Source organism: Phacochoerus africanus, chromosome 4 (genome assembly GCF_016906955.1).
Source record: "Phacochoerus africanus isolate WHEZ1 chromosome 4, ROS_Pafr_v1, whole genome shotgun sequence".
Classification (NCBI taxonomy): Eukaryota; Metazoa; Chordata; class Mammalia; order Artiodactyla; family Suidae; genus Phacochoerus; species Phacochoerus africanus.
In genome coordinates, this window is record NC_062547.1 from 130,413,903 (window position 1) to 130,485,991 (window position 72,089).

The 72,089-nt window shown below is 38.9% G+C and overlaps 1 protein-coding gene and 1 long non-coding RNA gene across 2 annotated transcripts in view; both read left to right on the forward strand.

Moving 5' to 3' along the window:
* The first annotated feature begins 525 nt into the window (after positions 1–525).
* Positions 526–52,477, forward strand: PRRC1 (proline rich coiled-coil 1). Its single transcript, XM_047778544.1, has 10 exons — positions 526–679; positions 5,593–5,718; positions 6,696–7,091; positions 9,571–9,716; positions 10,753–10,764; positions 12,748–12,850; positions 15,590–15,753; positions 22,498–22,601; positions 30,692–30,794; positions 49,134–52,477. Exons 2-10 carry the CDS (start codon positions 5,613–5,615, stop codon positions 49,341–49,343), a joined length of 1,344 nt encoding a protein of 447 aa, XP_047634500.1. The 5' UTR covers positions 526–679; positions 5,593–5,612; the 3' UTR covers positions 49,344–52,477.
* An 18,918-nt stretch (positions 52,478–71,395) lies between these two features.
* Positions 71,396–72,089, forward strand: part of LOC125126290 (uncharacterized) — an 8,149-nt gene continuing 7,455 nt past the window's right edge. Inside the window, exon 1 of the long non-coding RNA XR_007134584.1 lies at positions 71,396–71,623. This is a non-coding gene — a long non-coding RNA (uncharacterized LOC125126290). The remainder of the gene's footprint in view (positions 71,624–72,089) is intronic.

Consider the following 72,089-nt stretch of genomic DNA (forward strand, 5'->3'; position numbering starts at 1 on the left):
TTTTTTTTTTTTTTAAAGAAAGTGTAATACAAGAACTTGGCGGGGGTGGGGGGCGGGAATCAGTATCCTTTTCCCCACCCTGCTCTCGCTCCTGTAAATCTTTTAAAATAACGTAGGATAAGCCTCCTGCTTCTAGAAAGAGGTCTTGCCTGGAGGTGGGAATTGGACTGGATCATCCCGGCTAATTTATCGCCACCCCCGCGAGGGGGCCACGGCACAAGGTAAGTCAGCTACACTCGGTAACAAGTGTTTCCTTCTCGCAGCAGAGGTTGCAGAGTGGAAAGGTGGGCAGAACTGCTCGAGAAGCCTTCTCGAGCGAGGGAGCGCCCAAGCCGGCCGGGAAGGAGTAACTTTGGACCTAAGGTACTCGAGCAGGTTTAACTAGCGTTCTCGGGGCGGGGCTCCAAGCGAGCGAGAGGGGCGGGGCGGGGCGGGGGCGGGACGAAGCGCGGGGCGGGGGCGATGCGAGGCGCGGGGGCGGGGCGAGGCGCGCGGCGGGGCGGCGGCGCCGACGTGGCAGCCGCAGGGCTTGCGCCTCCGGTGGCCATCTTGGCGGCGCGGGTGCGCGGGGCGAGCTCTCGGCAGCATCCACCTCGTCTTCTCGCAGCCGTAGTCTCACACCCCAGCCTCCCTAGCTTCCGCTTCACACTGCCAGGTAGTCACTTTCTCGGTCCCGCAGGTGAGAGCCAGGCTGCCAGCAGCGCGGGAGCAAGTGGGTGATGGGATAGGTCGCGGGCGCCCAAGCCGGCGCCTAGGGGCGCAGTCGCTGAGGTGGGCTGGCCCGCCTGTGCCCAGGGGCGCCAGGGTATTTCGGGAGTCCCTTCGTGGTGCAGTCCGAGAGCGGGCTGTGGGAGCATGCAGGGTGCGGCCCGGGCATCGGTGTGCTTCGCGAGATAAGAGGTCCCATCCGCGGTTTGCGCCGTGGGTGCGGCTGGGGGGTCTTATTCGGCACTTTGCTGTTGCGCTGAGACCGACACCGGCGCCCGCGGCTGTTTGGCTCCCGCTTTCTACGCGGTTGCTGGAGGGCAAGAACAGAGGCTGTAGCCCACTGACCTTAGCCCAGGCCAGCCCAGCCCGGCCTGGAGACGTGGCAGAGCCTTGGGGAAGGCCGCTCCCGCCTGGGAGACTCCTAGGTCAACAAATCGGACTGGCAAAGGAGAGTAGCTTCTTTTCCCATAGGTTCCCCCATCGGTGCCCAGCGCTGCTCCAGAGGACTTTTGCGCTCTCTCTTTGTTGGTTCTTGGGACCTGCTTCAGGAAGATTTGCGGGATAGCCCGTGTCCTCGATTGGCAGAATTTGTCCAATCCAGGGGAGTTTTTTTCATTCGAAGTAGTTATTTTGAGAGACAACATGTAGGTTTCTGCCAACATAATACATTTTGGCATGCCAGTCTTTTTTCTGTACAGCCGCTGTGTAGTCAGTGAACATTTGCGTGGAAGTTATTTTGGGATCAGAACTGAGAATGCGAGAATGCGGAGACAAAACTCAGACCCTCCTTCAGTGCTCAATGTATGGTAGTAGAGCCTGTCTTTTGAACCAGTAGCACATTAACAGTAATAATGGCTGGTAATAGCTTTTACGTTTATCAGAGCTTCATTATTCTGTTTCTTGTATTCTTGTAAGTAGCCATCTACTTTTTAACAGAAAAACCACGGCACAAGCAAATTGTAAGAGCAGGGTCCTTCCAGAGACTAAGGACTCAATTTTCCAAGCCATTTCCATCACTTTTTCTTTGATGTTGATCCATTAATATTTTTTGTGTGCGAGTCTTTGAATACCAGAGCCTTTACCAACTTTGACACTTAGCTTTTATTTTATCATATCAGCTTTTCTTTAATAGAAGGTGTTGTGTTTATGCATCCAGAATTTACCCTATATTGTCGTTAAGCTGATTCTTAAATAGTATAGCTTTTAAAGATAGAAATTGGCTAATTCCATTTCGTGGCTTGTATTCTTTGTACAAGTTCTTTTGCAAATGCACTCATTAAGGTTTATCTTTAAATTTGACCTCCACTAACCACTGCGAGGGTTTGGTAACATCTCTAGGAGGAGGATGAATAACCAGTGGGCACATGAAAGAAAGAGGTAGTTTGGGCAAGGATTGATAAAGTCCCCGGAAGGCCTTCTGTCCCAGGTAATCTACCTTTGATGTATAGGTATTGAATGAAGGGATTTTGTCTCCTTGTGTCTGTGTTTTCTACTTAATTGCTGTAGATCTTTACCTTCACGATGAAAATTCTTGTAAAGTGTACATATTTGCCTGGCCTCCCACCTTAGTTCAATTGAAACTGACTTCTAGCCCCATTCCCTCCATGGATACAACTCTAAGTTTCCTCTCCAGTTTGGCAAATCCATTGAGTTTTTCATAGCTCATCCTATTTGGCTTCTTTGCAGAATTTGATAGAGTTGCCCATACCTACCTTGAAATGCTCTTCTCTGGCTTTTGGACACCACAGCCTCCTGGTTTCTTTTTATCTTTCTGGTCTCTCATTCTTCTTTGCAGGCTTGTTCTTCTTCCTGGCTGTTCTTCAAGGGTGGGTTGGGCTCGCTTCTTTTTTTTTTACTTGGTCTTCTCTTCTTAGATAATCTCTTTTCAGATAGTCTTTATTCGAGACTGTTTATGTGGTTTCTGAGCTGCAGACCAAGTCAGTGTCTGCTCGTGGATGTTTCAGAGAGCTTCAACTTTGCGTGCTTAGTATTCCATACTGCCTACTGCCTCCTCCCTCTAGACATCTAATACGTACCTTGATTCCTCCAGTGTTTCCTGTCCTACTGAATGGCACCACCATCTGTCCAGGTGTGTGGGTTATGTCTCTCCCACTCCTGGACCACATATCCAGTTATCACTCAGTCTTACCACCCAAACATTTCATGAGTCTTTCCACTCTTCTCCATTTCCACTGTCATCACCTCAGTTTAGGCCAAAGTTTTTCACCCTTGACATAGTTGGTATTTGGGGCTGGATAATTCTTTCTTATTGGGGGGGGGGGTGTCCTGTGCATTGTAGGATTTTTAGCAGTATTGCCAGCCTTTACCTACTAGATGTAAGTACTACCCCAAATATTACTTACATATTTGATATTCTGACAACCCAGAATATCTCCACACATGGCCAAATGACTCCTGGGGGGGAGAATCACCCTGTTCCACCCACCACTTGAGAGTCACTAGGATATTTGAACCACTTCTATACCTTCTTAATGATCTCTCTGTGTCTACTCTGACTGCCCTATGGCCCAATCTGTGGTCAAAAGAATCTTTTCAAAACACAAATAAGAATTTCCAAAAGCTAGGATCAACCTAAATGTCCTTCAACAAATAAATGGAAAAAAAATATGGTTCATTCATAAAATGGGATACTGTTCAACAATAAAAAACTAATCATTGATATATCCAACAACTTAGATCTCAGGAGCATTCTGTTGAGTGAAAAAAGCAAGTCTCAAAAGGTTATATACTGTATGATTCTATGTATATAATGTTCATTGAATGAGAAAATGGTAGAGAAGAGTTGGTCGCCAGGGCTTGTGGTTGTTGGGAGGCTGTGACAAGAGGAGTAGCATGTAGGAAGGAGTTCCTTTGGGGTGATGGGGTGGTTCTGTATCCTGATTGTGGCGGTGGTGGCAAGCGCCAGGACATATGATGCAACTTCATAGAACTACAAGCGCACGTGAATGTAAAAACAGGTGAAATCCAAATAAGGTCTCCAGTTTAGTAACTAGTGTTGTACCCATGTTAATTTCCTGGGTTTGATCATTGTGCTCCAGTTATCTAGGATGCTGTCATGGGAAGAAGCTGCATTTAGGGTACTCATGAACTCTGCTCTATTTTGACATCTTCTTGTGAATCTAAAAATTTCTTCAAAAATAATTAAAAGACAAATGGGAGTTCCTGTTGTGGCTCAGCAGAAATGAATCTGACTAGTATCCATGAGGACACAGGTTGGATCCCTGGCCTCGCTTAGTGGGTTAAGGGTATGGCATGGCTGTGGCTGTGGCTGTGGCGTAGGCCCGTGGCCACAGCTCTAATTTGATCCCTAGCCTGGGAACTTCCCTATGCTGCGGGTGTGGCCCTAAAAAAACAGTAATAATAATAATAATAGTAATTAAAAGACAAATACGTCATCCCCAGTTTGAATGCCCGTGGTGACTACTTTCTGTTCTTAAAACCCCCGACTTTTTAACTTGATTTATAAATCTCAATACAGTCTGGGCTTTATCCATCATTATTCCTCTCTGCTCTTTGCCACATGCATTGGCTTGAGTGTGTCTCCTGTACAGGGCTCTTTTTGGCATAGGCCCTCCTTATTTCCTGTCCCCTGCCTAATTAAATTCTCATCGTTGGTCAGATCTCGGCTTATGTGTGACTTACTTAGGGAGCCCTTTTGTGACCTCAAGTCGAAATCATATTCCTCTCTAACGCAACTCTTATCTTCAGAACACAGCCTTCAGGCTACGGTTCACGACACTGGTGTGATGATTTGATTGTCTCCTGAGCTGGACTGTAAATACCTTGTTTGTTTTTGCTTACACTGTGTTTCCAGAGTCACCAGCACAGTGCTTGGCAAGTGGTTGACCTTTCCTGAATGTTTGTTAAATGAGTAAAAACTTCAAAAACAGATCTGGCGTATTTAGAAGTTTTAATTTTATACTTGAAGCAAGCTCGAAAATTTGTAATTTTTAAGGATGTTTTCCTATATTTTTTAATCCATTTTCGTCTGTTGGGATGAAATGCTATATAGTAGCATTTTTGCTGAAGGTGACTTTTTAAAACCTGAGACGTCATTTAGCCATTACTGGGTATGTTTCAGAATGCGAACTAGGGAAACCTGGAAATTGAGCACATTAAAAACATTTTTTTAATGTTAACAGGAGTGGTCCACTTACATTGCTTAATAAGGAGAGAGAAAGTGTTTCAAAAAATACTTCAAATAATTTATATTTTTAAAAGTAATAGTGACTGGAATCTATTTATTTATTTATTTTATTTTTGTCTTTTTTTTTTTTTTTTTTTTAGGGCTGCACTTGCAGCATATGGAGGTTCCCAGGCCAGGGGTCTAAATGAAGCTGTGGCTGCTGGCCTCTGCCAGAGCCATAGCAATGCCATCTGAGCCGTGTGTGCGACCTACACCACAGCTCATGGCAATGCTGGATCCTTAACCCACTGAGTGAGGCCAGGGATCGAACCCGCAACCTCATGGTTCCTAGTTAGATTTGTTTCCATTGCGCCACGACGGGAACTCCCTAGACTCTAGATATAGATGTAACATGCATTTATGTGACAGAATTTAAATTGGCAATTTACGGTTGGATATACTTTGGGTAATTACATAGTTAATATAAAATTATTTCCCACTTACAAAGTATGTGTATGAAAATGTCTTAGACTGTTTGCACATTATTCTCACAGATTGTTTTCCTAGGAATTTTGACAGACCCTTCATCTGAAAATAAGTGGCATTATAAGTAGTAAAGGCAAACATCTGTCGATTATTTTTACAAATTATTCTCTATACAAGCTTTTAAAATATACTTCTTACTACTATATATTCATATTATACATAATATATATTACATTTTCATATTTTTACAGTTTACAGTCATTGCACAAAAATGATGGAAGAGAGTGGAATAGAGACAACACCACCTGGGACGCCTCCACCCAGTTCCACAGGGCTGGTTGCAGCTGCCGCACCGTCTCCCTCCCCATCTCCTCTAGGTAAGTGCAGTTGTCTAGCATCAATGCGCTCTGAGGATGGCCAAGATGCTGTTACCTTTTCTCAGTGTCAGTTTAGAAGAGCATGCAGCCATACCTCGGAGATCTTTGGGTTCGGTTCCAGACCACTGCAGTTAAGTGAGTGTCACAATAAAGCGAGTCACATGAATTTTTTGGTTTCCCAGTGCTTATAAAAATTATGTGTACACTATGCTGTAGTTTATTAAGTGTGCAACAGATTGTCTAAAAAACAATGTACCTCCTTTAAATACTTCGCTAAAGCATTGCCAAAAAACACTGACCATCCCCTGTGCCTTCACCGAGTTGTACTCTTTTTGCATTAGTAGCATCAAAGATCACTAATCACAAATCACCATGACAAATACAACAGTAGTGAAAAAGTTTGAAATATTGGTAAAGTTACCAAAATGTCACAAAGAGACCCCCAAAAAATGCTATTGGGAAAAATTGTGCTGATAGAGTTGCTTGTGTTTTGTTTTTTATTTAAACTCAAAGACAGAAAACATGTATGTTTTGCTTCAGCTAAATTTTTGTTCTTTATATTCATATTGATTATAAACCATCTGTATTATGACAGAAATATCCTAAAAAGCATTTGTTAGCTTTGGTCAGTGTTCTCTGACTTCCTGGTGATTAGCATTCTGACCACAGTTTTTGAGCCCTCATTTGTGAGGTTTTTATATTCGTATCATCAGGGATGAAAAACAGCTTTATTTTATTAAAAGCATCAACAACGAACAAATAAAAACACAGAGGTCGAAGTACCGTAACTTAGTTATTGATGAGGGTTGAAAGTCATTTGCAGTCAATAATACTTGTATATTTTAAACTACACATTTTAAAATAAGTCTTAATGTATGGTCTGTTAAATTTAAAAATGTTGCGAGGATGCTGAGAGACTTCGAAAACCAGGTGAAAAGCATTTCTAATTATGTGTCCTCGTCCCCTTTTTTTTCTAGCTGCAACCAGTTCTTTCTCCTCTCCAAATGTGTCCTCTGTGCAGTCCCTGCCGCCACACGCCTTCTCCACCCCTCAGCCGTCCCTTCCTTCCGTGCGGCCCGCAGTCCCCTTGCCACCCTTCGTGCCTCCTTCTCCGGTGCCTTCAGTTCCTCCCCTTGGTACCTCTGTCCCACCTCCTGTTTCTCCACCAACTGCTGCTGCCTTCAGTAGTCCTCCTTTATCCCACTTCCCACCTTCGACATCTGCCCCAAATGCTCCCTCACCCGCACCCTCTGCGGGTCCTCCCACATCAGGATTCTCAGTCGGGTCAGCCTACGACATCACAAGGGGACACGCAGGAAGAGCTCCCCAGACACCCCTGATGCCCTCGTTTTCTGCGCCTCCGGTGACAGGTAATTCTCTCTTCATGATACTTGGAAAGAAGTGTCTATAGCTAATGTTTGGTTTTCTTAAACAGCTTTGTTGAGCTATAATTTACATAGAATACAGTTCACTCCTTTTAAGTGTGCTGTTCAGTGTTTGTTACTGTATTTTCTGGATTGTGCGGCCATCACTACAGTCAGCGTTGGAACCTTTGACTCACCTCCAGAAAATCTCATATCTATTAGCAGTCACTGCCTATTCTCCCAATCCTCATGGCCCTAAGAACCACTGATCTACTTTCTGTCTTTGTGAATTTGCTTCTTTTGGACACTTAATTTAAATGGAATCTTCTACTCTGTATTATCTTTTGTGGCTGACTTCTTTTACTTCTTATGATATTTTCAAGACCCACCCATCTTGTAGCATGTGCCAGAATTTCCTTCCTTTTTAAGACTGAATGATATTCCATTGTATAGATATATCACATTTTGTTTATTCATTTCATCAATTGATACACTGTTGGGTTGTTTCCACCACTTTTTGGCAATTCTCAGTACTGCTTATGACCATTTGTGTACAGGTTTTTATGTGGACATGTTTTCATTTTTCTTGGGTGTATATCCAGGCACAGAATTGAAGACATTTTTTATTGAAGTACAGTTGATTTCCATTGTTATGTTAGTTTCTGGTGTACAGCAAAGTGACTGAGTAACACACATATATGTGTGTATATATTTGTGTTTTTGTGTATTTGATGTATGTGTGTGTGTATACATATATTTATATATATTCAGATTATTTTCCATTATAGGTTATTACAAGATATTGAACATAGTCCCCTGTGCTATACAGATCTTTGTTATTTATCTATTTTATATGTAGTAGTGTGTATATGTTATCTCACATTCCTAATTTATTCCTCCTCTACCCTTTCCCCTTGGGTAATGTAAGTTTATTTTCTATGTCTGTGAATCTATTTCTGATTGCAATTAAGCTCACTTGTATCATTTTTTTTAGGATTCCACAAATAAGTAATATCATATGATATTTGTCTTTCTCTGATTTATAATCTCTAGCTCCATTCATGTTACTGGAAATGGCATTATTTCATTTTTTTCTATGGCTGAGTAATATTTCTGTTTTATATATGTGCATGAATATATATGTGTTTCTGTGTATATGTGTACACACATATGTATTATAACAGAATTCAAGATATGTATATATTCAGATACATATATATTCAGGTGTATATATATATCCATGTCTTGGCTATTATAAATAGTTCTGCCATGAATATTGGGGTGCATATCAGAATTGCTAACTTTTGAACAATTGCCAAACTATTTTCTAAAGCAGCTGCACCATTAACTTTTTCACCAGCAGTGTATAATGGTCCCAGTTACTCTGCGTGAATATTTTATTCTCTTTTCCTTGACCTCTAAAGCTTCCTATTCTTACTTAAATTATTAAAATAAAACTGATATTACTTAATTATAATTTTTAGGTGATATAAAACTTAGTACATGATTAGTATGTGGAATGTCAGACAAAATTCCAAAATTGCAATTTCGCCCTAACATTTTGTGCATTTATAGAGAAACACCAATGTGAACTGTGAGAGGTTTTTTTAAAAGCTTTCCTTAAAAAATTATCAGGACTGAATGATCCAGGCAGCAGTTTCATTTAGCCAGGTAGAAGTGCAAAACCAAGGAAGTGTGTCATAAATTGGTGGTATTGAACTATTTTCTTTTCTGCGTCAATTACATCTACTTTTTGGCTTCCCTGGAATGGTTGTTGGAAACCAGTGTCAAAACTTCATTCTGTCATATTCTGCCTGCTGTTTCTCATTTTAGGAAAAGAAACAACTTTGTTGTGATTTTTATTATATAACTTGACTTACCTTCTAGTAAAATTTTTTGCAGACTACAACACCCATGTATGTGTGTGAATTTTGTTTTTTGAGTTAAAAATAGCATATAGTTATGTTTAATTTTTACATGCTTTTTATGTGTTGGACATGAGAGCTCACATCAGTTATTTTTATGCATTAAAAAAGTTCAAGCTATAGCTATCCACATCCAAATGCTCCATAGGGCAAACATGAAGTATTATGTGTGTGTGTGTGTGTGTTGTGTGTATATATATATTATATATCTCTATAGAGGAGAGAGAGAGAGAGAGAGAGAGAGTCGAGAGGAGAGAGGAGAGGGAGAGAGAGAGAGAGAGGAGAGAGAGAGAGAGGGAGGGAGAGAGAGAGGAGAGAGAGAGGGAGAGAGGGAGAGAGAGTCCACTTTTCCTATGAAAAGGGAAATTTTCTCTTTTGGAGCTTGGTGTAGTTTATATTTCATAAAAGTTTAGGTGGTGATTTGAGCTCATACCCAATGTTGGAATGCCTGAGTATATGGTTACATTTTGAACCAGTCATCTCACATGTTGTTTCTTCTTTTTATAGGAAATAGTTTATGGAATAAATTACATATATTAAAATTTTTGCCATTAACTAGGTATTTTTGCCAGCTCCAATTACTCAGCAAGCTGGTTTAACATCTCTGGCACAGGGAGCTGGAACCACATCAGCCATTACTTTTCCAGAGGAACAAGAAGATCCCAGAATTGGTAGAAGTCAGGATGAAGCATCTGCTGGTGGCCTCTGGGTTTTATTAAGGTAAGGGATATTTACTTTAAAAACTATGCTTAATTTTTTAATTATAAGACTAAGAGATATTCATTAGAATTTTGAAAATAAAAAATGATACAAGGAAAAAGTAAATCACCTTTTTATTCTCATGACACTTTTTCTTCAGTTTCTCTCAATCTTTAAATATGTATGTCTTTGTAGAGGTACCTCTTTTCTAATAAAAAACAAATTGGAGTAGTAGTGACATTTAGGCACTGTTTTGTGTCTTTTGTATCTCTTTACCTAGCATCTATCATGAATGTCTTTCCAGCTGTAAAATAGTCTTCAGAAATTTTTTTCCTTGTGGCTACTTTACAAGTCATTCCATTTATTTCCCATGTTTTATTTCACTAATCTTACTGGCATTTTCAATAAAATTATGATGAACATTCATATGCAGATTTTTGTGTGCATCTCTGTCTTATCAGAGTTGATTCCTGGTAAATGTCAAAGTCAACATTTAAAAATTACTTAACATTGCTCTCCAGAAAGGTTTTAGCAGAATACACTGTCACAGCATCTTTTATTTGCCAGCAGTGGTTATTAATTGAAATACTGTATTTTCTAGTTTGATAGACAAAAAAATACTTTGTTTAAATTGGCATTTCTTTGTTACTGAATTTGAACTTTTTGTGTGTGTGATTTTGGCCATTTGTACTTTACTTTTGAGAATTCTGCATTCATGTTCTTTTTTTTTTTTTGTCTTTTTGCTATTTCTTGGGACGCTCCCGCAGCATATGGAGTTTCCCAGGCTAGGGGTCTAATCGGAGCTGTAGCTGCCAGCCTATGCCAGAGCCATAGCAACTCGGGATCCAAGCCGCGTCTGCAACCTGCACCACAGCTCACGGCAACGCCGGATCGTTAACCTACTGAGCAAGGGCAGGGATCGAACCCGCAACCCCATGGTTCCTAGTCGGATTCGTTAACCACTGCGCCATGACGGGAACTCCTGCATTCATGTTCTTTGCCCAGTTTTGAACTGGATGTTTTTGTTTTCAGTGAATTCATAAGAGCTCTTTATAAGAGTATTTTATTATAGGCTGTCATGTGTTGCAGTTTTCTCCACTTGTACCTTAGATTTTAATTTTATTATGCTTTTTTTTTTGACACAAAAGTTTCTAAATTTTCAGGAGACATTTCTATCAATTTTTTTTTTTCTTTTCAGTTTTTATGAATGATAAAAATTATATTTTCCTACTACATTATAGGAAAATTGTTTTTTAATGATTTCTTCTAATTTTCCTATGGTTCCATTTTTTATGCTTACCAATTCGATGTAGCTGATACTTTATTATGTGAGGTGAAAATCAAACTTTAATTTTTTTCTAACCACATAATCAACTTTTCCAAAATCATACCCAGTGATTTGATAGGTCACCTTTATCTTAGTTACCCAGTTGTGTGCTAATGTCAGTTTCTGGGCTCTGTATTTTATTCCACTGCCCTGCCTGTCCTTTGCACCAGTGCTAGACTATTTTAATTATTGTAACTATTTACTATGCTAATATTTATTGAAAGCTTACTCTGTGCTGAATTGGGGATAAGTTTTCGTTGATGGGTAAGATAGAAAGGTCAGTTCTGAGTCTGTACTCATAAAGATAGGTCGGCATTTGGTTGTGCAAGTTTGCTGATTTTTCTTTAGAATTTTTCTTGTCTTTTCCATTTATTTTTCTTAATGAATTTTGGAATCACTTCGTTAAGTTCCCCTCAGTATTTTGCGGAAGGTTTGTCTGCGATTATATATTAAACATATTTTTAAATTGGTGGGTGGTTAACTGATTTACAGCATTTGAGCTTCATGTTTTAGAAAGATGGCATTTTTCTAAGCTTGTTTCTTTATATTGCTATGTGCTTTTTAAAGGTTTTTCTTTTTTCCTTTTTTGGCTGCTCCGCGGCATATGGAGTTCCTGGACCAGGGATCAGATCTGAGCCACAGTTGCAACCTACGCTACAGCTACGGCAAAGCTGAATCCTTTAACCCACTATGCTGGGCTGAGGATTGAACCTGCATCCTGGTGCTGCAGATATGCTATGACATTGTGCCACAGCAAGAACTCCTTAAAGGTTTCCTTTATATAGGGAATATCACTTCCTTTCCATGTTAAGAGCATGTGTTAGTCAATCACTAGCAGTTGTAATACCCAATTCAGCTCTACAGGGCTTGTAAATAACTCTTCTAATATTCAGCATCAGATGGGTTGATGGTCTTAAATATCAGGGTTATGAACTCCTGATTTTTCTGAATCACCCTAGTTTAACAGTAGGTTGGAGCAGGTGGAATCATGGCCGGTTCAATGGCTGCCATCTCTGGAGGCACTGCTTCCTCCCTGACTATGAAGTGGGAGAAACAGAGAAAGAAGAAAATGTTCAGATCTGGTTCCTTTGGTCTATTAGTGTGGTTTTAAGAATTCAGAGCAACATGTCTGGCTTTATTAAAAGGGAGAATTGCAGAACAAAACAAAGAGGAAATAGGAAAAAAAAAAAGAAGAAACTTGAGTAGAATGTAGCAGAGTATTATATATTAAGGTAACAGGTAACTGTCCTGGGGAATAAAGATAAGTGTCCTTACGATTTTTATTTTTTTATTAGCGCACAAAATACGGGTCTTTGGAGACATGTGATTACAATCTTTATTTGGGGGTTTGATGGACAAGTTTTGTTTAGTCTTTAATATATCTAAATAGTAATGAAATAAAACTATATATATAGAAGTGAAGTAGACATATATACATACACACATGTATGTATATAAAATAAACATACGTCCCAGGCCAGTGCTACTCGAAGTGGCATCTGCAGATGGCTGTCACTCTGTGATGGGATGAGAAGAGACATGAGTTACTCTGATTTTGAAACTTCATAGCAATTTGACATTGCCATAACCTTACCTTTCTTATGTTTTTCAAAAGTATTGGTTTGCAGTGCATTAGAAACTAATTTCACCATCAGGTAATCATGATGTTCTTTGCGTAGAATGAATATTTATATGTTAATTTTCTTCTATGCAGGGTGTGGCTGGGAACCCTATGGTGAAATCTGTGCTTGATAAAACGAAGCATTCGGTAGAAAGCATGATTACAACGCTGGACCCTGGCATGGCTCCCTATATCAGTATGTACTTTCGATAGAGCAGCCTCTACCAGACAGTTTTGAAGTATGTGTACGTGTCAGCTACTAAGTGTAATCCCCAGGTCTTTAATTAGTGGAAATTCTCCTCCATTCTTACATTAATAGTCTTAGTTTTGGTGCTTTTAACTTTATGTTTTTCTTAGTCACTATTAAATAAATCTTAAAATCTTCACAGAATGAACTTTGGAGGAGTAAAAACGATATGAATTATTAGTATACTTACTGATTTTAATTGTAGATATGGTTGGTGTTGCTTTGTATGAATTTTTCTTTATTCACTGGTTGACATTTGAAGTGTTGCTTTTGTTTACACTTGGTTTTGACATTTCTCCAATTATATTTTAATTAAATGTGTCTATGCATAGAATCTATTTACTAATAATATCTAATTACTAGATTTGTTGGGAAAGCTATTTTAACCACCTTTGACAGTCAGCTGGAGGATTATTTCCTAATTTTTAAAGTACATATCCAGTAAGTAAAATAATTGCTTAGCAGAATTAGTGGCCAGTTAGTAATTCTGTTGAAGATAACAATTTACTGTTCGAAATTATATACCAGGTATCTGAACAGAGATTTCCAGGGGCAGTAAGAAGTTAATAGCTGTCCGTTAGTAGTTTGAGTCCGTTAGTAGTTTCCTGTATAGCAGATACAGGAAATCTTGAGTAGTTTCCTGTATAGCAGATGTCAGAGGACAAGACCTAATGACAAGTACCATTTATTAAATGCTTGATCTGCCAGTGTAAGAGGTCTGCAAGGCAGGTATTTAGGTTTTAGATGAGGAACCTGTGTTCAGAGAGATCTGTTATTATTATAGGACATACAACTTGGTGGAGCTAACACTTAGCCTCTTTGCTTCCTTTCGAAGTAGAAAATTGAATCGAAGGATTAACTTAGCTGAATTGTTCTTTCAGTTTGTAACTTCCAGAATATTTAGTAATTGCACCGTACCGTATGTATTGATTTCTTATGTTAAAAATAATCAAGTTTGACATAGTTAATGTTGCATATATATTCTCTTCACAAGCCCTTATTTTTAACAAAGAAAAGAAGGGACTTAGTATTTTTGGAGCTCCTGCTGTTTTAATGGGAGTACTGTGTTGTGATAGCAGTTACCTTATTTTATCCTTAGAGCAAGCCCTGCAAGGTGGCAGGAATTTTTCTGTGAGAAAACAAGAAAAATGACTCAGTGACTTCCCCAAGGTAACAAAGCTAGTAAATGATAAAGTCAGGACTCAAACCCAACGCTTTTCTCAGGCTAGTACTCTGCATGACATCCAGGTAAAGAAAAAAACCAATGAGGAGAGAAAGATACAAAATGAAATTTCTGTTATTAGTAAATACCATAACTTATGTAATCTTAATCAGTTAGCTATAAAAGGTGATAAGACTGAGTGTGAAAAAGCTTATTGGGAGTTCCCGTCGTGGTGCAGTGGTTAACGAATCCGACTAGGAACGATGAGGTTGCGGGTTCAGTCCCTGCCCTTGCTCAGTGGGTTAATGATCCGGCGTTGCCGTGAGCTGTGGTGTAGGTCGCAGACGCGGCTCGGATCCCGCGTTGCTGTGGCTCTGGCGTAGGCCGGCGGCTGCAGCTCCAATTTGACCCCTAGCCTGGGAAACTCCATATGCCGCAGGAGCGGCCCAAGAAATAGCAAAAAGACAAAAAAAAAAAAAAAGATAAAGCTTATTGACAGGTAGCAAAAGCAAGACTATATGATCTTTTTTTTTTTTTTGTCTTTCTAGGGCCGCATCTGTGGCCTATGCAGGTTCCCAGGCTAGGGGTCGAATTGGAGCTATAGCCACTGGCCTTTGCCACAGCCACAGTAACGCCATACATCACAGCTCACGGCAACGCCAGATCCTTCACCCACTGAGTGAGGCCAGGGATCAAACTTGCGTCCTCATGGATACTAGTCAGATTCTTTGCCACTGAGCCATGATGGGAACTCTGTAACTTACAATATTTTTATGTGAACATTTTGGAAATCACCAATTTCAAATGTATCCAGAAAGCACAGGAACTATTAGAAATGGATTTTAACACAGTTTAACTTTCTACCTTCTTTTGATTAGTTGTTCTTTATAATCCATTAAAGATGACATGAAGCATCACAAAAAAGCTGAAAAGCCTTTGAGCTAAACCTTAATGGAGCAGTACTAGCTAGGGTCAAGAGGTATGTCCCACGTAAGCGGGGGAAATATATATATATTCTTCCTCTTCTTTCCTATCACTTTTAGGTTTTGATAATTTAAGAAATTCCAGTAAAAATGGGATTAATGGAACATTATGTCAATCAGGAAATAAATCCATGATAAAAAGCCCAAATATTTGGAAACTCTTTTCACTTGTTCCGGAAGGTAGTTATTAGGGAAAAAGCATAGCATTGTTTCTAGGGCATGTGTTTCACAGTACAAGCAGCTTTCTTGGGAAATCTCAGAATAAGATGCTGTTAGATGACAGGTTGAAATGTGTCTGTTTGCATCAGGTGGTGTAGTAAAAAGGTACAGACTTTGGTTTGAGCCCTGACAGCATTGTAGTAGCTATGTTACCCTGGGTGAGACCTTTTCAGCTTCAATTTCCTCAGCCAGTAAAAAAAGTTAATCTATAGCTTATGTCATTTTGCAAGGCTGGCAGTAAGTACGTAACATGATGTTAGTGTATCGTAGTAATTATGAGAATCTCGTTAATTTAGAATTAAAATTTTCTACTGGTCTTTCTAGAATCTGGAGGTGAACTGGATATTGTAGTGACTTCAAATAAAGAAGTAAAAGTTGCTGCCATCCGAGATGCCTTCCAGGAGGTCTTTGGCCTGGCTGTAGTTATAGGGGAAGCTGGACAGTCCAATATTGCCCCGCAACCAGTGGGCTATGCAGCTGGATTAAAAGTGAGTAGTAGAACATCTCCTTCAGGATATAGTAACCAGAAGTTCTTTTTTTCACAGTTTTGATGATAATCCTCTGGTCTGAATGGAGCTTATGGGTTTTTACATACTAAATATTGATAAAGTTTTTCATTAGACGTCTTTGTGCTGTTAAGAAGGTACGGTGGAGTTTTAATTTAAAGAAACCTAAAAGTGGTTTTGATTATCGGAGGAGGGGAGAAACCACACAGCAAGGGAGAGTAGTTAGTCCTGAAAGAGATCTTCTTTACACAGTGTTGATATTTAAATCCGGAGTTCCCATTGTGGCTCAGTGGTTAACAACCCTGACTAGTATCCATGAGGACGTGGGTTCGACCCCTGGCCTTGCTCAGTGGGTTAAGGATCCAGTGTTGCCATGAGCTGTGGTGTCAGTTGCAGATGTGGCTTAGAGCCTGCATTGCTGTGGCTGTGGTGCAGGCTGGCACCTACAGCTCTGATTTGACGCCTAGACTGAGAACCTCTGTATACTGCGGGTGTGACCTGACAAAAGTTAAAAAAAAAAAAATTTAAATTCATTACTGCAATTATCATATCCCTTAGGTAAGCTTTTTATTACTCTATTAATAATACTTTACTCTTAATGTATTTCTCCATGGTTTATGGCATTCTCATATATTTGGAAGTTTTCAGAATAGTGATGGGGTTCCCTAGCAAGCAGGTTCTAAATCTACCTGGCACCCTTTTCCGTTGTACTTGGTGAGGGGACTCAGCACTCATCCAAAAAGCTTTTTTCTTAGCTTAACTTTCTTTTGAGTCTTCCCTTTCCTGTCTTTTTAATTACCTTGCCTTAAAGACCTGCCTGCATGGCATGTTACAGGCACAATCTCTGTATACAATCAGAGTTTGCCAAGTTCTCACCAGAGTATAGAGACCTATTAAATCTTTATTTCCTATGATAAACCACTTATCAAATGGAAGACATTTCCATAGTGAAGGAAGAAGACCTTGTGATTGAGTCTATACATACATATAATCCCTACTTAAGAGAGGACAGAATGACTTACTTTGAAGGGAAATTTCAAATAATTTCACATTCATGCTAACACTTAAACATCATATACTTTTCTGGCCTGTTAGCATTAAAAAATATGTCATATCTAATAAAATCAATCCCGTTATCAGTATACTAGACCTAGTCCCCTCAGCCTGCTGCATGCTCAAGTTCCAAGAGTTCTGTCCTCTCTCTAGAACACTTTTTACCATCAGTATATCAACATGCAAGAACCAATGAAGCACTGCTCCCACCTTAAAGAACAAATAAACCAAAGAAAACCTTAACAATTTTTTTACCTCACTTCCCACCTTAGTGTTTTGCTTTTTTTTTTTTTGCAGCAAAACTCTTCCAGAGTTACCCACACTTTCATCTCTAATTCTTCTCATTTTTTTTTTTTTTGTTCTTTTCTAGGGCCACTCCTGTGGCATATGGAGGTTCCCAGGCTAGGGGTCTAATCGGAGCTGTAGCCACCGGCCTACACCAGAGCCACAGCAACTCGGGATCCAAGCCGCATCTGCAACCTGCACCACAGCTCACGGCAATGCCGAATCCTTACCCCACTGAGCAAGGCCAGAGATCGAAGCCGCAACCTCATGGTTTCCTAGTCGGATTCGTTAACCACTGAGCCACGTCGGGAACTCCTCTTCATATTTTTTAAATCCACCCCAATCAGGCTCTCCCCCGTACCACTCCACGAGAATGCTCTCGAGGTCACTCATGTTCTCCATCTTGTTTGACCTTCCTCTGGCTTTGAGGCGCCTCTGTATTGCCTTTTACACTTGCCTTTGGGGGTGCCACACTTTTGGTTTTTTCCCTGCCTCATTACTTGCTCACTTGTCTGTGCTTCTTTTGTGGGCTCCTTTCCCCCCACCCTCCTGATGGTCTCCTTCCCTTCCTCAACATTGACTCTCTTGGTAATCTCATCCCGTCCCATAGCTTCAATATTAAAAGACCATCTGTGTGCTGACAATTTCAGGGTTTTGTCTCCAGCAAAGACACCTCCTAAACTAGATTTACATAAAAGTTGCCTTTCTGACACCTTTACCTGAACATCTCCAAAATGTCTTGTACTCAGCTGCTTTTCTTCCCCTCCGACCTGTCCCCCCCAGCTTTCTCCATCTGAGTTGATGACAGCTCTGTCCCTCGACTTTCTCAGGTGAAAAACCTTGGAGTCATCCTTGACTTCTGTCATTACCCATGTTCAGTTCATCAAGAACTCTTATTCTCTCTGTACCTTCAAAATATATCCAGCATCTGCTTGTCACTCTCACCATTGCTACCTCCCCGGGTGAAGCTATAAGAAGAGCTTGTGGTACCCTGATCCTTCTAGCTCTCCTTTTTTCTTTCCCATAGCACTCAACACCTTCTTCTTTTTTTTTTCCCTTCTGCCATTTTCCCCTTTTTAAAAAAATTATAGTTGATTTACAGTGTTGTGCCAATTTCTCCTGTACAGGAAAGTGACCCAGTCATAGATATATACGCATTCCTTTTCTTATATTCTATCAGAATCTTTCCTAAGAGATTGGATATTACCTTTCTATTACTCTTTTATTTTTTAATACCTTTTTTCCCACTAAAATTAGGATCTTCAAGCGCAGGGATCTTTGTTTACAGATCCAAATGCTTAGAATGGTGCGTTGTGTTCTTTAAAATGAGTATCTAGCAGTCTTACTGAGATATCTTGGTATACAGCTCTATATAACAAAATTCAAAATGCTAGGATATACTTTTAAAATCAATAATTTCCTCAGGTAAGCAGTCTAATACAGAAGACATTTTCATCACTCTGGGTTCTGTCTGGAATTTTGGTTTAGACACTTGTCAGCCTTATGAAAATAGAGATTTTTTCTCTTAACGGAACTCGATAGCCACCCACCTGTGGCTTACTTACCTTGATAGCCGCTTTACAACCAAACAGTGGTCTTCAGACGGGTGTGTAAGTACCTCTGGTGATATGCAAAGATTTTGCAAGGTTGAAGTAGATAGACCTGGTTAGTTTTAAGGAACTCTTCTTCTTCTTCTTTTTCCTCAGCTTCCATATTTATTTTCCCAAAATTTTCTGCTCGACCTCATGTTTGAATACGATTTTCTGCTTATAATGGAGGCAACATGCCATCTCCTTTCTAATCTTCTCTTCATAAGCTCTATCTCCTCCCATTAGAAAATAAAGACATAACGTCTCACCCATGAATCGTAACGAGTCACATTGCCCCAGAACATAAAATCCTCCCGAGTGTCCTTTGTCTTTTTATTTTTATTTTTTTTGTCCTTTCTAGGGCTGCACCCATGGCATATGGAGGTTCCCAGGCTGGGGTCTAATCTGAGCTGCAGCTGCCAGCCTACACCACAGCCACAGCCATAGGAGATCCGAGCCGTGTCTGCAACCTACACCACAGCTCACGGCAATGCCGAATCCTTAACCCACTGTACGAGGCCAGGAATCGAACCTGCAACCTAGTCTGACTTGTTAACTACTGAGCCACGAGGGGAACTCCCTGAATGTCCTTTGAGGAGACAATTCAAAATAATGAATGCACATGACATAATGACTTGGTAAAATCTTGCAAGTTGTGTGGTTTCAGTTTCTTCTCAAAAACTGAAAAAGGACCATGTAGAGTGGTCCACTGATAGGTCATTAATAATTTCTGACGATAGGTCACTACATGATTTTTGAATATAACTCAGAATTTCATGGTTTTAAAAACATGAATCTTAAATATTTTGTTAAATATCATTATACAGAAGATATTTAAAATAAGTAGATACCAGAATTGAAATGCTGATTTTTTTTTCTCCAGGAAAAACCTTATTTTATGGATATTATTAATAGTTCAACTGATGTTGTGATTTTGTTAGTATTCAACAGATTTGTTTTGGTATTGATTTTTGCCCTTCAAATTTAGACATGGGTTTCTTTTCCACAATTATTAATACAAGCTTAAAATTTCATTGAAATTGCCATATATTTTATATGTGTGTATGTGTGTGTGTGTGTGTGTGTATATATATATATATAATTGGAATCTTTAATTTTTTTCAACTGGGTTTTTTTTATTTTGTTTTGTCATTAGGGCCACACCTGTGGCATATGGTGGTTCCCAGGCTAGGGGTCTAATTGGAGCTGCAGCTGCCAGCCTATACCATAGCCCCAGCAACACCAGGTCCAAGCTGCGTCTACAACCTTCACCACAGCTCCCAGCAACGCTGGATCCTTAACCCACTGAGCAAGGCCAGGGATCGAACCCTCAACCTCTTGGTTTCCTAATCAGATTCGTTTCTGCTGCAACATGCAGTAACTCCTGGCTTTTTTTTTTTTTTGAAACAGTAGAGGGAGCTAATGAGAAGAAAAATGATGTAGAATTCTAGACTATTAAAATTTCAACCCAGATTTTTTTTTCTCCCCATCACATTTTACTTGAAGTGAATGACTTTTTTGAATTAAACTTAACTTTTCCTTTAAACATGAACTTGTTCAAGGAATTAAATCATCCATAATTAAAGTTAGGAAGTTTTTGAAACTTTTCCAATGGCAAATGTTAATTTTAATGAAAAGCCAATTATATTTATGACCATTGTTTTATAGCTTATATTCAACAAAAATATATTTAATATCTGCAGGAATTTATGAAGCATGGAATTTTGATTATATGAACCAAATTGCTTAGTTTAAGCTCTCAGGCCCTTCTGTATCATGCCTCAATTCTGAGATAATTACCTTGCTATGGTCTCTAAACTACTTTTGATCCCCAACACTGCTGAAAAATAAAATTAAAATCCCCTTCTCAAAACATTGGTAGGGGAGTACCCATCATGGCGCAGCCAGAAATGAATCCGACTAGCAACCATGAGATTGTGGGTTTGATCCCTGGCCTCGCTCAGTGGGTTAAGAATCCAGTTTTGTCATGAGCTGTGGTGTAGGTCACAGACACTGCTTAGATCTGGCATTGCTATGGCTGTGGTGTAGGCTGGCAGCTGCAGCTCTTGTTGGACCCCTAGCCTGGGAACCTCCATATGCCACAGGTGGAGCCCTAAAAAGCAAAAAACAAACAAACAAAATTGGTAAGGACTAATATTAAAGTGTCTGTATTTTTTGACTCCAAAAGATGCCACATTTAGTTAATGTTGTGGTGAGAGGAGGAGAGGTTGATTTAAACCCTCTTCATTTTCTCTTCTGGATTTTATAAATAAAAACAAGAATTCAACTTGTCTACCTCCTTGTCCTTTTAGAGGTGCTAATTAATTTCAATTAAATATTTTGTGAACCCTTTGAAGTAGCCCTTTGCTATAGGATAGTAAAAAATGAACAAACTTCTGTTTCCTGGAAGGATAAAATCTAGGGATATTTTGTTGTAACTGGGGAAAGCTTTAAAGAGTTGGGGATTACTTCTCTATATTAAAAATGTAGCTGTTCTGCCTCTTGGGAAGAATGCAATAGGCAGTTTTACATTCTCCAACACAGGGAATTAAGTTCATCTTATCTGTTGCATTTTCTTTCAAATTCATCATTGTCCTCCTGATTCAGTATTAAATTTGGTGATGCCATACTTACAGTATTTGGATTCTTAGCATTAGTTATACAGTCTTTCAGAAGCCCTTTTTTTTCCCCTTTCTTCAGTTTTTCACGTTGTTAATTCTTACTGAGTGCCTATTAGATAAGAGGGTATTATTTTATCTAGATACTAGAGATACCAGCGTAAGCAAAACTACAGTCCTGATTTTACTGTAGTTTAAATCGTATCTTTTTTCATCTTTCATATATAAGCTGATATCTTAAATTAGTTTATGTGTTCTCACACAGTTGTCACTTTTCCTTATTTCACTTATCTCTGAAATAAATTCAAGTGTTTCAGAAGTATCCTGGCTTTCTTAATTTTCATTTGAAGAACTGACCCCTAAATCTCATTCACTACCTAGCTCTCCTGTCCATGATAAAAATAGGTTTATTATCCATGGCTAGTTTTTTTCAGAAATAGTTTTATCTTGCTTTTTGAACTCATTCTCTTCATATCATTCATGATCACTTTTATGAAATGATTCAGATAAAAGTAGTGAATAGCAACCATGTCCTCATTAATCCAGCTTTCACTTTTCTACTGTAAGATATATATTTAATTCATGATTTTGAGTTATCTATGTAGCGTTCTCAGCACCTCAGTTTTGTTTCATAAATGGTAATAATTTTCCTGAATAAGCTTTGGTTTAATGTATACATTTGCAATAAAAAAAAATTGTCACTTGGGTGCATACTTTAAGGCTATACATATGAAAGGAATGAGAATAAAGAGGAAAAATCATATTTACTATTGATACTATCACCTACCTACAATACTCAAGAGAGAATCAACTGAAAAACTACTAGGACTGATGAAAGGTTTTTATTCAGTAAGATGAATCTTGCCAGATGGACATTAAAAAGCATGTAGTTTCCTTATATTAGTAATAACTAACAAGAACATGTATTATAAAAATTACCATTTCACAATAGTAACCAAAATAATAATGCATATAGGAATAATTTGGAAGATGGACTGCAAACTGTTAATACAGAGGGGAATACATTTGGAGTTTTTCACTTTTTACTCTATATTACTACATTGTTGGAATGTTTATGAATATATGTGTGTTTGTGTATAAATGTATGTAAGTGTTACTTATATAATTACTTAGTATATATAATTTGAAATGGTTTCTAACATAACACTTTTGCTCTTCAGGGCGCCCAGGAACGGATAGATAGTTTGCGTCGAACTGGAGTGATCCATGACAAACAGACTGCCGTGTCAGTAGAAAACTTCATTGCAGAGTTGCTTCCTGACAAGTAAGAGGATTTTTTTTTTAAAGTTATAATAGGTATACATTTTTAATTTTTTTTCTTATAAAGAGACCTTTCAAGACGAGATGCATTCTCTTAGCAATTTTCAAGTATACCAAAAGCACTACAGTGACTACAATCACCATGCTATACATTATATCCTCCTGGCTGACTCATAACTCCAAGTTTGTGCCTTTTAATTCTCTTCCTCTATTTTACCCACTTTCCCAGCCTTGCCTCTGCAACCACTAAGCTGTTTTTTGTACCTAAGAGTATGTTTTTTCCTCCTACATGTAAGATCATACAGCACTTACCTTCTTCTGTCTGACTGACTTCACCTAGCATAATGCCCTCAGGGTCTATCCATGTTGTTGAAAGTGGCAAGGTTTTCCTTTCTTTTAATGGAATAATATTCCATTGTGTGTATATGTATGTATGTATACAGGAACATGTGTATGTGTGGTATATATATATGTATGTTGTGCCAATTTCTGCTGTACAGAAAAGTGACCCAGTCATACATACATACATATATTCTTTTATTATCGTTCATCATATTGTTCCAAGAGACTGGATATAGTTGCCTGTGCTATACAGTGGGACCTCGTTGCTTATCCATTCTAAATGTAATAGTTTGCATCTACTAAACCCAAACTCCCAGTTCATCCACTCCCTCTCCCCTCCCCCTTGACAACCACAAGTCTGTTCTCTGTGAGTCTTTCTGTTTTGTAGATAGGTTCATTTGTGCCATATTTTAGATTCTGTATATCAGTGATATCATATGATATTTATCTTTATTTCTGACTTACATCACTTAGTATGAGAATCTCCAGTTGCATGCATGGCATTGTTTTGTTCTTTCTTTATAGCTGAGTAGTATTCCTTTGTGTTTATATACCACATCTTAATCATTCATGTGTCAAGGACATTTAGGTTGTTTCCATGTCTCGGCTATTGTGAATAATGCTGCTGTGAACATACAGGTGCATGAATCTTTTAGAATTATAGTTTTTTTCTGGATATATACCTAAGAGTGGGATTGCTAGATCATATGATAGTTCTGTATTTAGTTTTTTGAGAAACCTCCATTCTGTTTTCTGTAGTGATTGTACCAATTTACATTCCCACCAACAGTGTAGGAAGGTACTCCCATTTCTCCACATCCTCTCCAGTGTTTATTTGTAGACTTATTCATAATGACCATTCTGACAGTGTGAAGTGGTACCTCATTGTAGTTTTGATTTGCATTTCTCTTAATTAGTGACATTGAGCCTTTTTTCATGTGCGAAATATCTATCTAGGTTTTCTCCCTTTTTTTAAATTGGATTGTTTGTTTTTTTTTGTGGTGGTTTATATATTTTGGCAGTTAAGCCCTTGTCAGTTGCATCATTTGCAACTATTTTCTCCCATTCTGTAGGTTGTCTTTTTGTTTTTCTTACGATTTCCTTTGCTATGCAAAAGCTTATAATTTTGATAAGGTCCCATTGATTTACTTTCGTTTTTATTTCTATTGCCTTGGGAAACTGACCTAAGAAAACATTTGTATGGTTTATGTCAGATAATGTTTTGCCTATGTTCTCTTCCAAAAGTTTTGTAGTGTCATGTTTTATGTTTAATTAAATCTTTAAGTCATTTTGAATTTATTTTTGTGCATGGTATGAAGGTGTGTTTTAGTTTCATTGATTTACATGCAGCTGTCCAGTTTTCCCAGCACCACCTGTTGAAGAGATTATCTTTTTCCCATCTTACAGTCTTGCCTCCTTGGTGAAATATTGACTCTAGGTGTCTGGGTTTATTCTCAGCTATTTTTATTTTTCCATTTTTTTGTCTTTTTAGGGCTGCCCCTGTGGCATATGTAAGTTCCCAGGCTAGGGATCTAATTGGAGCTGCAGCTGCCGGCCTGTGCCACAGCCACAGCAATGCCAGATCTGAGTCATGTCTGCAGCCTATACCACAGTTCATGGCAAGGCCAGATCCTTAGGCCATTGAGAAGGGCCTGGGATTGAACCTGTGTCCTCATTGATACTATTTGGGTTCATTACCACTGAGCCACAACAGGAACTCATGGGCTCTCTATTCTGTTCCATTGGTCTCTACGTCTATTTTTCTATCAGTACCACACATGTTGATTACTATAGCTTTGTAATACTGTCTGAAGTCTTAGAGAGTTGTTTCCTGCTTGATTTTTTGGTCATCAGGATTGCTTTGGCAATTTTGGGTCTTTTATGGGTTCCATATAAATTTTTGGATTGTTTGTTCTAGTTCTGTGAAAAATGTCATGGGTAATTTGATAGGGATTGCAATGAATCTGTAGATTACTTTGGGTAGTAGGCCATTTTAAGGATGTTAAATTCTTCCAATCCAGGAACATGGAATTTCTTTCCATTTCTTGATTAATGTTTTCTAGTTCTCAGCATATAAGTCTTTCACCTCCTTGGTCAGGTTTATTCCTAGGTATTTTATTTTTGGGGGTGTGATTTTAAAAGGTATTTTTTTAATGTTCCTTTTCTAATATTTCTTGTTAGTAAAGAGAAGTGCAACCCATTTCTGAATGTTAATCTTGTATCCTGCTACATTACTGAATTCATTGATCAGTTCAAGTAGTGTTTGCATGGAGTCCTTTGGGTTTTTCTTTCTGTATCATGTCATCTGCATGTAGAATAGTTTTATGTCCTCTCTTTGCGGATTTGAATACATTTTATTTCTTTTGTTTGGCTGAGTGCTGTGGCTAGGACTTCCAATACTATGTTGAATAAAAGTGATGAGAGTGGGCAGCCTTGTCTTGTTCCAGATTTTAGCAGGAAGGCTTTCAGGTTTTCTCTGTTGAGTATTATATAGGCTGTGGTCATTTTTTTAATCCTGAACAAACCTAGGTTGCTTCTATGTCTTGGCTGTTGGAAATAATGTTGCAGTGAACATGGGGATGCTTATACATTTTTGAGTAAGTGTTTTCATTTCCTTAGGATGAATATTCAGAAGTGAAATTTCTGGATCATGTGGTAGTTCAATTTGTGGAACTCCTATACTGTTTTTCATTGTGGCTGTACAAAGTTACATTCCCTCCAGCAGTACCCAAGAGTTCCTTTTCTCCACATCTTTGCCAACACTTGTTTCTCATTTTTTTTTATAATAAACATTCTAACAATGTGAGGTATTATCTAATTATGGTTTTGATGTGCATTGCCCAGGAGGATTAGTGATGTTGTGTACCTGTTAGTTACCTGTATATCTTCTTTGGAAAAGGAGGCTATTTAGATCTTGGCCTATTTTTTTACTGGATTGTTAAGTTTTGCTAATGAATTGTATCAGTTCTTATATGTTTTGGATATTAACCCCTTATCAGATATATATATATATGCTTCTGCCGTTTGGTAGGTTGCCTTTTCATTTTGTTGATGGTTTACATTGCAGTGCAGAAGCTTTCAGTTTGATGTAAGTCCCACTTGTTTGTGATTTTGTTTCCTTTGCTTTTGTTGTGAAATCCAAAAAATGGTTGCCACAGCTGCTGTCAAGGAGCTTATTCCCTGTGTTTTCTTTTAGGAGGTATATGTTTATAGGAATTTATGTACTTCCTCTAGGTTGTCCAGTTTGTTGGTATATAACTATCACTTAGAGGTTTATTATGTTTCTCTTGGGAGCAAAATATAATTGCTCACACTGAATATCTAGTAAAAAATGTATCCTATTTTAGAACCAGAGAGAAAATAATTAACCAGAAATTATGTTCTGGTCTAGCTGTATCATCTAACTAGCTATGTGACCTGGATAGGTCAGCTCCCATTTCTACTCTTGTTTCTCCTTTTCAGTTATAAAATGGACAGTGTAATACCTGCATCCTAAGATTATGTTAGTAATCACCTCACTGATAACAGTGGCTTGGATATTGGCCTCCAGTAACAGACACAATTATTTACAAATTTGTTCAGGGTAATGGGAGGTATTGCTAGCAAGAGGGCCTGGAGGCAGTCCACCAGCTCTGAGTCCTATTGAGCACTGCCTCTCATCTATTTAGTTCGAGAAAAACCTCCAGCAATGTAATTCATCATTGTTTTTGAGGAATTGTTCTTTAAGTAGATAGCTTTTTAATTGGAGAGTTTTTTAATATGCTGAATTGATTTATATTGAAATAACTTCCCAGCTGTTGCAACCTACCTTCTTTCTATTTAAGTTGTAGTTTTGTCGTTTTTATTATTGTATGACACTGCTTAGTACTTGGTAGCTACCAAACATGTACTCCATGCAAAAAATGTACCCCAAATTTGAGGGGACTTCCGTGCCAACTGAGAGAAAAATACATACAGATGAATAGTTTTAAATGATTGTATGAACGTGTAAATTTTCACCAATGGGAAGTGTTATGTACATTTTCAGTGAAAGTAACTTGATGTGAAGAAAATGTCAGATAAAGTCCATGCATGATTGGGACTTGAAGGGAATGTTGAAGAGGAGGTAAAATATGTGGGAAAGAATGGGTAGGGCATTCCTTCATTCTGTGTGGAGGAAAAGTTTTAAGATGATTAAGATGTGTCTTGGGGCCAGTGATTATTTCACCTTGGCTGACATTGTTGGATAGGAAATCAAATAGTTTGAGGGACAGACCAAAGAGGTGTGAAGGCTAGATTGGGAAGTGTGAACTTTCTGTGTAAGCACCAAGTAACCATCCAGTGATCATTATTTCATTTTCTCCCTCTGTTAGCCTTTTAATATTCATGTAAGGGTTACTCTAGAGATTCTATTGTGCCCTTTATGATGTGTTACATTTAATCATGACTTTTGATAATGTTGGAATTAATTTTAATACCATTTACCCCCTTTATTTTTTGCAGTATTGTTAAGTGTCTTACTTGTTATGTATTTTAAACTCCTCCATATTATTAGCATTGTGCTGTATAGTCTGTTCACTTAAGTTTATTCTCTGGATTCTTTCTGCATTTTTGGTTTTCCTGTCTAGGATCATTTTCCTTTTGCCTGAAGAACATCCTTTGGTGGAAGATTCTAGCCAGGAATTGTTTTTGTCTTTTAAGCACCTCTGTTTTTGCAGAGTGTTTTTTCCTGGATGTAGAAGTCCGGGCTAGCAGATCTTTTCTTTCGCACTTTAAAGATGCCACTGTATTGTTTTCTGGCTTCCATCATTTCTATTAAATCAGCTTTCCAGCTTGTTTCTGTGAAGAGAATGTGTTGTAGCTCTGCTGGCTTGTAGGATTTTCCTGTCATTTTTGCAGTTTTACGGTGGTGTGTTTGCTTGCTTTTGTATTGAAGTTTTTGTGGATTTCTGAGCTGGATTTATGTCTTTCATCAGTTTTGGAAAATTCTTGTCCATTACATCTTCAGAATTAGCTTCTTGCTCATTTTCTTTCTCATTTCTTCTGCGTCTCTAAGGACATACTTGTTCATCCTCTGACCATGCGTCACATTTCTCATTTTGTCAGTCCCTCCTTTTCCCTCCTTCCTCACTCTGGTTTTCCTCTGTTCTTTACATAGAGTATTTTGGGTTTACCTGTCTTCTGCTCTGTACCTTATATGCTGATTTGTTCATTTTTAAAGTAGATTTAATGATTTAATTATCTTCACCTCTTTTCTTGAGTATATAATTATTTTAAAACCCTTGTCTACTAAATCCATTGTGTGGGTTTCTTTGAGCCTTTTTGTGTGTGTGTGCTTTTAGAGCTGCACATAGCTGCTGCCCATACCACAACCACAGCAACATCAGATCCAAGCCTCATCTGTGATCCACACCACAGCTCATAGCAATGCCAGATCCTTAACCCACTGAGTGAGGCCAGGGATAGAACCTGTGTCCTCATGGATGCTAGTCAGCTTCGTTTCCACTGAACCACAGCAGGAACTCCTGAGCTTCCTTTTGATGTGATGATATGCTGCTGTCTCTCTGAAAGCCTGGCAGTATTTGAAAGCACGGTGTTGATTAGAAGAAATTTGGGAGTTTTTAGGTCACCTTGAGAAGGTTCGCTCTTTTCCTCCAATAAACAGAGTAGTGAGGTGTGTGGAAGGGATGGTATGGAGTGCTGCAGTCACAGCCTGAGCTGAGTCAAGGCTAGGTCACGCTTGGGGTCAGCTGAGGGTCTTCAGCGCACCTTTGAAAGATTGTCTTTGTCCTTGAGGTTATGCCAGTTTGCCCTCCTTTCTTCTGCACCTCTTGGATGCCTTTCGATTTGACTCGTATACTCACCCAGCTTTTCACTGGGAGCACTGATCAGCCATCAACTGCTCCATCATACCTAGACGTGGTATTTTTCTCCCAAATACCTTTTGTTTGGAAGAGTAGCACATTAGCGAGATTAGGAGTAGTAAATAGTAGTAGGAAGTCTGTTGATAGTTTCCAGTATGGATTGAGGAGGAGAGAAAGATTCTAACAGTAAGGTACAGAAGGGGGGATAGAGGAAGGACATGAGGACAGACAGGAAACTCAGGATCCAAAACACTTACTAGTTCCTGCTTCAGCTATTTCTCTGTGGTGTTCCAGTGGGGGGGAAATGCACAGAAGATAGTTAGGGAAATGCATGTCTGTAACTAGGTAGGAAAGAACTAATTCAGGAAGAGTAAGTCACCCAGAAGGAAAAATCCCAGATATGTTAGCCCCTTAGAGTATACAGACCCAGTATAGACTTAGCTCTCTGAGAAAAAGTACCATGTTGGTAATTTGAAAAAATATCTGTGTAAGCATGAGCTGTCCTTACAATAAGATAAACCAACAAGCTTAAAAATCTTGGTTATTTGAGAAATGGGTTAAAATATCCTTCTGTAAAGTGACTAGGAGGTGGTCTCTCTTTGGTAAAATACAAATTGGCTTACCTATATTAGGGGCATTTTAATTTTTTTCCTGCTACACTTAAATCTAAATGTCTTGGAACCATCATTCTTAAGTCCAGGTGGCCTCCATGTAGGACTTGTCAAGACCATCTTATTTCACCAGCCACATGGAGAGGGTGAGGAGGAGGAGAGAGATCCTCAGTGACTGTCCTGGGCAGTGACCAGCAAAGACCACCGCCTTTCCTCCTGTTGGGTGTGGAGTGGAGTCAGGTTAAAGGGCAGGAGGGAGACGAACTAGAAGTTTCTTCAGCCGATTGCAGTTTAGATTCAAGTTGAGGGGAGTGGGAGAGCCAGGTTGACACGAAGTGTGACAGTAGTTTAGAGAGCAGCTAAATATAAAATTCCTCTCATATGTGATCACTGGTGTTATAGGGGAGGTAGCTTTTCAGGAAGTTCATGCCTAAGTACCTAGTCACTACTGTTACTCTGTGCCACCTGCAAAACATACAAATCTTATGAAGTACAATATTGATCCATACACCAAATACCAAATAAGTGAGGTTCTTAATTTGAAGCAAAGTTTTATGATATGAATACTATAGGCATAAACTGCCATTTTAACACTCACCCACGTTCTGTAAACTCTATATATTGTTTTCTTGGGGGTTTTTTTGAATATGTAAATACGATTTTCCTAATTCTAGGGTATTTCATCATACTTTAATATTTTCTTGCTCAGTATTGTCTTATTTAATTTCATAATTTCAGAGCATCTCCTGGCTTCCTTTTTCTGGTTAGTTAAATTGCTGGTAACATTACAGATTCTTGACTTCATGAAGCAGTTTTCAACAATTTAGATGTGTGATTGGAAGAATTTATCAGGAATGAGGAGAGGGCTTGTTATTTCCTGAATAAGCTTATTTTTTAATTAGCTATTAACTTTGCAATTTATATATATAACTCATAGAGATGGTAATAAAAAATTTCCCACATTTTACCCAGTGACAGTTTAAATTACATATAAGCTATTTGCATTTTCAAATGAGTACATTTATCTATTGCATATTCGAGTACCCCCATTCCCATTCTTCTCAAATCTTAGCGATAAAAGGAGCTTTCCAATGATCTTTTCCAATTATTTTATCTTTGTTTTTCCTTTTTTTTTCTGTCCTCATAGAATTAAGTTGGATTGTCCTCTTGAAAATTTTAATGTAATGTTTTCCTAATCAATCTGCTACTGTTTCATCTGACTGATAGTACTTTGTCTTGTCACTATAACTTACTTATCCAGCACATACCCAGTTTGAAACTCATACATTCTGTTGCAGATGGTTTGACATTGGCTGTCTGATAGTTGAAGACCCTGTGCATGGCATTCATCTAGAAGCATTTACACAAGCCACACCAGTACCTTTGGAATTTGTACAACAGGTTAGAGTTATCCTTTTCTTTTTCATTATGCTCCAGAAAACTTGCAATATTGTTTTCAAAATAAGGTTTTTCTTTGGAACTATGATTTATTTTTGATTTTGCTTCACTCGTTTGCTTTTCAGTTTTCTATTCCTTCTGTGTTGTTTTAGTACTGCCCTAGTATTTTCCAATAATCTTTGGAAATGTCATCCATTACATAGTTAATCACTCTTTTCTTCATTGTTGTGTTTTTATGATTTGTGTTCGCCACCCTAAGATCATAAAAAAATTTACCTGTTCCAGTTTTTTATGTTCACCTTCCATTTACTATCCCCTTTATCTCACAATTTATTTTCCCTTGTTACTCCATTCCTTTTTCTTTGCCCTCATCTTCCTCTTTAGTTTGTTAATCTTTAAAAATATGAAGAAATCCGTTTAGAAGTTAAAAAACTGTGGATGAAAGGTATATCTTTTTGGTTTGTTGAAAAATGTTTACCTATCCACATAGTTTCTAGAAGAATGTAAGCATAAATGTATAATGATTTTCAGTCCTTCTATAATTGTGTTACTTTTGAATCCTTTCTTGAACAAAATATAATGTGTTTATTTCCATTAGAATCTTAAATGGTATTTTGCTGAATGTCATTTCACAACTCTTTTAGTATAATTTGAAACTTCAGATACTTGACAATTTGATGAAGCCACTGGGTTCTCCTCCAAGAGAATGTATGTATGACATATGCACTCACATATAAATTTGGCTTAGGGGTTTATAGAACCTGTAATCAACCTGTGGCCTTCTTAGGGGTTTAGAGTTTAGAGGGGAGTAAGAATTGAATTGATGGTTGGAATTTTTAAGTTTTATTTAACCTTTTACTTACACCATAATTTTTAGCTTAATTTCTTTTCAGAAGTTTCAGAAAACATTTCTATACATGATAAACTGACTTGAGTGTAAAGGTAATTAAGAGATTATAAGCAAATACTATGCATACTGTTATACCAATATTTTAGAAAAATTGCATAAAACAGTAGATTTTTCTAGGAAAATATTCTTATAATGGCAGTTTATAACCATTAGGGTGAACCATATGAAATGGCTCCTTGATGTCAAAAACAGTCAAATCTGTCAGTTTCATATGAAAATGTCTCCAGGGTGAGGGCACTTGGGTTTGCAGGTTTCTATTCTATCTTGTCAGATTACAAAGCAGCAATGAAAATTGAGTGTTCAATCGCATTTACCATTGTATGAAAAAGAGTAAAATCCATAGGAATATACCTACCTAAGGAGGCAAAAAACCTGTACTCTCTCTGAAAGCTGTAAGGTACTGATGAAGAAATGAAGGCAACACAAATAGATGGAAAGACAAACCATGTTCTTGCATAGGAAGAACCAATATTGTCAAAATGACCATACTGCCCAAGGCAGTCTACAGATTCACTGCAATCCCTATCAAATTACATTGGCAGTCTTTCACAGAACTAGAACAAGTAATTTTAAAAACTATGGAAACACAGAACACCCTGAATAGCCAAAACAACTGTGAGAAAGAAGAATAAAGCTGGAGGAATCATGCTCAACTTAATTCAGACTGTACTATGACGCTACAATAATCAAAACAGTAAGGTATCAAAAAAGACACACAGATCAACAGAACAAGACAAAAAGCCCAGAAGTAGACCCACAGGCTTGTGGTGAATAAATCTACAACGAAGGAGGCAAGAATGGAGAAAAGTCAGTCTCTTCAATAAGTGGAGCTGGGAAAACTGCACAGCTACATGTAAAACAATTAAATTAGAATACTCCCTAACACCATATGCAAAAATAAAGTCAAAATGGATTTAAGACCCAAATGTAAAACCAGATACTATAAAATTTCTAGAGGGAAACAGGGTCAAAACAGTCTTTGATATAGTTAAAGCTGTGTCTGTTTTGGATGTCTCTCTTAGAATAATGGAAAGAAAAATGAAAATGTAAAAGTGGGGCAGGGCCTATTTAAACTTAAAAGTTTTTGCACAGCAAAGGGAACAAAAAGCCTATGGAAACGGAAAATATTTGCAAATGAAGCAACTGGCAAGGGACTAATCTCCAAAATAAACCAACAACTCATACAGCTCAATATAGAAAAAAAATTTTTTTTAAATGGGCAAAAGAGCTAAAAGACATTTCAACAAAGAAGACATGTAGGTGGGCATTAGGCACATGAAAAGATGCCCAAAGCCTCAACATCACTCATTACTAGAGAAATACAAATCAAAACCACAGTGAGCAGAGACAGGATCAAGATGACAGAGGCATAAACATGGCACTCACCTTTTCCCACAAACTCATAAAAAAAAAAAAAAACAAACTCCATCTACATGTACAGCGAGTTGCACAGAACATCTCCTGAACTCTGGCAGAAGACCTTAAGGCTCCAAAAAGGGCAAGAAGCTCTCCACATAACTGGGTAGAACAAAAGGAAAATAAGAGAGAAAAAGAAATCAGGATGGGATTTCTAGCACTCCTGAGAGGGAGCTGTGAAAGAGGAAAGGAACCCACACCCTGGGAAGCCGCCTAACTGGTGGGGAGATAAGACAAGGTGGAGGGACCTCAAAGCCTCTTAAAGAGAAGAGCATGGCAGTGCACTGAGGAGGACAAAGCAGAGAGCAAGTTGCCCAGACCATGGGTACCACTGCCTGAGATGCTCAGGCAGGGGCTGGGCACTAAGAGGGCTCTGGAGATCACTTCCAGGGAGAGGACTAGAGGGGCTATGTGGAGACAGCCTGATGGGCTGCAGAGCAAAACAACCAAGAGAACCTCAGGAGGCGGTCTGAGCCCAGAAGAGAAGCAAGGTGTCATTGTTGGGGAGGTTAAGAGGAGGAGGGTGGACTGCCATTGGAATACCTTTCTCTGTCGTGCTCGGACTCTTGGAGGGCAGAGATACGTGCAGCAAGGTACTTCATTGCAGGCTACAGGTAATGGGCCCCTCTTGTGCGGTCTGCACGTGGTGGCAGCACCTCTTACACAGGACAAGTGCAACGGGGCACCTTTTGCATGGTCTGCAGGTGGAGAAGGGAAACCACCAGTGATCTCAAACTCCAGAGGTGGGCATGGACCACCACCAATAGGGGTCTGTGAACAGGCACCACATGTGGCCCCAGTCACCTGAGAGGTCACCACAGGGGAGGGCACTGAAACCAAGCACCACCTATTGTTGCTCCCACCTCCCTTGGTGGCAGCAGCAGGGCGGGCACATTCCGTCAAAGGGCCCTGCAACAAGGAGCAGCCTGTGCCACTATCAAGGGCCCAAAAAACAGGCACTACAAGCCATGTCCATTGCCTCCTTCTCTCTAGAAGCATGCACAGCACCCTGTCAAGTGGATAACAGCCTGCACACACTGAGGAAAGAGACAGTGAACATCCAAACCAAAAGCAGCCCTCATGCCAAAAATAAATAGTAAGCTTCACAGAATACCCATTTGGAACTCATGCATATAAATAGCCTTCCAAGACTACAGTAGTTGTTTTTCCTAAATTCACAGGAAAAGAAAAATGTAAGCAAAATGAAGAAGCTCAGGAACCATTCCCAGTTAAGGGCATAGGCGAATGGCCCTGAAGGAGCAAAAAATGAAACAGACCTCTGCAATCTCAAAGATACTGAGTTCAAATTAAGGGTGACTGTGAAGGAATTAAGACCAGATATAAACAGTAATGCGGATGACTTTAGAAAGGAACGAGAAAATTTAAGGAGCCATGAAAATTTGAAAATTCAATAGCAGAGACACAAGCTGAGTTAAAGGCACTGAAGAGCAGAATGAATAATGAAGAGGAACAAATTAGTGACTTGGAAGATAGAATAATGGAAATCACCTGGTCAGGACACCTGACAGGAAACCTAATGAAAAAACATGAAAGCAGTATAAGAGGTCTATGGGGTAATACTAGGTCGGCCAATATATGCTTAATAGGGATTCTGGAAGGAGAAGGAGAAGGAAAGGGGATTGAAAATATATTTGAAGAAATTATGGGTGAGAACTTTCCAAATCTAAAGGAAACAGATACCAAGATACAGGAAGCAAAGAGGGCCCCTAACAAGTTGAACCCAAACAGGCCCACAGCAACACATATTTTAATCAAAATGGCAAAAGTTAAACACAAGAAGAGGGTTCTAAAGGCAGCAAAATGAAAGAGTTGACTATAAGGGAACCCCCATAAGGCTATCAGCTGCTTTCTCTACAGGCCAGAATAGAGTGGCAAGATACATTCAAAGTTCTAAAAGGGAAAATTTGCAGATGAGAATACTCTACCCAGCAAGAATATCATTTAAAATAGAAATAATTTCTCCAACAAACAAAAACTAAAAGAGTACAGCAATGCTAAACCCATTCTAAAAGAAATACTGAAAAGGGCTCCTCTAAATAAAAAAGAAGTAAGAAGAAATAGGATGGATAGAATCACAGTTGGAAAGTAATCAGTTAAATAAGCCAGTATACAGATCTAAAAGAGGGGAGGAAAGGGGGAAAAAAACGACAGTAAACACAAGGAACAGCAAAGGGAAAGACATGCTTAAAAAAGTACATCAAAATCATAAAATTGGGGAAGGAATGTAAGAAAATCTAGACTTTTTTTAAAGAATATGTTTGAGCCAATATGACTATTGGGCTAAAGCAAGCAGGTATATGAAGGGGTTAACATACAGGGCAAATGCAAATCAAAACCAAAAATACATTCAAAAAAACTAAAAAGATGATGACAAAGGCATAAAAGGAAATCATATAACCAAAAAAAGAAAGAAAGGCAAGACATAGAAAATAAGGCTTAAAATGGTAATAAATATATATTTATCAATAATTACCTTAAATGTCAGTGGACTGAATGTTCCAATCAAAAGACATAGAGTGACAGATTTGATTAAAAAAAACAAGAGCCTACAATATGCTGCCTACTAGATACTCACCTTAGGGCAAAGGACACATAAATTGAAAGTGAGGGTATGGAAGAAGATTTTTCATGTGAATGGAAAAGACAGGAAAGCAGGAGTTGCAATACTCAGACAAAATAGGCTTAAAAACAAAGGCCATAAAGAAAGACAAGAAGGACACCATTTAATGATAAAAGGATCCATTCTAGAAGAGGGTATTACAGTCATCAGTAGAGGAGTACCCAAATACAGACAGCAAATACTAACAGACATAAAGAAATTGATGAGAATACAAAAAATAGTAGATTTGAACACCACACTCACTTCAATGGACAGATCCTATAGGCAGAAAATCAATAAGGAAATAGAGATCCTAAATGATACATTAAAAAGTTTGACATTACATCCAAAAAAATCAGAATATACATTCTTTTCAAATGCACATGGAACACTCTCAAGGATTGACCACATACTGAGGCACAAAACTAACCTCAGTAAGTTTGAGTATAGAAATTATTTCAAGTATCTTCTCTCACCACAATGGCATGAAACTAGTAATCAACCATAGGAAAAGAAATGAGGGAAAAAATGACTACATGGAGACTAAACAACATGCTCCTGGAGTTCCCGTTGTGGCGCGGTGGTTAAGGAATCCGACTAGGAACCATGAGGTTGTGGGTTCGGTCCCTGCACTTGCTCAGTGGGTTAACGATCCGGCGTTGCCGTGAGCTGTGGTGTAGGTTGCAGACGCAGCTTGGATCCAGTGTTGCTGTGGCTCTGGCGTAGGCCGGCGGCTGCAGTTCCAATTAGACCCCTAGCCTGGGAACCTCCATATGCCGCGGGAGCGGCCCAAGAAATTGCAAAAAAGACGACAAAAAAAAAAAAAAAAACCATGCTACTAACAAACCAATGGGTTGATGAGGAAATCAAAAGGGAAATTTAAAAATACCTCGAGATGAATAATTTTGAAAACACAACCATTCAAAATCTATGGGATGCCACAAAGAGTTCTTAGAGGGAAGTTCATAACAATATAGGCCTTTCTCAGAAAAGAAGAAAAACCTCAGTTTGACAACTTAACCTACACCTAAAAGAATTAGAAAAAGAAGAACAAACAAAACCTAAAGTCAGCAGAATGACGGAAATCATAAAGATCAGAGAGGGAATCAATATAATAGAGATTAAAAAAACAGAAGAAGAAATCATTAACCAAGTGGTGGTTCTTTGAAAGAATAAAATTGACAAATCTCTGGCCAGACTCACCAACAATAGAGGAAGAACTCAAACTAAGAAAGGAAAAAGGAGAAATCTCAAGGAATACTGCAGAAATAGAAAGAAACCATAAGACAATATATGAACAATTATATGCCAACAAATTTGACAACATAAAAGAAATGGACAACTTTCTAGAGACATAGAGCCTGCCAAAACTGAATCAAGAAGAAAAAGATCAATTGAACAGACTGATCACTAGAAATGAAAGTTGAGTATATAATAAAAACACTCCCTACAAACAAAAGTCCAAGACCAGATAGCTTCCCAGGCAAATTCTACCAAACATACAAAGAACTTAGACCTTCTTAACTTTTCCAAAAGCTTGAAGAAGGAAGAATTCCAAAGACATTCTATAAAGCCACCACCACCCTAATGACAAAACCAAAGATACTACAAAAAAAGAAAATAGAGGCCAATATTTTTGATGAATGTAAACACAAAAATTCAAAACAAAACTGTAGGAGTTCCCGTCGTCAAAACTGACTAGGAACCATGAGGTTGCGGGTTTGATCCCTGGCCTCACCCAGTGGGTTAAGGGTCCAGTGTTGCCATGAGCTGTGGTGTAGGTCACAGACATGGCTCAGGTCTGGTGTTGCTGTGGCTCTTGCATAAGCCAGCAGCTACAGCTCCGATTAGTCCCCTAGCCCGGGAACCTCCATATGCCATGAGTGTGGCCCTAAAAATGAAAGAACAAAAGACCCCCCCCAAAAAAAAAACCAAGTAGAAAACAAAACTTTAGCCAACCAAATCCACAACATATTAAAAAAAAGAAAAAATCATACACCACAACCAAGGGGGATTTATCCCAGGTTCACAGGGATGGTTCAACACATGCAGAAGAATCAACATCTTACACAACATTAACAAAAGAAAAGTTAAAAACTACACGATCATCTCAGTAGGTACAGTAAAGGTATTTCACAAAATCCAACATCCATTCATAATAAATACTCTTACCAAAGTGGGTATAGAGGGGGAGCATACCTTAACACCATGAACACCATTAATGACAAACCCACAGCCAATATAATACTCAATGGAGAAAATCTGCTAAAATCTGGAACAAGGCAAGGTTGCTGACTCTCACCCTCTTTATTCAACATAGTATTGGAAGTCCTAGCCACAGCAGTCGGACATACAAAAGGAAAGGTAACCAAATCCAAAAAGAGAAGAGGTCAAACTATCCTATAGGCAGATGACATGATATGCAGAAAACCCAAAGGACTCCATGCAGACACTTCTTGAACTGATCAATGAATTCAGCAATGTAGCAGGATACAAGATTAACATTCAGAAATTGGTTGCATTTCTCTTTACTAACAAGAAATATTAGAAAAGGAGTATAAAAAAGTACCTTTTAAAATTGCACCCCTAAAATTAAAATACCTAGGAATAAATCTGATTGAGAAGGTGAAAGACTTACATGCTAAGAACTGTAAAACATTAGTCAAGGAAACTAAAGAGGATTCACAGAAATGGAAAGAAATTCCATGCTCCTGTATTGAAAGACCTAATATTCTTAAAATGACCATACTACCTAAAGCAATCTACAGATTCATTGCAATCCCTATCAAATTACCAATGACATTTTTCACAGAATTAGAACAAACCAAAAATTTATATGGAACCATAAAAGACCCAGAATTGCCAAAGCAATCCTGAGGAAAAAAAACCAAGCAGGAGGCATAACTCTCCCAGATTTCAGACAATAATACAAAGCTACAGTAATCAAGACTGTGGTACTGATAGAAAAATAGACATATGGACCAATGGGACAGAATAGAGAACCCAAAAATAAACCCAGACAGCTATGGTCAATTAATCTTCAACAGAGGAGGCAAAAATATAAAATGGGAAAAAGACAGTGTCTTCAGTAAGTGGTGCTGGGAAAATTGGACAGCTGCATGTAAATCAACAGAAGTAGAACACACCCTACACCATGCACAGATAAACTCAAAATGGCTTAAAGTCTTAAGCATAAAGCAAGACCACCATGAAATTCCTAGAAGAGAACATAGGCAAAACATTCTCTCACATCAAATGTACAAATGTTTTCTTAGGTCAATCTCCAGAAGCAATACAAAAAAAAAAAAAAAATAGGGAATTCCCATCTTGGCACAGCAGAAACGAATTAGACTAGTTAACTACAGATAACAAATGGGGATGACGGTTTGGTCTCTTGCCTCACTCAGTGGGTGAAGGATCCAGTGTTGCCATGAGTTGTGGTGTAGGTCACAGATGCAGCTCAGATTCCTCATTACTGTGGCTGTGGTGTAGTCTGGCAGCTGCAGGTCTAATTCAAGCCCTAGCCTGGGAACTTACCTACGCCGCAAGTAAGTCCCTAAAAAGCAAAATAAATAAATAAATAAACCACTGGTACCTAATCAAACTTTAAGGCTTTTGCACAGCAAAGAAACCATTAAAAAAAAAAAAGTCAATTTATGGAGTGGGAGAAAATAGTTGCAAATGATGCAGCTGATAAGAGCTTCATCTCTAAAATATACACACAGCTCAGCCAGCTCAACATCAAAACAATAAACAACCCAATTGAAAAATGGCCAGAAGACCTGAATAGACATCCAAAGAAGACATACAGATGGCCAACAGGCATATGAAAAAGGCTCAGCATCACGAATTATTAGAGAAATGCAAATCAAAACTACAATGAGCTACCACCTCACATTGGTCAGAATGGTCATCCTTAGTAAGTCCTCAAATTACATATGCTGTAGAGGGTGTGGAGAAAAGGGTTCCCTCCTACACTGTTGATGGGATTTACGTTGGTACAGCTGCTATGGAAAACAGTATGGAGGTACCTCAGAAAACTAAATATAGAGCTACCATGTTTTCCAGCAATCCCACTTTTTTTGAAAAAGATACATCTACCTGTATGTTCATTTGCGTGCTATTCTCAGTAGGCAAGACATGGCAACAACCTAGATGTCCATCAACAGATGAATGGATTAAGAAGATCTGGTACATATACACAATGGAATACTACTCAGCTATAAAAGGGAACAAAATAATGCCATTTGCAGCAACATGAGAGCAACTAGAGACTCTCATACTAAGTGAAGTAACTCAGAAAGACAAATACATATGACATCACTTATATCTGGAATCTAACATGTGGCACAAATGAACCTATCTATGGAAAAGAAACAAACTCATGGACATGGAGAATAGACTTGTGGTTGCCAAGTGGGAGGGGGAGGGATTGGGATGGACTGGAGTTTTGGGATAGTAGATGCAATCTGTTGCATTTGGAGTAGATAAGCAATGAGGTCCTGCTGTATAGCACAGGGAACTATATCCAGTCACTTGTGATGGATCACAATGGAGGATTATGTGAGAAAAAGAATGTATATATAACTGGGTCACTTTGCTGTACAGCAAAAATGGACAGAACATTGTAAATCAACTATAATAATTTTTTAAATTAAAAAAACCACAATGAGGTACCATCTCGCACTAGTCAGAATGGCCATCATTAAAAAATCTATGAATAACAAATGTTGGAGAAGGTGTGGAAAAAAGGAACCCTCCTACACTGTTGGTAGGAATGTAAATTGGTGCAGCCACTATGGAGAACAGTATAGAGATTCCTTAAAAAAACAAAAAAAGAGTTACTGGGGAGTTTCTGCTATGGTGCAGCAGGTTAGGAATCTGTCATTGTCTCCGTGGGTTTGATACCTGGTCTGGTGAAGTGGGTTAACAATCGGATGTTGCTGTAGCTGTGGCTCGGATTTGATTCCTGCCCTGATAACTTCATGTGCCATGGGTGCAGCCAAAACAAACAAAAAATAGCATTACCATATGATCCAGCAATCTCACTCCTGAGCATATACCCAAAAAAGATGAAAGCAGCAATAGTTACTGTAGCCAAGACATGGAAGCAACATAAATGTCCATAGAAGAATGGATAAAGATGTGGTACATATATACACTGGAATATCACTCAGCCATGAAAAAGAATGCAGTAATGCCATTTGCAGCAATACGGATGGACCTAGAAATTTTCATACTAAGTTACAAGAGAAAGATAAACATCCTGTGATATCACTTACATGTTAAAAAATGACACAAATGAGGGGGAGGGGAAAGGTGTGGGGTTAATAAATGCAAACTGTTGCTTTTGGAATGGATTAGCAATGAGATCCTGCTGTGTGGCACTGGGAACTATGTATACTCACTTATGATGGAGCATGATAATGTGCGAAAATATAATGTGTACATGTGTGTGTAACTGGGTCACCATGCTGTACAGTTGGAAAAAAATTGTATTGGGGAAATAAGTATTAAAAATAATAATTTAAAAAATGTAGTTCAGTGTAAAAAATGATACAAATGAACTTATTTAGAAAACAGAAATAGACTCACAGACATAAAAAACAAACTTATTGTTACTAAAGGGAAAAGTCTGAGTTAAGGGATAAATTGAGTTTGTGATTAACAGATACACACTACCATAGAGACACACTACCATATATACAATAAGTAACTTATTATATGTAAAATAGATAACAAGTTCCTACTGTATAACAAAGGGAAGAACTATATTCAGTATCTTTTAATGACCTGTAATGGAAAATAATCTAAAAAAGAAGAGAGGCATATATATATATAACTCAATCACTGTGCTGTACACTTGAAACGAACACAAAATTGTAAATCATCTGTACTTCAATTAAAAAAAAAAGTGGTGGTGTCAGAAGTACAGTATATGGCATCATACTTTCAGGCATGGGGTATAATCAAGCCAAGAGACAGTATCATCTCTTCCTCTGAGCTTCCCCCTCCCCCTTTTTTTCCCCTTTTCTCTACTTATACCCAAACTTTTCCACCTTTGGAAGGGGCACTAGGTTCAGCCAGTGTGCTGGTCTAGATTACTCTAATAATACTAGTAGATCAAGTGCCCCCCGCCCCCATCCACTTCTACTCAGATCAGGTAAGGTGACAGGTGCAGACATGTGGGCTGTCTTTACCACCTGGCCACTAGCTACAATCACCATCAGATGCAATTTTGCCAGATGGAGTGAAGGCACATCTTACCACATAGGCCCTTAGGAATTGTAACAAAGATTGAAAACATAGTTACAGTTTCTGTTTCCTGCCCTTGTATTTCTGACTCTGGTCGCTACATCAGAGTAGGAAAAACAAGCATTGAGGTGGTCTGTGGAAGAAAGGAAAAAAAAGATTATACCAGTGTCCTCCTGCCTTGGCAAGCATTACATAGTTATACTAGCATCCTGCCCAGATCCACCAGAATGATGTTGGGCTCTGTCCAGTGCGGACAGTCCTGGCTCCCCCCATCATGCTGAGTGCAAGCACTCACTCCTCAAGTGCTGTAAGCTGGCCTTTATGCCTTTATTCTCTCTGCCACCCCCTGCCCACCCCGTTTTAGACAGCCGGTGTCTTCCCTGCCTGTTCCACTTCTCTACCAGACAAGTACCCTGAGGGGATCTCTCTGCCCACTGCTGGACGTTATAAGCTGTAAAGTTGTGTTCCATGCTCTGAGGAAATGATACTCAGCTGTCCAGATCAGTGCACTGTCTTCTGTTCCAACCTGATTTGCCAGCTACATTCAGGGCTCTCCCAACAGGCAGTCTACCGCATAGCCACCTGCAATGTTTATCTTTTGTGCTGACAGAACAGTTCTTACTGGCATTTTGTGCCTCACAGCATACAAAGGACTGTGTCTAGATTCAGCCCATCTCTGCATTGCTGTGCTACCCGTGAATCCACTTACTTCATGGCACAGGTGGCCGTCTTAAGGGAGCATGTGAGTTTTCTGCTTGTGAATTCCATTCACCTTCCAAACCTGGAAATGGGTTCTTGTGATGGGCATCAGCATGTCCAACTTTAATGTGTCCCTCAAGTTCCCACAGTGATGTCAGCAGGGCTGTGTGTCCCATTCGGGTATCCTTTTAATAGGCCAGGTGTCTCTTGCCTCCTGCCTGACTACATGGCCAGACGACTGGCTACTGCCCATGAGTCACTAAAAATCAGAAGATAAGGGATTTTATGACACATTAGTTCTTTCTTTACTGCTGGGAAAAGAAGTTGCAGTGCAGCTTTACTGAGCTGACCCGTTTTTACCCTCCTCAGAGAGGTGGAGTTCCCAATAATACGTTATTCATTCACCCTGGAACTGCCATCCACAAACAAGCAGCTCTTTGTTGTGCAGTTGAGAGCCTTTCACAGGCTACTGTCCCAGTGGCATTTGGTTCCAGCAGCTCCACAGGTAACTCCAAAGTCTGTCCTACAGGAAAAAGACTGCTCAGGAGTGTTTTCTTGTATTCCCCAGGCAGCATGATCCTGTGTTCCATATTGTGATGGAACTATTCTGTGCTTAGGGTGTTTGTCCAGCATCATCCCAGACATTATGAGTATTTCATGTTTCAAGATCATCTTATGTTCTATAGGAGTAGCTTTACTTAATAATGTCCAAATATTGTATGTGTCATTTATATGTAGAATCTAAAATATGGCACAAATGAACCTATCTGCAAAATAGAAACAGACCACGGACATGGAAAACAGACTTGTGGTTGCCAAGGGAAAGGAGGGAGCCAGTAGGATGGACTGGGAGTTTGGAGTTAGTAGATACAAACTATTACATTTAGGATAGATAAGGAATGAGGTCCTACTGTATAGCACAGGGAACTATAGCCACTTTTCTGGAATAGACCATGATAGACGATATTATTTTTAAAAAAAGAATGTATATATGTGTATGACTGAGTCACTTTACTGTACAGCAGAAATTGGCACAACATTGTGAATCAAATATAATTTTTGTTGTTGTTGTTGTTGTTGCTATTTCTTGGGCCGCACCCACGGCTTATGGAGGTTCCCAGGCTAGGGGTCGAATTGGAGCTGCAGCCACCGGCCTACGCCAGAGCCACAGCAACGCGGGATCCGAGCCGCGTCTGCAACCTACACCACAGCTCAGGGCAACGCCGGATCGTTAACCCACTGAGCAAGTGCAGGGACCGAACCCGCAACCTCATGGTTCCTAGTCGGATTCGTTAACCACTGCGCCACAACGGGAACTCCATAATTTAAAAAATCAAATTAACAACAATGTCCGTGGCTGGTAGTAAACACCCCTCACACAGAAATTCTTGAGTTTAAAGCCCAAGCAGTCGTTGCTGGGAAGCACTGGAAAATTTTTGCCATAGGCTTAGCCTGCGCTCTTCATAGGACTATGGGGAGAGAATTTCGTCCCTCCCAGCATTCCAGCTTCTGTTCCACATAGCGTGGGCTCAGACAGTCTTACTTGTTCCATGTAGCATGTCCAGTTAATGTTTGAAGGGTAGATTTCTGTGTCCACCCCAAAACAGTCAGTCCACATAAAACCTGTTCACACATACAGTTCTCCTCCTTATTGAAATTCCATCATCACTGTGTTCCTCACTGTAGCCCCCAGGAAGACTTCATCCACAAGCCTTGGTTTTGTAATACACTGGGGAAGTGTTCCCTAGCCAGACATAATGTCCATCCATGTAAAGGAGACACAACGTCTTTATCTTATACTTGCTTAAACATGCAGCTTTCATAATCCTGTCAACCATTACATTTTTATTTTCTTCCAGTCTAATTGTAGCACACATCAGGCCTTCACCAGCAGACTTTGGTAACACAGCTCAAGGAACTCCTCCACCCCTGACCGTTAGACCCACTCTTGTGCATAAGTCTCTTTCCAGTTAGGCCTTGAGCCAAGACCTTGGCCCTTTTGTCATTCTTTATCTTGATTAACCTGCTTCGCCACTGCCCCAATTGATTGCTGGTCAAATTTTTCATTGTAATATCTACCTTCACATTTTAAAATTTTGTGACAATGATAAATAAAGCAGACATATTTGCGACCCTTTAATTTATTTGGGGAACCAGCATGGAATCCTTTGGCCCACCCAACCTTTGGTAGTTCTGTGTTAAAACATAACCCTACCAGTGTCTGTTTTGTTCTTCTATTTCTCAATACCCATCTAAAGACCTCCACTCTGCTAGGGTAAGTCCTGTCAATCTCTTCTTTCTGATTCCTCTTTGTTTCATTCCTAACTTTTAAAATTTCCCCCAATTGGGAAGAGTCCCTTGACTGTCCTATGGGCCTCTCTCGATTTTATTGTTAATCTATTAGCATCTGTAAGACTCAGGTAGGGAAGCTGAGACAGTGAATTTGGTAAGACTTCCTGAACTGTTTTTTTTTTTTTTTTTGGTTTTGCAACAGTAAGGTTATGGGGTGTCCATGTTAAAGGAGCCCCCAACCACAGCATTTACGATGACCTGAGTAATAGGAATATTCACCAGGTGAATATCCCAGTCATCATAAAGCTTGTCCCTTTTGGCTTGCATAGGAAGCATATCAGCTGCTTCATCCAGGATGTTCTACTTGGCATTTATAAGGGCATGATGGACAGACGCCCCCCCCCCCCGCCCCCAAGGTAAAGAGAACTTACAGCATTTATCTAGTCCACCAGACTGGCTGTTCCTTTAGGAATAATCTCCTGTGAGTCTGGACCATACAAAGCCACCACTGATTGTTCCACAATGAGCTATGAATCCTGCATCAATACAAACATGCTATTCCATTCTGCAGCATCCATAACCAAAGACCAGCTCCTAAACCTCTTATTCTCATAATCCATTTAGTAGTGGATTCCTCAGGAACCACTAATGAATCCACAAAATGATAGAGCTTCTCCATACTGTACCCTCTGGTTTTGGCCTTCTTCCACAGTGACTATCTTCTTAGTGACCAGAGGTCTTAGAGGTACTTTCTGTGGTCCCTGAATAATTTTTACTTTGAGGGGGTGACTTTGGGGCTAGTCGCCAAACACATTGACTAAAATCTGAGACTGGTCTATCATTAAGGCCCAAAAGAGCATTTTCTTTTAGTTTAGCTGTTGTAGATAACACTAACCAAGAGATTGAATATTTAGCCTTTTGTGTTGTTTTTTAATTTTCATTTCTTTATGCATTCAGTGAACCAGCTCCCCATGTACTGGGCACATCTCTAAATCCCATTAGTACCTTTTTTACCTTTAGGAATTTATTGTGTGCTCCATATCACAGGTGACCACCCAGAAATCAAGTTTCTCATCCCCCATTCTCTCAGCCATTCTTCCCAAACCACATGTTTCTGTAAGCCAGCGTCATTCTTACAGGTATCACTTATGACACCAACTGTTTAGGTTTTAAACCCAATTCTGATGTTTGGGAGGGGTTTCTCCATACTACCATGAAATTCTAGGACATTAGGTGGCTATACTATAATCCAGTTCTAACGTTATCTACCAGGAGATAGAATCAGACCCCACAGAGGGAAGGCTCAGTCTCACAATACTGCCCCCCACCCCAAGTAGCAAACCCAGGTTGTCATCAGAGCTCCTCATGTACCTGCTATAGATTTGGGGTTCCAGTTGCCACTCTGCAAATCCTCACATGTTTGCCAGCCTGGAAGCTCTCCTCATCCTCACCTTCTAAGTTTTTAATGGAGGCTTTGTTACACAAGAATGACTTGATTCATCTTCCAGCCACTCTCCCCTCCCTAAAGGTTGGGTAGGGTAGGGGTAGTGAATGGGGCTGGACCTTGCAACTCTAAGGAAAGGGGTGGTTCACTTGGCCACCAACCCCTATCCTTAGGTTACCTGAGGTTTTCAGAAGTTGCCTCATTAGCATAACAAAAGATGTCTTTAGAAGGCTCCTATACTTAGGAAGTTCTAGGGAGCTCTGTGCAAGAAACTGAGAAAGATAAGCATGTATCTTATTGTGAGTTTCAGTATCTTTGTTTTTCTCCTGATATATACCCAGGAATGGGATTACAAGATCATATGGTAGTTTTTTAGTTTTTTGAAATTATCTCCATACTGTCCTCCATAGTGGTTATACTAATTTACATCTCCAAGAACAGTGTGAGAAGGTTCCTTCTTCTCCATTCATCCTCTCCAGCATTTATTTTTTGAAGACTTTTATGTTAGTCGTCTGACTGGTATGAGGTGGCACCTCATTGTAGTTTTGATTTGCATTTCTCTAATACCAGTGTTGAGCATCTTTTCATGTGCTTGATGGCCATCTGTATGTCTTCTTCGGAGAAACATCTTTTTAGATCTTCTGCCCATTTTTGGACTGGGTTGTTTTGTGTTTTTGACATTGAGTTGTATGAACTGTTTGTATACTTTGGAAATTAATCCCTCATCAGTAGCATTGTTTGCAAATATTTTCTCCCATTCCGTAGGCTGTCTTTTCGTTTTGTTTATGGTTTCCTTTGCTGTGCAGAAGCTTTTAAGTTTAATTAGGTCTCACTTTTTTATTTTTGTTTTTATTTCCCTTACTCTGAGATACATCCAAAAAGATATTGGGGTGATTTATGCCAAAATTTTTCTGACCATGTTTCTATCTAGGAGTTTTATAGTGTCTGATTCTACATTTAGGCCTTTAACCATTTTGAGTTTATTTTTGTGTATGGTGTTAGTATGCTAATTTCATTCTTTTACATGTAGCTGTCCAGTTTTCCCATCGCCACGTATTGAAGAGACTGACTTTTCTCCATTGTATATTCTTGCCTCCCTTATTGTAGGTTAACTGACCATATGTGTATGGGTTTATTTCTGGGCTTTCTGTCCTGTTCCATTGATCTGTATTTCTGTTTTTGAAATACAGAAATACAGATCTGTTTTTGTATCAGTACCATACTGTTTTGATGACTGTAGCTTTGTAGTATAGTCTGAAGTCCAGGCGCCTGATTCCTCCAGCTCTATTTTTATTTCTCAAGATTGCTTTGGCTATTTAGAGTCTCTTGTGTTTCCACATGAGTTTTTAAATTATTTGATCTAGTTCTGTGGAAAATGCTGCTAGTAATTTGATAGAATTGCATTGACTCTGTAGATTGCTTTGGGTAGTATAGTCATTTTGACAGTACTGATTCCTTCAATCCAAGAACACATGCAGTATATCTTTCCATTTGCTTGTGTCATCTTCAGTTTCTTTCATCAACATCTTACAGTTTTTGGAGTACACGTCAAACATAATGTGAAAAGATATATGTAACCCAGTATTCATTGCAGCACTATTTACAATACCCAAGACATGGAAGCAACCTGAATGGTTATCAACATATGAATGAAAAAGAGGTAGTGTACACACATACACACACACAGCTGAGTATCATTCAGCCTTAAAAAAGAATGAAATAATGCCATTTGCAGCAACATGGATAAATCTGGAGATTATCATACTAAGTGAAATAAGCCAGACAGAGAAAGACAAGTATCATATGATACCACTCATATTAGAAATCTAAAAAAAAAATGATACAAATGCACTTATTTACAAAACAGAAATAGACTCACAGATTGAAAACAAACTTATGGATACCAAAGGGGAAGGTGTGGGGAGAATAAATCAGGAGTTTGGGGTTAAAATAGACCCACTACTATATACAAAACAGATAACCAACAAGGACCTACTGTATAGCACAGGGAGCTATACTCAATATCTTATAATATCCTATAATGGAAGAGAATATAAAAAAGAATATATATATATACAGTGTAACTAAATCACTTTTACGCCTGAAACTAATACCCATTGTAAATGAACCTTATTTCAAAAAACATTTTTTAAATAAGTCATAGTATCACAAACATGATATTCTGATCAAGAAGGATTTGTCCCAGGAATGGCCAAATGGTTCAAACAGTAGTGAATCAGTTTATGTAGGTGAATACATGAACAGATTAAAGGAGAAAAATGATTTCTCCTTTGGAGTTCAAAAGTATTTGCTAGAGATAACAACCATGCTAGTACCTTTTACCTAATTAGGATTAGAAGGGTATCAATAACCAGAAGTGATGATGAATAGAGAACTAAAATGGAAGCGCTCTGACACTGAGCTTTGATAAGTATCATTAGGTTTAAGGGCTGTATTGTGTTTAAATAGCAAAATGAGCTCAGTGTTTCTCATTTTAAACCAAGTAGATGTGTGCAGTACTGTTTTGATTTTTTCATAGCCTGTAACTTCATACAGTTGCCAGCATAGTTCATAGTTGTATCTTGCAGGGTTTGTCATAATCTGTATTAAAAGTATCCTGAGAGACTTTGAAATGTCATTTACAATGTAGTTACTACCAGTGATATTTTTTAATGTATTGAAAATATCAATTTCTTTCTTCCTCAGGCTCAAAGTCTGACTCCCCAAGACTACAGTCTGAGGTGGTCAGGCCTTTTGGTGACAGTGGGCGAAGTCCTGGAGAAGAGTTTACTAAATGTCAGCCGGACTGATTGGCACGTGACTTTCACGGGCATGTCTCGTCGGCAGATGATCTACAGCGCAGCCAAAGCTATAGCGGGCATGTATAAACAGCGCCTGCCCCCGAGGGCCATGTGAGAGGACTGATCTGGGTACTGAGGCTGGCTCACCTGAGGTGCTGGTGGAGGAGAGATGGGCCCTTCTTAAACCGGACAGCTTCAGTCAGTCTAACCAGCCTGATGACTTTCTTGCAGGCTGCAGTTTTTCTTTCCTAGAAAGTCATGGTGTCATTCCAGTAGATGAAAAGAAGCAGATCCTTTTTATGATTATATAATTACACGTACCATAGTTCTCAAAAAATTTATAAATATTTTTATAGGGTAATTTAATATACCAAATTTATAAGGTGCAAATTCATGTGCTAAGATATTTAACGTAATGATATGGACTTGATTGTTTTGTTTTTAAGGAATCGTTGACTAAAGAACATGTTTACTAAATATTGTTTAAAAGCATTGTTTCTTTTAACTCATGATTAATATCTTGCCTGTCAGTCTTTGAAGCTTTTTGTGTGTGCCCATGATCACAGGTCTGCCCCTGGGCAGTCTAAGACACCTACTAGCATGGGATGGTGCACTCTTCTCTGCATCTTTTTAACATGGGCTAGAATGATGGAGTTGATCATTTTGTTTTTGGTCATCTTGTTATACACCAAGTCTGAAAATTTCTTTTTTTTTTTTTCTTTTTAAGAAAGTTTTAGCATTGCACATTCACACTCTATGATGAACATTGAGGTAATTCTTTATTCATTGCTGTATGACAGCTAAGTGGCAAACCATTCAAATATATTTAAATCAGAAGCACATGCATTATTTTTGTATGGTAAAGGTCATATACAGTGCTTTCAAGTAAGCTGACAATAGCCATTATTTCTGCTATGATGCATTTTCCCAACCAAAATAGAGAAATTTTGAGAGGGAATTACTTTGTTGTTTATAGGATTGTATGGGTCTTAATTTACGGTTACTTAGTTTGCCTTAAACAGTGCTTTTGTAATTGTGTGCCGTTCTGCCTTTACTTTTTATGGAAGTTTTCAAAGAAACTATTTTATAGTCAATCTGGTTTATTTAATCCGTTTTGTTTGTATTTAATGAAAGCTTCTTTTTCTCCCAAATAATATATTTTACCATTTTTGAATTTATATAAATCAGAAATAAATAGTTCATCATACACTTCTGAACTCTTAATATGAAAGTTCAAATAACTTTTTAAGATAGTTTCTTACATAAATGTAATTTAATTTTTATTTACTCTTCTGTACAACTCTTCAATTGTATAGCACACAGCACAATCTTAGAAAAAATTTGAAGGTGTTGCAGCTCTTTTCTTATACTGTCATTACATGTCATGTTTGCTTGGTATTTAAATATTATTTCAAGAACTTATTTCATTTCTGCTATTTTTTTTTAACCCGAGAGTGAGGAGAATGTGTTAATTTTGCATCTGTGTTATGTGTTAATTTCTAAGCACTGTATAATGATTGTTTAGTGCAGTTCAGACTTCTGTGTCATCAAAGGTAGTGGGAGAGAGAAGAGAGATGTGGCCAGTTGCTATAGCATAATAGGGACTGAATACTTATTTTTCTTCTTCATTGGTATTTATGCAACAGTTCATCTGTGTTTTCTCCATCTTTCATGAATAAGAGAAGCCTGCCTTTCTCTACATTTGTTTCTATCCTTTATTTTAAAAAGCTACCATTTTCTGACAGTATTTTATCATGGCATTGGCCTGGTGCCACATCACTGTTAGGAATGAAGGAATGTATGCCCATACTTAGTATTTCTGCTCTTTTCCCTCCTACTATAGGGAAATTTTACTCATCTTAAAAAAATCAGTTTTAATTTTTTTGCTTTACCAAGTCTCAAATACCCAGTGGATGTTTTTGAGGGTTGTTTTTACAGAGTCGTATACATCGATATCCCATTAAAGGATGATCTTCCTGGAATCTCCAAATAGCAAAGGCAGAGTTATTCTGTGGCTTGATTGCAGATAGCTTTCCTGCACTCCATAATTTGTTCTTTGCTGGTGGGTGAGGACCAGGGAAGGGCAGGTGGAAAAGAAATACACAGTCTCCTTCTGGCCTCTTATTCCTTTTTTGGCCCAGAAGCTATCTTTGAGTGGTATCAGTACATGACTAACTCTACCTGCTTGACTTTCCTAGCCTTTTGTTTATTTTTTCATTCTTAGAGTTCCCTCTTGTACAAGGGGCAAGAAAAGTAACTCATCGTCTCTCACACACACCATGGCAGCCGTTAGCCAGGCAGTCTCTTCCTGTTGGTATTTTGGCACAAGAGGTGCTGGTTATTATTCTAAGGCCATGGCTCCCTTCACCAGTCATCCAGCTGCCCCTGTTCTTTTCCTGCTTGTTTCCTTCTAACTCCCACACTAGCATTTTTTAGAGAAAGTTGAGGTGGGAGCTATTTGCTTTTTTGTCCCTCAAGCTTCTTGGGACAAACCTATCTTGAACTTGGTTCTCTGCCACTACCTTTTTGGTCGTGTTCTTGTTTTGTTTTGTTTTTCTTTTGACGTGCTCCTAGAACTACTTACTGAATATGCTAAGCCTGTACACTTTTTGTTTTGGGTAAGTAGTACGAAAGAGAACAGGAAAAAAATGGAGGAAGAGTCATTTACTATCAGCCTCTGCTGACAGGAGGTACTCAGATCAGTCAGTCCAGTATGATCCTGTTATTAAGCTCATCAGGTAAGCCTGGGCCTCAGACTTCTGGCTTGAGGCAATACCAGTAATTTTGCCTCCTAAATCTCTTATTTTTACTTTCGCATTCTTTGTTCTTCTTTCTCTCAAGGATTAATGACATAGAAAATTAAGATGAATGGATAGAGATAAAATGATAGTATGATGGTAAGTATAAGTAGCTATCAGGACAGATCAAATTGTGTTATGTACATCAATTAGCAATTATGCAAATTAGTAACATACTCAGGGTCAACTAAATTAGTTTAGGATGTTGTTGAATTTACATTGTTACTTGGCTAGAAGAAATTCTGAACAGGAATTTGTGTTCTGTGAAAGCAAATTGGTAATATTCTATGTTCTGAAAGATGTTGGGTTATGCATAAGTTAAGAAACCTGGATTTTTACTCGTAGAATATGTTATTCTTTTTAAAATACTATGCAGGATGATGTATTGGATAAAACCAGTTTTGTATGTATGTAAATATGTCATGAATAAATAATACCTTATTTCCCAAAAGTGTACAGTGATTTTTTTAAGTGGTAATCATATTAAGTTATATTAGAAGGACTAATATTCCTTTTTGTCTCAACTGGCTACTGGCATTCTTAGGGAATAGCTACATCGAACACCATCTTTCAGGTGGAATTGTAACATTCAAAGACAATTTGACCCTTGAACAGTGTGGGTTTAGGGGTCCTGATCTCTTTTCCAGTCCAAAGTCCATGTATAACTTTACACTTAGCTCTCCATCACCATCATTCTGCATAGCAGGTCAACCAACCATTGGTCATGTACTGCATGTTTGCTGGGGAAAAAAAAAAATTATGTGTATAAGTGGACCTGCACAGTTTAAACCCATGTTGTTCAAATGTGTTCTGTGTACCAGAGTTGCTAACTTCAAAGTTAAAAAATTACAAATATTTGGGGGAGAGGATTCTTTGGAGAAATATGTTAAGGCCCATGTTCATAAGGAGACTCTCTGGTGCTGAATTTAATTTACTCTTGACCTCCAGGAGTATCTTCTTTAATATATATAATTCATTATTCTTGTTGCTATTCTGAGCCTATATGATTCCAGGATGAAGGATTTTTCTTTTGCTTTTGTTTGTGTGTTGGAGGGGGGTGTACTTGCCAAAAGACCATAGAATATTGACTTGGGAGTTTTGTTTGCCAAAAGATAAAAATAATATTTTTGATAGACTAAATGTAGTTTAGGGCCCAAGAAAAGCCCTTTTATTTTATTTATTTTTAAAGAAAAGCCCTTTTAAATTATACTTTGTTTCAAAATTAACTGGAGGAGGGAAAAAAAAAGTTTGGCAACAGAAACAAAATCAGCTACAGAAGGAGACAGGTCAGAGAGGGATGAATTGGAGGTTTGGGACTGGCATATGTACAATGGAGTATATGGAATGATTGACCAATGGGGCCCTGCTGTATAATACAGAGCACTCTACCCATAATTCTGTGATAATCTGTGTGAGAAAAGAATCTGAAAGAGAACAGATGTGTGTATATGTATAACTGAATCACTTTGTTGTATAGCAGAAATTGTCACATTTTAAATCAACTACATTAAAACTTTAAAAACTGAAAAAGAGATACCTCTGGCCTGACATTGCTATCTGATTACTTCTGCCCTCTTTATTTGGAGACTGGATTTTGGCTTGCAAATATCCTGCTTATTGTATACACATCCAGTTTTCCCTAAAGCAAATAAAATAAACCCAAATATATATATTTTTAAAGGAAATTTAAAAACAAGTCTGGGAGTTCCCATTGTGGCGCAGCAGAAATGAACCCAACTAGGATCCTTGAGGATGCAGGTTTGATAGCTGGCTTTGCTCAGTCGGGGATCCCACATTGCTGTGAGCTGTGGTGTAGGCTAGCAGCTTTAGCTCCAATTTGACCCCTAACCTGGGAACTGCCATATGTCACCTGTTCAGCCCTAAAAAGAAAAAAAAAAAATTAAGGCTGAAGGAAATCTTTGAAATTATCCGTAAGAATGAACTCATTTTTAAGGATTTAAAGCAGTAAGAAAGGAAAGAGAAGCTAACATTTATGTGCTAAGTAACTATTGTTAGGCAACTGAGTAGGCACTTATTTTTATTTTTTTAATCTTTTTTATTAGGTTAGAGTTGATTTACAGTGTTGAGTCAACTTCTACTGTATAGCATAGTGACCCAGTCATACATACATAAATACATTCTTTTTCTCATATTATCTTCCATTATGGTCTATCCCAAGAGACTGGATATAGTTCGCTGTGCTATACAGTAAGATCTCATTGCTTATCCATTCTAATCCATTCTAAATGTAATAGTTGGCATCTACCAACCCCAAACTCCAGTCCACCCCACTTCTTCTCCCCTCCCCCTTGGCCTCCTCTATGTTCATGAGTCTATTTCTGTTTTGTAGATAGGTTCATTTGCACCAGCACTTATTTTTATAGGTGATATAAACCAGCATCATCACGACAAATGAGTTACAGAGATAGAAGTCAAGTAGAATGTGTGACTTGCTAAACCATTCTCTTCTACAACATCCTGAATATCTGCTTTAGGAAGTTATGAGTGAACAAATCTTCTAATGTTAAAAATTTAACTGAATGCAAATTGTAGCGTGAGGACTTCGCCTTAGTATACTTTTAATTTCACAATATTATGATTCAGGAAAAGTATGTTATGCCTTATTTTTCATTTTGGTTTCAGAGGGTTATTTTTGGGCTTTACTGTTGGTATGAAAAAGTATTTGTGGTAACTGAATATTCTAACTCCCCAAATTAAGCAACCATCAACTAGGTTTACCTTTGAGTATCATTTTTAGGAGAAGAGCCAGAATTATTCTTCAAGCAAAGTACTGACCACATACATTTTAAAACATTTTTAAAATACTTTGTGGCTGCTCCAGGATGACACTTGGGGAATCGTGGCAGTTATACGAATCCTGATGCATTCTGTACACACTAATATATTTTAGAGTGAGGTCACCAAGGTGGCAACAAAGATTGTTCCTAACTTTGTCCCCTCTCACAAGAAGGCCAGCCAACAGCTATTCATAGACAAACAACTGCTGAGGGAATCCTTAGCACATGGGGAGAGGCTTAAGCATCTCTTAGCACAGCAGAGACCAAGACAGACCATGTTAGATAGGCAAGTGGGGTAGCCACATGCTGATAGCATTGCCTCTCCCCCAGGCTGGAGCAGCACCATGCTGTGAGCCTATGGTGGAAAAAGTCCGGGAGTGATACCCAGCATCCTCATCATTGTCATTTGCTTCATGGGAGCTGCTACTCTAGTCTCCTCCAATGGACACTGCAGGGGATTCTGCATTGAGAATTGAAAGTGATGGAAAGCCAGGGCAGGGGGCGGGGGGGGCGGTGCAGGGGCACATGCAACAACCAACACTCAGATCTTGGCAGACCAGAGTTCAGACCTGCAGTCCCCAGGTGCCAAGAGAAGCTTGGCTTAACTGCAGAACAAAGTCAGTGGACTGACCAGGGAACTCAGCAGGTTCAGGTCTGATTGGAGTCCTCAAATAAAGAGCCTCAACAGTCCTGGAATCCTCTCTGCCCTAATCTGGGCAGGGGGGCTTAGTCATAGGGCAGCTGACTGCTAAGTGTAGCCCCTGGCCCTTTCTGACCAGAAAGGCTGGCATGAACACATGGAGGCTGCACAGCCCAGCAGACTTGGAGCAGAGAATCAGCAGGCAGAGCAGAGAGTCTGAAGAGCAAAGCCAGTGAGCCTGTTCAGCCAGAGAACCTGGGGACACAGGTCAACTTGAGTCAAGACCACAAAGAGCCATATTGCCCTTGAGATTGGGTCTCCCACTATGCCCAGACAGGGAAACTAATCAGCCCACTCAAAGGGAACTAGCCAGAGCACATGGGAAGCTGTGTTGCCCATCCAAAAACATGCTTACAGTGACAACTGACACAGAGCACAGCCCATGGTTTTCCCCGGAATAAAACCATTGGCCCTACCTGACCAGGGAATTCAGTGCGTAGTAATTCCTGATTCGAATCTCTAGACAACAAGTTGTGCAGGTCCTGGGACCTCACCTGCTTTGCTGCCAGAGCGTGGAAACTAATTCGTAACTTTTGCTGAGTATAGCACCCAATCCTGACTGCCTAGTAAGCCTGACTAGGAAACCCATAACTACAGGGCCCATACTATAGGCTCATTTGGACAGGGGATGAAGCCAGCAGTTCTAGCCAACTATTCTCAACCAGTGGCAGCCCCACCCCAAACCTCAGAGCATGGCAGTGCCCTCATTGCAAAATATAGCAAGAGCAAGCATCGCCTGGCAAAGGATGTTACCAACAGATGTGTCCAGAAACCCAAACTGAGCTGACTGGTGATGAACTTTGTCAGTGGGAACCTTTACAGTCTGGAAGAGGAGACCACTTACTCAAATGCACAGATACCAATGTGAGGAATCAGGGATCACATAAAAGGAAGTAAACATGACACCACCGAAGGAAACTAATACAGATCCAACTCCCTCTCTTCTTTGCCCTCCTCAGACTGGCTGCTGCACTTCTCTCCAAGGCTTTGAGGCTCTCCTCCATCCTGGCTGGTCTCTTTGTCAGTTAGGCACCCCTAGGTGCAGATTGCTTTCCTCTTTCACAGCTCTCTCTCAGGAGTGCTGGTCCCATCCTGATTTTTTTTCCTCTTCTCTCTTTTTTTCTTTTGGTTCAATCCAGTTATGTGGAGGGTTTATTGCCCTTTTTGAAAGTCTGAAGTCTTCTGACAGCGTTCAGTAGATGTTCTGTGTCAATCATTCCACATGTAGATTTATTTTTTTGATACGTTTGTAGGAGAAGGTAAGCCCCATGTCCTACTCCTCAACATCTTGATCCCTTCAGACTTGCAGTTCTCTTAATGGCAAATGCATCTCCAGTATCCTGCATTTGTACCCTCCTCTTCTCATGATTATTGGTTTTGATATCATTTTTATGTCGTTGATTTCCTCCCTTTATTATATATTTGCCTTTACCAGTGATTTCTGAGTTGCTGTTAGAGTGGGTTTAGTATTACTGTGTTCTTTTAATTTTTGCTTACCAGAGAAATCTTTTATTTCTACTATTTTAAATGATAATATTGCTCTGTAGAATAGTCTAGGCTACAAATTTTTCCCTTTTAGAACTTTGAACATATCTTGCCATTCTCTTCTGGCCTGTAGTGTTTCTGTAGAGAAATCAGCTTATAACCTTATGGGGGGGGGGGAGTTCCCTTTTAATTAACTGTTTTCTTCTTGCTGCCTTCAGAATTCTCTTATGTTTAACTTACGCCATTTTTATTATAATATGTTTTGACGTCTGTTTGGGTTCAACTTGTTTGGGGCTCTCTGTGCTTGCTGTATCTGGTTATCTGTTTCCTTTTTTTAGATTTGGAAAGCTTTTAGCCATAACAACCTGAAATGCATTTTCAAGCCCCTTTTCTTTCTTTCTTTCTGTTTTTTTTTAAGAATGTGTTTGAGCCTGTATGACTATCAGGCTAAAGCAAACAGATAGAGGAAGGGGTTAACATACACGAAAAACTGGGCAACCACAAATCAAAACCAAACAATATGTTCACAGAAACTAAAAAGAAGAGGACACACGCATAAAATAAAAGGAAGTCAGCCAACCAAAAAAAGAAAGGAATAAAGAAGAAACATAGAATCAACTGGAAAAGAAGGTTTAAAATGGCAACATATATAATTTATCAATAATTACCTTAAATGTCAATGGACTGAATGTTCCATCAAAAGACAAAGAGTGGCAGATTGGATTGAAAAAAAATAAGAGCCTACAATACGCTGCCTACAAGAAATTCATCTGAGGGCAGAGGACACATATAAATTAAAAGTGACGGGATAGAAAAAGTTTTCATGCGAATGGAAAGGACAGTCTATTTCAGACAAAAAAGAAATATATCAATTGAACACACCAATCACTAGAAATGAAACTGAATATATAATAAAAAAAACTCCCTACAAACAAAAGTCCAGGACCAGATGGCTTCACAGGCGAATTCTGCCAAACATACCAAGAACTGATACTCATCCTTCTTAAACTTTTCCAAAAGATCAAAGAAGAAGGAAGACTCCTAAATACATTCTATCACCCTAACACCAAAACCAGACAAAGATACTGCCAAAGAAAATTAGAAGCCACTGTCTTTAATGAACATAGACACAAAAATTTTCAAAAAAATTTTAGTCGATGGAATCCAACAACACATGAAAAAGATCATACACCATTACCAAGTGGGATTCATCCCAAGTTCACAAAGATGCTTCAGTATACACAAATTAATCAACATCATATATCACATTAACAAAAGAAAGGTAAAAAACCACATGATCATCTCAATAGATCAGAGAAAGCATTTCACAAAATCCAACATCCGTTCACGATAAAACTCTTTAAAAAAGTGGGTATAGAGGGAACATACCTTAACATAATCAAAGCCATTTATGACAAACCCACAGCCAATATAATACTCAATGGAGAAAAGCTGAAAGCCTTCTCACTAAAATCTGGAACAAGACACAGGATGCCCACTCTCACCACTTTTATTCAACATAGTGTTGTAAATCCTAGCCACAGCAATCAGAACAAATAAAAGAAATAAAAGGTATCCAAATTGGAAAACAAGAGGTAAAATTGTTACTCTATGCAGATAACATGATACTATATATAGAAAACCTGAAGGACTCTACACAAAAACTCTTCTAACTGATCAATGGATTCAGCAAAGTAGCAGGATAAAGGATTAACATTCAGAAATCAGTTGCATTTCTGTGTATTAACAATGAACTGTTAGAAAAGGAATATAAAAAATAACTTCTAAAATCAAACTCTAAAAATAAAATACCTGACCAAGGAAGTGAAAGACTTGTATACTGAGAACTATAAAACAATAATAAAAGAAACTAAATGGATTCCTTTATTAATGAAAAAATAATAAAAGAAATGCAAAGATATCCCATTCTCCCAGAACAGAAGAATTAATATTTTTAAAATGGCCATACTACCCAAAACAATCTACAGATTTAATGCAATCCCTATCAAATTACCCATGACATTTTTCACAGAGCTAGAACAATTACAGCTTGTTCTAAGGATTTGTATGGAACTATAAAAGATTGCCAAAGCAATTCTGAGGGGGAAAAAATAGGAGACAATACTCTCCCAGATGTCAGACAATATTAAAAAGCTGCAGTAATCAAGATGGTGTGATATTGGTACAAAAACATACACATGGATCTATAGAACAGAACAGAAAGCCCAGAAATAAATAGAGACACTCACAGTCAATTAATCTCTGACAAAGGAGGCAAGACTATAAAATGGGAAAAAGACAGTCTTTTCAGCAGGTGGTGCTGGGAAAACTGGACAGTGTCACATACATCAATGAAACTAGGACACACCTTCCCACCATGCACAAAATAAACCCAAAATTGCTTAAAAACTTAAACATAAGGCACCCTAGAAGAGAGCATATGCCAGATATTCTGCCATAATTTGTACAAATGTTTTCTTAGATCAGTCTCTGAAGGCAAATAGAGATTAAAAACAAAGAAATGGGACCTAATCAAACTCACAGTCTTTTGCACAGCAAAGTAAATCATAAAAATGAAGACCATCTACAGAATGGGAGAAAATAGTTGCAAGTGATGGAATGGATGAGGACTTAATCTCCAAAATTCACAAACAACTCATACAACAAAACAACAACAAGAACAATAATTGAAAAATGTGCAAAAGATTTAAATAGATATTTCTACAAAGAAGACACATGGATGGCCAGTAAGCACATCAAAAAATGCCACTCATCATTAGAGAAATGAAAATCAAAACCACTATGGGGTACCACCTTACACCAGCCAGAATAGCCATCATCAAAAAGTCTGCAAACAATAAGTGCTGGAGAGGGTGTGGAGAGAAAAGGAACCCTATTACACTGTTGGTGGGAATATAATTGGTGCAACCACTGTGGAAAACAGTATGGACATTCCTCAGAAAACTAAAAATAGAACTACCATTTGATCCAGCAATCCCACTCCTGGAAGTCTATCCAGAGAAAACCATGACTTGAAAAGACACATGTACTCCAATGTTCATTGCAGCACTATTTGCAGTAGCCAAGACAGAGAAACAACCTAAATGTCCATCAACAGAGGAGTAGATAAAGAAGATGTGGTACATACACACACAATGGAGTATTACTCAGCCATCAAAAGGAAAGAAATAATGGCATTTGTAGCAACATGGATGGACCTAGAAGTTATTATACTAAGTAAAGTCAATCAGACAATGAGACACCAACATCAAATGCTATCACTTACATGTAGAATCTGAAAAAAGGACACAATGAACTTCTTTGCAGAACAGATGCTGACTCACAGACTTTGAAAAACTTTTGGTTTCCAAAGGAGACAGTCTGGGGGGTAGGGGGATGCACCGGGGGTTTGGGATGGAAATGCTATAAAATTGGGTTGTTATGATAATTGTACAACTCTAAATGTAATAAATTCATTTAGTAATATAAAATAAAATAAAATAGGAATAAGAATAGCACCTAAAAATAAATAAAAGTTATCAAACTGTAAAAAAGTCTAATATTGCTAATTATTAGAGAAATGTAAATCAAAATTACAGTGAGGTTTCATAGGTCAGAATGGGTATCATTAATAAGTCTACACATAATGAATGCTGGAGAGGGTGTGTAGAAAAGGGAACCCTCCTGAACTGTTGGTGCGAATGTAGGCTGGTAAAACCACTATGGAAAACAAAGACTCAAAATAGAACTACCATATCCAGCAATCCCAGTCCTGGGCATATACCTAGATAAATCTGTAACTCAAAAAGATACATGCACCCCCATGTTCACAGCAGAATTATTCACAATAGCCAAGACATGGAAACAACCAAAATGTCCACCAACAGATGAATGGATTGAGAAGATATGGTACAGGAGTTCTCATTGTAGTTCAGTAGGTTAAGGACCCAACATTGTCTCTGGGAGCATGTGGGTTCTCTCCCTGGCCTTGCTTAGTGGGTTAAGGATCTGGTGTTTTCATAAAGTGCAGTGTAGGTCACAGATGTGTCTTGGATCCAGTGTTTTCATGGCTGGGCATGGGCCTCAGCTACAGCTCCACTTTGACCCCTAGCGCAAGAACTTCCATATGCTGCATTTATGGCCATAAACAAAAATAAAAATTTAAAAAATAAGATGTGGTACATATATATAATGGAATACTACTCAGCTATAAAATAATGAAATAATGCCATTTGCAGTAACATGGATGCAAACAGAAGATTCTCATACTAAGTGAAGTAAGTCAGGAAAAGAAAGACAAGTGACATATGATATCACTTATATGTGGAGTCTAAAATATGGCATAAATGAACCTATTTACAAAACAGAAAGAGACTCATGGACATGCAGAACAGATTTGCTGTTGCATGTGGGAGGGGGGTAGGGAGTGGGATGGACTTGGAGTCTCAGGTTAGTAGATTCAAACTATTACATTTAGAATGGCTAAGCAATGAGGTCCTATTCCATAGCACAGGGGAACTATATTCAGTCTCCTGGGATAGACTGTGACAGAAGATAATACAAGAAACATGTATACATATATACATATGCATATACATACATATATATATGACTGGGTCAGTTTGCTGTACAGTAGAAATTGGCACAATATTGTAAATCAATTATACTCTAATTAAAAATAATTTAAAAAAGAAAATTACAGGCCAGTATCACTGATGAATATAGATGCAAAAATCCTCAAAATATTAGCAAATTGAATACAGCAATACATTAAAAGGAACATATACCATGATCGAGAGGGATTTTCCCAGGGATGCAAGGATTTTTTAATATGTTCAAATCAACAAGTGTGATATACCACATTAACAAACTGAAGAATAAAATCTCTATTACCATCTCAAGAGATACAGAAAAAGCTTTTGACAAAATTCAACACCCATTTTTGACAAAACTCTCCAGAAAGTGGGCACAGAGGGAACCTACCTCAACATAGTAAAGGCTATATATGACAGGCCCATATCATTCTCAATGGTAAAAAGTTGAAAGCATTTTCATTATGACCACAAGTGAGACAAGGATGTCCACTCTTGCTGATTTTATTCAACATAGTTTTAAGGTCCTAGCCATGGTAATCAGAGAAGAAAAAGAAATAGAGAATCCAAATTGGAAAAGAAGAAGTAAAACTGTTACTGTTTGCAGATATCATACTATAGAAAGAAAATCCTAAAGATGCTACCAGGAAACCACTAGAGGTCATCAATGATTTTGGTAAAGTTGTAGGATGAAATTCATAAACAAAAATCTGTTGCATTTCTATATGCTAACAATGAAATATGCGAAAGAGAAATTAAGGCGACAATCACATTTACCATCTCATCAAAAAGAATGAAATACCTAGGTATAAACCTACCTAAGAGACAAAAGACCTGTACTCTCAACACCTTAAGATGCTGATGAAAGAAATCAAAGATGACACATATAGATGAAATGATATACCATGCTCTTGTATTGGAAAAATGAATATTGTCAAAATGGCTATATCAACCAAGGCACTCTACAGATTTAATGCACTGCTTACCAAATTACCAATGGTATTTTTCACAGAATTAGAACAAAAAATTTTAAATTTGTATGGAAATACAAAAGATATTGCATAGTCAAAACTATTCTTTTCTTTTTCTCAGAAAAAGAAAAATGTAGCTGGAGGAATCAGGCTCCTGGACCTCAGGCTATACTACAAATCTATAATCATCAAAACAGCATGATACTGACACAAAAACAGAAATATAGATCAGTGAACAGGAAACAAAGTCCAGAGGTAAACCTACACACCTATGGTGCCAACTAATTTATGACAAAGGAGGCAAGAATATACAGTGGAGAAAATATAGTCTCTTCAATAAGAGGTGCTGGGAAAACTGAGAAAATTAGAACACAAAATATAAAAAAAACCAAAATAGATTAATACCACATATAAAAATAAACACAAAGTGAATTAAAGACCTAAATGTACAATTCCATACTATAAAACTCCCTGAGTAAATCACAGGCAAAATGCTCTTTGATATAAATAGCAGCAATATGTTTTTTGGATCTAACTCATGAGCTAATGAAAATAAAAACAAAAATAAACAAAATTGGACCTAATTCAATTTAAAAGCTTTTATACAGCAAAGGAACCATAAACAAAATGAAAAGACAACCACAGAAAGGGAGAAAATATTTGCAAATGATGCTACTGATGAGGGATTAATTTCCAAAATATAAAAACAGCTCATGTAGCTCAATATTAAAAAAAAAAAAATCAAAAAATGGGCAAAAGATCTAAATAGAATTTCTCCAAAGAAGACATAGAGATGGCCAAAAACACATGGAAAGATGCTCCACATCACTAATTATTAGAGAAAATGCAAGTCAAAACTACAATGAGGTATCATTTCACACCAGTTGGAGTGGCCATCATCAAAAAGTTTATATACAATAAATGCTGGAGAGGGCGTAGTTTTAAAAAAAATCTCATTCTACAGTGTTGGTGGGAATATAAATTGGTATGACCATATGAAAACAGCATGGAGGTTCCTCAAAAAACTAAAAATAATGCCATATAATCCAGCAATCCCACTCCTGGGCATCTATCCAGAGAAAACCGTAATTTGAAAAGATTACATGCACTCCAATGTTCACTGCAGAACTATGTACAGTAGGCAAGACATGGAAGCAACCCAAATGTCCACTGACAGATGAATGGATAAAGAATAGGTGGTACACACACACACACATGAATATTACTCAGCCATAAAAAAGAATGAAATAAAGCTATTTGCAGCAACATAGACGTAGAGATTGTCACACTACACAAAGTAAGTCAGACAAATATCATTTGGTGTCACTTTAATGTGGAATCTAATAAAAATGATACAAAAAAATTATTTATAAAATAGAAACAAAGGCACAGATTTTGAAATCAAATTTACAGTTTCCAAAGAGGAAAGCACTAGAGGGAGAGATAAACTGAGAAGATGGGATTAACACTTACACACTACTGTATTTAAAATATATAATTTAGCAAGGACCTACTGTACAGCACAGGGAGGTCTACTGAATATTCTGTAATAACCCATATGGAAGAAAGAATGGATATATGTGAATATGTAACTGATTCACTGTGCCGCACAGTTGAAACTAATGCAACATTGTAAATCAACTATATCCAATAAAACTTTAAAAGCTTAAGGAAAAAAAGCCAAACAAACAAAAAAGAAAATCCCTAAGATTCCAACCCAAAATTTAGATCTAATCATCCAACTAAGTAGCAAAACATAAACTTAATATACAAAACCCCAGCGTTCACAGCAGCATTATTTATAATGGCTAAGACATGGAAGCAACCTAAGCATCCACTGATGAATGAATGGACAAAGACGACGTGGTGTATAACCACAATGGAATGTTATTTCATTTAAAAGGAAGGAAAATATTGGTATGGCTGGACCTTGAGGATATTATGCTAAATAAAAAGTCAGAGAAAGACAAATACTGCATAATCTCACTTATATAGGGAATCACAAAACAACAACAGCAACAGCAATAATCAAAATCATCATAGGAAAAGAAGTCAGATTTGTGGTAACCAAAGACAGGGGGCTGGGGGTAGGGAGAGCTGGATGAAAGTGGTCACAACGTACAAACTTTCAGTTATAAGATAAATAGGACTAAGTGTGACTATAGTTAACAAAGCTGTGTGATAATATATGAAAGCTGTTAAGAAAGTATGTCCCAAAGAGCTATCATAAGAAATATACAGTTTTCTTTTTCGATTCCTTTTTTTATTGTTTCTAAATGAGATAAGGGATGCTAACTAAATTTCTTGTGGAAATCATTTCACAATATATTTAAGTCAAACCATTGCAATGGTGTACACCAAAACTTACACATTGGTTGATGTCAATTATATTCCAATAAAACAAAAAAAATTTGGCAAGGATGTGGAGAAAAGGGTATCTTTGTGCACTGTTGATGAGAATGTAAATTGCTGCAGCCACTGTGGAAAACAGTATGGAGGTTCTTTCCAGAGTTAAAAGTAGAACTACCATATAACCCAATAATTCCACTTCCGGTCACGCAGCCAAAGAAGAACAATAAACTAACTTGAAAAACTATCTTCGTTCTCATGTTCATTGCAACATTATTTGCAATAGCCAAGCCGTGGAAGCAATCTAAGTGTCCACTGATATAAAGGTATAAATACACAATGGAGTATTATTTGGCTATAAAAAGGAAATATTGCCATTTGCAACAACACCAATGGACCTAGAGGGTATTATGCTAAATCAAAGACAAATACTGGTATGATCTCACATGTAGTATTTGGAGAAAAAACAAACAAGAGATCAGACTCATAGACGTAGAGAACATCTTGGTGGTTGCCAGCGCTGGGGTGTGGGATGTAGATGAAATAGATGAAAGGTGTTCAAAAGTTAAGACTATCGGTTATAAAAGACTAAATAATGGGGATATGATGTACAGCATGGTGACTACAGCTGGTAATACCATATGTGAAAGTGACTGAAAGAATAAATGTTGGTTCTTATCACAAGAAAAAATGTTAACTGTGGTGATGGATATTAACTGTGTAATCATTCACCATATATGCAACGTCTGAATCGTTGTGCACCTGAAAATAATATGTTCATTATAGTGTCAATTATATATAGCATATAAAGTCAATTATATCTTAAGAAATGGTGGAGGTAGCTTGATGGAAAGGGAAAGGACTATAAAGGGTTGAGGTGGCTGATTTATGGAAAAAGGGTAAAATACAGAAGGTTCAGGGAGAACTATTCAATGAGCTCTTTTAAGTCAGAGCAGGGGTCTCATCTAAGGCAAAGAGAAAAAAACTCGGTGAAGGGGAAACCAGCAGAGCACACTCCTGAGCTTCCTGTTCACATATGAGTGTGTGATTTTTGCATTTACGGGCTATCACTTCGTTCCCTAAACCAAAAAGACTTACAGATTACACTGACCATATGTAGCCATTTACCAATTTTTTGTTAAACTAATTGCTATGGAAATGTGGATTGCAGCAGAATAGACTGAACTTGAGATTTGCCTTGTTATTTTTAGAAATTGTAAGGGGTCTGAATCATGCCCCTCCCCAACTCACATGTTGAAGTTCTAGACCCCGTATCTTAGAATGTAGAGGTACTTGGAAATAAGGTAATTGTCTTTAAAGACAATTATGTTAAAGCGAGGTCATTAGGGTGGGTCATAAGCCAGTACGACTGGTGACCTTGTAAGAAGGGATTCAGAGAGAGGCATTAGGGAAGACCATGTGAAGACACAGGGAGAACACGGTCATCTGCAAGCCAAGGAGAGAGGCCTCAGAGGAAAGCACCCTGCAGCCACCTTGAACTTCTAGCCCCAAGAACTGTGAGAAACTAATTACCACTATACTAAAAAGCTCTTGTAAACCATCGCAGGCAAAGTCAATGCCTGCAGGGCTCAGGGAGTCCTTAGAGGTGGGAAGGGTGAAGGAGTCGGCCTGGCAACCACATAATCCAGCCACAAGGGACAGGTGCTCTCAGCTTCATCTAACTGTTGCCGTGGGGTATTGTGGGCCTTGGTGTGGCAAGATATGTCCCCACTCTCCCCACCCCAAATATTCAGATGTCTGGATTTTTAAATAAATAAATCTGCCCAACTCTTAAAACTTTGACCAAATAAATTATGATAGAGGGTTGGGATCCAGGCTTTGGGCTCCCAGCTATGACCTGTTGGACTCTATCAGACTGTACAGGTCAACATGTCAATTCTTCTGAGAGCTTTTAAAATGGGGAGAGCTCTGTGATGGCTGGGTGTGATGGGGTCCCCCAAAGGGTGGCTTTGTATCACCTAAACTCAAAATCTGGTTTTTGCTGGAACTGCATGGAATACTCCATAATGTGTATTCTATTGATATTGAGATCAGAGTTTAATTCACTTCTCTCACTTAGATTACCTATTCTCCTTTAATTTCCCTACTAGTGGGCTGTTTCATCCCCACTTTCCTCCAAATGGTGCAAAGACAATGTTCCTCCTATCTGCCTTTGCAGGGTTACTACATCCAGGATAAATCCTGACACTTCATGAAAAATTATGACCTAATGCATGAGCCTAAAACTCTTCCTCCAACATTTCTTTTCACTACTTTATTTAACACGGCAACAACAGGTAGAAAATAAATCAAGTGTTTCCAACAAGCCTGGCCAGTGAGTTTCTTCCATCTTTCCCGTAACATAAAAACTGAAGTACTTCTAAAGCACCATTTAGCAGGGCTTGTCATGGAAAGAACACTTAGGGAAAAGTTAATACCACATTCTCAGATTGATGTAACGGTGTGTTGGCAAGCTGGGTCTTTCCTCTGTTTCTCTGCCTATGTGAAATGCTTTAAGAGGGTGTAGGCAAGTACTCGTGTCAGCAAGGACCTGGCACTGACTTCTCCTTCCTGGACCCCCTGCGTGTTACTGCAGCCTCCTGACAGCCAGCCAGCCAGCCAGGCAATGTTTTATGATTCTGACGCTATGCAAAGGAGGGCAGTCAATTAGGGACCTGGAGTCTGTCTCTTGCAGAACACTCCACTCTGGGTGTATGAAATGCATGTTGCCAGCAAGAGTTTGTGAGACAAGATGATGACATAGAGGTCTGCTTGTATGATTTTGTTTTTTCAGCTGACTTGGCCCCAGTAGATATATAGAAGTTGAGAAGGAAAAAAAAATGACCCAGTTGCCTGGTAGTAAAAACACACCTACTCCTAGGTTCTGAGTATAAAACTAAGGAATGGTAGACAAATATTTCCACCAAGTAATACACCCCATGAATAAACTTCCATTAGTTTAAAAAAAAAAAAATCTGTCTATGCCAAAAAGTCAGATTCAAAAAACTGTGCATGGAATCATGGTGGAAAGAATAGAAATAGTCAGGAAATCTGAGATAATTATTTAGATTTTTCTGAGTTTCAGCTGTTGCAACAGGAACAGTAAATCCACTTAATCGTATACCATGTAGATTAGGTGACAAATGGATAGATTCAATTCAGTTCAATGGGTGCCTAGTTCTTAGTGCTCCTGGGCACTGTACGTGCATTACCTAATTTAGCCTTCACTTTGCATGGAAGGTACTACTATCCCCATTCCACAAGTGAGGATAATTATCTGCCAAGAGCACACAACTAGTAAAAGGGGGCAGGAAGAAAGGCTCAAACCCTGGCCTGATGAGGCTGAGTTTCATGCTCCTTCTATTTTGACTGGTGAGATAAATTGCACTTGACCTTCAAAATCGTATAAAGTTATATTTACCTTGTGTATGTGCACTGCTACATGCCAGGGAACTCTGGGGCATCTGAATGAATAAGCCTGATTATGCTAAGGGAGGGAAGTAGAGAAAGACAAAGACTGTAGGTTGTCACTTGTATGTAGAAACAGGAAAAAACAAAAACCAAAAAACTCACAGAGAACAGACTGGTGGTGCCCAGTGCAGAGGGTGGCAAAGTGGGTGAAATGGGGGAAGGTTATCAAAAGGTACCAACTCCCAGTTATAAAATAAGTCATGAGAATCAAACGTGTAGCATGGTCACTACGGTTCACTGTAGTCTCCTTATGCATATGGAATATATGTAAATGAGGTACACAATTGTATGCGAAATCTGCTCAGAGAATTCAGGTTCTCATCACAGGAAACAAATTTTAACTAAGTATGGTGATGGTAGCTAGACTTATTTGGATCCTTTGCAACACAGACAAATACCAAATCATTTTGTTGTAAATCAGAAATGGTTATATGTCAATTATTTCTCAATAAAAATATAAACATGTTCAGTTATATCGCCCCAGTTTTAGCCAATTCTTGTGTATAACACTTTATCGTCTAAAATAAAAATGTTTAAATATTAAATAATCCTCCAGTTTTCTCCTGGATGGGGTTGAAGTGGAAACACATACATGCAAATGCTGCCAAGATCTCCAGAAGCACCATGGCTGTCAAAGCAGACGTGGGATCACGGATGGGAGATGTGAGGGTGTTCGGGATGCTTCCTAGAGACGATGACATTTGCAGGTCATGAAGGATGGCCAGGGGCCTACAATGTTCTGTGTAGAGGACAAAGCAGGAAGATGAGCATGTGGTGTGTTCAGCCAAGGACATGTGTTCTGTGTCTGGAGAAATGGGAGAAGGGACTGACCACCCGCTAATAATATGTTTTGGAGAAACCGCCAGCGGCAGCAAGAGATACATTAATTACCAAGGGAGAGACAACCCAGCTTAGAAGATGTAGACAGAGTCAATGGGAAGTGATCAAGGCCTGGACTGAGGCAGGAAGATGTCCCATAGCTCAGTGATGCCAGCTCAGAATGAGTGTTGTCTCTGCCCTGAGACGATTCAGGGCCATTAGCAAAGATGGTCCTCCAGGCCAAGGAGCTGTTTTAATGCCAAGAAAGGCTTTGGACCGTGGCTGCATGCATTGGATGCTTAATTGGATGACATCTTTGATCCACCACTGGCTGCCAAGAATTTTAGCTCACAAGCGGTCCACTTCCTGCTGTGGGTATGGATTGCAGCACAGTTGTATTCTGCATTAGTCCACGGTCTCTCAGAGCCAAGAAGAATTGCGCAATTTGGGGAGGGTATCTGAGTTATCCGAGGCAGCCTAGAAAAGCTTGGTTCCTGTACTAGGGAGGCTTCTGGAGATAACTGGCAGAAGAACGTTCTCATCTCTGGAAGCAACCTGAAAGCTTCAAGGCATTTAAGACACTTTTTTTTTTTTTTTTGGTCTTCTCCTCTTTGTAGGGCCATACCCGCAGCATGTGGGAGTTCCCAGGTTAGCGGTCCAATTGGAGCTGTTGCTGCTGGCCCACACCAGAGCCATAGCAACATGGGATCCAAGCTCTGTCTGTGACCTACACCACAGCTCATGGCAATGCTGGATCCTCAACCCAATGAGCGAGGCCAGGGATCGAACCCATGTCCTCATGGATGTTAGTAGGGTTCGTTAACTGCTGAGCCATGATGGGAACCCCAACACCCTTATCTTGTAAGCTCCAGACGGCTGCTTGCCTTCTGACTTACGAAGGCACCCCAAAGCAGCTTCTTGCCTTCCAGCTTCTCCATGTTTTTTCCCTTCCCAGGAAACGGGGACAAGGATACTTTACCAAGAGTGCAATACTTTGGCTTTCAAAGGATACACTACGTGGCCAGCAACCGCTCCCCCATCACTAGAGGGCACCAGTTGCACGTAAAATGTCTAAGCCATCAAACTGCAAACTTCCAGTACAGCAAAATCTCACAGAAGCAGCTTGCAATTAGCACGTTTCCCCACTAGCATTTCTCATTAACTCCATTTCCGCTACTGAGCAAAAGAAACAAGCTAACTGTAACTTTGTAATGTTTTCAGAATTCTCTTTTAATGCAGAGATCTACTAAGTCGGAGACACGAACATGTGCTTTTTACAAAATTGCTTGACCTACGTAGTCTTTGCTGCCACTTATGTGGCTCTTACCATGTGTCGGGCAATGTGTAAAAACTTATGTGAACTTTGCATATGGTTGAATTTCAGATTCTGCAACAAAAGAAAACGGTTGGTATGGGCAGAATGTCTACCCCAGGGGGCAAAACTGCAAGACCAAATTCACCAAGTTTCCACCCTGTATAGGTATTTCCCTAAGACCCAGGTGAATACTGTACCTCAACTATCATTACAAAAATAAACAGATGAAAACAAAAAAGTGCCAGAGAGAATTAGGGGCAATTGGTATAGGTACATTAAGTACATAAACCTAAAGAAATATTGTCTCTACAATGATTATAGTGTCTCGTGAACTCTACAAATACGTGTGTTATTTACTTGCTATTAGTAACACAAAATCAGAGAATATCAGAGAAAAAATAAATTGGAGTATAAGTTTTCTAAATCATTAAAAAAAAAAAAGAAGACCTAGTTGTTACATTTTTCTATTGGAAATTCAGGAAAACTGCTCAGACACAGGCTTATTTTCCGTAACCATGCAAGGGATTGCAGAGAAAGAGTCAGAGAGAAGCGGCCAACACCCAGCTTCCACTGCCTTGCCTCATCGGCCCAACCTTATGTGCTGAGACCTTGCTGAAGCTCCTACAAGCACAAGTGGGCTCATTCTTTTTCATCTGTGATGTTTTCCCCCATCTACCATCTTGTGCTTAACAAAAAAAAAAAAAAAAGGCGGGGGGGGGGGCAAGTGAGTATTCACCACGAAACTATTTGATTTTGTTCAGTCCTGACAGGTCCTCTGTAACCAAACAGAATTACAGGGACTCTGCCTACCCCAGGCAGACCCAGCATCAGGTCAGCTATAATTGGCACCTGGTGAGAGGTCACGAAACACGGGCTGTGGGAGCAAGTGCATTAAGGGCTCGGTGACAGCAGTTGCCATGCGTTTCTGAGTGCTGTCAAGCAGGATCTTCAATCACAGTGTGCTTTGTGCTCTGCATTCTAAAAATGGAAATGAAACCACCAGCTCCTCCCCAGACTGTGAGGCTTGATGGACGCGAGCTTAATGAACCCAGGATAAAGGAATTAGCCCAAGCAGAAGGCAGAAAAAACATTAAGAGGTGAGAAGTTTTCACGTCCTTGGAACCCGCATCTTCTCCAGGATGGAGGCAACGGGGCTGAAGGGGCTGGGGGTGGGATCCCTGAGTGAAGGCAGGGCAGCCAGAGGGCAAATGAGTATCGCATATTGAGAAGCCACTGAGTGTCTAGCCCTGAGCTAGGTTTTCTATCAGTTCGGTAGTCTTAAGAACACCAATTCCTGTTTTAGAGGTGAAGAAACAGGAGTACGAATTTCTCTTTTTTTCCTTTCTTTCTTAGCTTGCTTGCTTGTCTGCTTGCTTGCTTTTTAGGGCTGTATGTGTGGTATCTGGAAGTTGCCAGACCAGGGGCTGAATCAGAGCTACAGCTGCTGGCTTACACCACAGCCACAGCAACATCAGATCTGAACCACGTCTGCAACCTACATCACAGCTCTTGGCAATGCCCAGACCCCTGATCCACTGATCGAGGCCAGGGATCAAATCCGCA

Coding starts and splice junctions, on each gene's coding strand:
- PRRC1 (XM_047778544.1), top strand. CDS start 5,613: ATGATGGAAGAGAGTGGAATAGAGACAACACCACCTGGGACGCCTCCA. Junction 5,719..6,695: donor TCCCTCCCCATCTCCTCTAG/GTAAGTGCAGTT, acceptor TTTTTTTTCTAG/CTGCAACCAGTTCTTTCTCC. Junction 12,851..15,589: donor TGGCATGGCTCCCTATATCA/GTATGTACTTTC, acceptor TGGTCTTTCTAG/AATCTGGAGGTGAACTGGAT.